At 42.7% G+C, this 58,712-nt stretch overlaps 1 protein-coding gene and 1 pseudogene across 5 annotated transcripts; one reads left to right on the forward strand and one right to left on the reverse strand.

Moving 5' to 3' along the window:
• The first annotated feature begins 7,587 nt into the window (after positions 1-7,587).
• On the forward strand, positions 7,588-21,055 carry INIP (INTS3 and NABP interacting protein). 4 transcript variants are annotated; one of them, XM_080638243.1, is made up of 7 exons: positions 7,588-7,677; positions 8,117-8,223; positions 9,040-9,126; positions 12,560-12,745; positions 15,720-15,822; positions 18,282-18,372; positions 20,164-21,055. In XM_080638243.1, exons 5-7 carry the CDS (start codon positions 15,785-15,787, stop codon positions 20,257-20,259), a joined length of 225 nt encoding a protein of 74 aa, XP_080494369.1. In that variant the 5' UTR covers positions 7,588-7,677; positions 8,117-8,223; positions 9,040-9,126; positions 12,560-12,745; positions 15,720-15,784; the 3' UTR covers positions 20,260-21,055. The 4 variants fall into 4 exon arrangements, with proteins under 4 accessions (XP_080494369.1, XP_080494366.1, XP_080494368.1 ...); XM_080638240.1 differs by lacking the exon at positions 12,560-12,745; XM_080638242.1 differs by lacking the exons at positions 8,117-8,223; positions 12,560-12,745 and having other exon boundaries at positions 7,623-7,677.
• Positions 21,056-38,259: 17,204 nt separating this feature from the next.
• LOC308232247 (uncharacterized protein KIAA1958-like) lies at positions 38,260-44,267 on the reverse strand (annotated as a pseudogene). Its single transcript has 2 exons — positions 44,210-44,267; positions 38,260-39,079 (listed from the first exon to the last, which is right to left on the reverse strand). The product of its transcript is annotated as an uncharacterized protein KIAA1958-like (transcript).
• Between the last annotated feature and the right edge of the window lie 14,445 nt (positions 44,268-58,712).

The raw sequence follows: 58,712 nt of genomic DNA on the forward strand, positions 1-58,712 counted from the left end.
CTGCCCCCGCGCGGCGGCAGCAGGCGGGGCTGCGGCGGCAGCAGGCCTCCGGCAGGCCGCGCCGGGACGGGACCGGCAGAGGGAGCGGGGCGGAGCCGGCAGCGGGACGGCTCGTGCCAGCCGCCGCTCGGGCCCGGGAGGGCCGCTCCCGGCCGCCGGGCGGGGGAGCCTCCACACCCCGCCGTGATCGCAGCCCTGCCGTCGAGTGGCCCCGGCTGTGATTCCCGCTGCGGCGCTCACACCGGTGTGGAACAACGGTGAAAAGGCAGAAGAACAAACCAGCTCCTCGGCTGCTCCAGGCTCGGGTCGCCGGCTTCAAACTATTCCCGTGTTTGGAGGGAAACTCGGCGGAAGGGTCTCCGCGCCGGTCGCGGTGTGGGGACGAGGGTGGTTATCACGTTTGAGAAAATGAATTCTGAACAAGATGCACTGAAAAGTTTTACTCTGGCCCTGTGCAGAAACAAGTTTTGTATTTTTCCAGACAATCTTAAATTCAGGCTCTTGTGATCGGCTGAAAGATTATTATCAAGCCCTGCAGAAATGATCCATGCAAATTTGCCTAACAACATGTACCAACTACAAAAATAAAGTGATTTATCTACAGTAACAGTGACAAAAAAGTGTTGATGACTTCTGAATGATTAATAAACAGAAAAATAACAGTCTGGTTTAAGATACCCCCTGAGCCAACACAGCATCTACGTTTGCCTGGTAAACTCTTTGCAAACAATTGGGCACTGATCAGATGTAGCAGTCACATGCCACTGGGGAGGAGATGGGTTACTGTGAGGCTGTCACAATCCCTTCTGGCTCTATACCGGAACATGAAGATGCGCATACAGGTACATGATCAAAACGAGCTCCATGCTGTACACGTTTTTGCTCATGTTCCACTTGTCCTGGGCAGGTACGACCTATTGGAATTGGAAGGGCAGCACTATCCAGGTATCACCACTACCTTCCTACTGCCAAGCTAGAAAGTTTCGCACGTGTAGATCCAGGTGCTACATGGCAAGACAGGCACAGGCCTTTCATTTCAAAACAAAATGCCATTTACCACAGGAAAATACTATGAGAAAATCACTACTTACTATAAATAAGAAGATATTATGTTTGAACTCCGATGACAATCAAAAACCTTAGCCAAGTTCTAGGCCTCAGTGAGAGGGAGAGGCCGTGAAATATGCGTTGTTCATGGCACTTAAGAAACAACTACCTATTTATCCTTCAGGAAAAGTTAACAGTGAAAGTGAGGCGGCATAAATACATATGCCCCAGCGTTCTTTTAGACTATGCAAATCTGAAATGGAAACTATTGTGACAAAGCAGTTTTGCGTACCTGCCACACTGCTCAGGAACCAGCTCCCTTCAGCTTTGTGCAAGCATGTATCCCAAAGGCTTATGCCTTAAACCAAGAGCTCTTCCTATCTTTTCCCTGAAACATCCTCACCCAGCTGCATTTCCAACTCAGACCTTTCTCCAAAGGAAGCTTGTCAGGGATGTTTACACCAACACCATCAACACTTGGAAACCTAGGGACATTCTAGCTCTGTGCAGATACAAACGACCTGCGCATTAAACCTCTTGGGCTGGTGGGCGGCAAGTTGAGCGTAAGTCTGCTGCATCCTTGCAGCAAAGACAACTGACAATAGCGCTGGCAGCAGATCAAGGGTGGGGTTAATCACTCTACCTGGCAGTCATTAGACCTTATCAGAAATACTGCATCCAGCTGTGCACCCGTTAATACAACAAAGACACTGACAAACTGGAGAAGGTTCAGAGGAGGGCACTGAAACAGTTGGTGGCTGAAGCGCTTGCCCTGCAAGCAGAACCTGCAGGGCCGAGGCTTTTCCAGCCTAGAGCAGACATGGCTTCAAGGGCACTCAATTGCAACCCCCATCACCCCACAGGGAGGTGATGGAAGAGATTGAGCTGGGCTCTTCACAGCAGTTCACAGCAGCAGGACAAGAGACAAAAGGGCATAAATTGAAACAGGAAATTCCTGATGGATGTTAGGAAGAACTCTCCCCCTGAGGACAGCTAAGCAGTGGAGCAGGTTGTGGAAAGCGGTTGTGCAATCTCTACCCTCGGGAGATTTTCAGGACGACCTGATCTGATCTCGTCTCTGATTCTCCTTTAAGCAAGAGATTGGACCAGACACCTCCCTAGGTCCCTTTCAGCCTGATTGATTCAGATAATGTTTGTTGCTATGGAAGTTGTATGTCTAGTTTCTGAAGTGATGTGAGGCGACCTGTCAATCTCCCTGTATATAAGGATGAAGTTCCAAGCTGTAGTGATTCACTGACTGGTCTGGCTCCCTGTGAATATATTACCTATGTTCAGGCAATATATGTCTCCCTGTTTACTAATCATATTTATCTGTGTTACCTAGATGTTTTCTGGTTGGTGCTAAATCATGTGTTCCTTACTTTTTCATATGATACAATCTACTTAGAAACATTTTCAAATAACTAGCTGGATCAGTATAAACAAAATACGGGAATATCTGCGCACCTGTAAAGTCAAACAAACTGAAGCCTGGTTGGAAAAAGCTCAGAAGACATTAGTAGGACTTCTATGCAGGAAAATACACAAACCTGCTGATTATTATGGTGATACTCCTAAATTCTATGATAATTGTGTTTAAATTTAAGAATTCTAACACCATAGCATGACATAAAGTCAAGATAGGTAACTGTTGAGTAGGTCTCTTTCCCATATTGATCCCTAGGTCGCTTTAAATACAGATGTTCACTACAACTCATTTCTGATAATAACATGCATTTTCTGAAACCAAATGGTCAGGATTGGGGTATCTGTGAATCTCTTAAGGACTACAGATGCCTGTCTAACTCTCACTGCAGTGAGTACTAAGTCTGTAAATACCTGTATAGGCAGCAATCCAGGTTTAACAGTGATACATACCTTCAGCAGCAGATGCAAACTATGGTACTAAGAACAAGAACAAAGTCAGGCTGGATGGGGGTTTGAGCAACCTGGTCTAGTGGAAGGTGTCCCTGCCCATGGCAGTAGGCTTGGAACTAGATGAGCTTTAAGGTCCCTTCCAACCCAAACCATTCTAGATTTGATTCTATGAGAAGAGTTTAAAAATCATAAATAATACCTCAACATATATAAAACTTACTTTGTAACCTGAAATATCTGTACAACTGTATGGTCTTTTCTTTGCTGTCTTCTCTGCAAGTTCATATCACAGATTGAGGTGAGTTTCTAGCTTCTCCTTCAGCCATGAGAGAACACCACTTTTATTTGTTTTTAACATGGAAGATGACAATTTTGTGTACTTGATTTCAGTAGCTGGAACTTCAAAATGGCAGAAGATAAGACTGAGGGGGGTTTTAAGACTTGCATTTGAAAAATTAGGAGAAAATTCTTGCACCTTGATTAGAACTAGTCATGCACTATTAATAGAGGCTACAAACAACTCCAAACCTTTTGTGCATTAAGCAAAACAGAAAAAAGGTACACTGTGTAGCTGACTTCTGTAGGATGTTTTTTCCACACACGAACAGAAAACTTCCGAATGCATCAGCATGTGGGTCATCTGGCTCCAGCAGCAGGCACAAGAATGTACAGCTAAACACTGAGGAAGCAGCATCTCATTTTCTAACTGTAGCAGCACTGAAAAATATAAACGCCTTAATTCTGCTAACACCACTATTCATGCATATATTTAAGCTAATGGACAAGCTTTTGCTCCATCAGAGCCTTCAAAGCTGTCAAGTTTGATGGGGAAGCAAAAAGGGGGATTGTGTGAAGACAGGACACTTGTGACAGAAAGTAGAAGTCTGTGCTAAATGTCTATAAAATGAAAAATCAGGCCAATCATGAAGAACAACTGTAACTATGGGTACAGTATCTTAAGGCAATTCGACATAAAGAAGTAAACCACCTAAAATGTTTAAAGACTCTACAAAACATTCTAATTTGGTTGGTTGGATGGTTGGTTTGGTTTGGTTTTTGTTGAGGTTTTTTTGGTGACAAGCACAATAAAATACAGAAATAAAAGCGAGTGTTTAGAATGGATCCATCTGAATAGCACTGCCAGTTGGAAACAACTGGAGTGTTCTGGAAAATCTGGTCTTGTACCAAGGAGACATCCTGCACAGCTCACTCTCCTCTTGCGGGGAGGGGGAAAAGAGTAAATTAGTATTTTATCTCAGCTTTGTCAACTGCAAGCAGCTTATAGTGAACAGAACTGCCCATGACCTTTCGAAGTATTACAGTTTATGACCATTCAGTATCACACCCTATTTAATTCAGCTGTTGTTTATTTAATGAGATAGACAGCTCCATCTACACCAAGATGATGAGAACAGCCAGCCCGAAAACCAGCACTTTTTTGGCTCAAGAAGCAGCATGGCCAGATTAGTGAGGCAATGTTGAAGAAGAGCCTTTTTTTAAAAACTGAAGATTTTGTAAAGACATTCCAACAGACATGCTATAAATGATGTATTTTGCAATTTTTTTATTCTACTATGGCAAACAAGGAGGAATTTCAGGGAAAATGGAAGTATTCTGATACACAAGAGATTAGACTTCATTTCTTTCAAAGGCGACATCCTTTTCTGTTTCTGCAACCCAAAGAGAAAATTAATTTACTGATACATAATTCATCCCAAAGCCAAAGGATCATTTGACTTCAGGCAAGACTGTGTATTCATAGAGATGCTCAAAAGTTACTACAAATATCAATTTTCATCACACTTGTACAGAACTGTAGAATTAATGAGTCCCCAACAACCTGTCTGCAGCCAAGCTGCCTTGCTGATGACGTGTCCTCCTTGCCCTGCTACTTCTTCCTTTTCTACTTTTCTCACTTGATCCCCAGCCAAAGACCACACTTAATTCTTCTTACCAGTGTTAGCTGTGTCAAATAACAGCCCATCAGCTAAACCTGTCTGTCTCAAACTGCAGCTTTTCAGAATCACTTACATCCTCAGATCTGGCATGACACTGCAAAGAAATGCATCAGGTAGGATTATTAGTTTAGGCACTGCACCACTTTTCACTCGCAGTGCTTCTCATAAGGATTACAAGCACGACGTCTAAGTAAAATGGACTGAAAATCATCCAAGAGAGAATAATTAAAAGGGAGAGTTCTGAGTGGGGAGAAAGCACATATGGCAGTTCTTAAGTCACAAGGAGAAATAACAAAAATGGAAAAGAGAAAACAACAACAGAAAAAAAAGACCACAAAAAAAACCACACCAAAAAACCAACCAACCAACAAAAAAAAAAAAAAAAAAAACACACCAAAAAAACAAAACCACACCAAAACAAAACATCAAAAGGAGGGGAGGTGCTCAACCAGCATCTTCAGGCAAATAGTTTAAAATAACGGCCACATGTGGGAAAAGCAGCAATGCTTCCCCACCACAGTATTAATTAACACAGCTTTAAAGCAAACAGAAAACTCCCTGAGATTGTCAGATGTTTGCTGGTTGCTCAGGTGCTGGTCTGGGTTTTCATTAACACACACAAACACACAGAGACTGGTTTTACCAGGCAAACAATCCAGCTAACCAAGTTCTAAATCTGGACGTTACAAGTCTCTAGACATAAATTTGTTCAGTTTTACAAATGTCACACTTAGTGAGGCTTTGAAAAGTGAAAATGCATGAACAGAGAGCATATTTGGTTAGCAGAACATATTTCACAGAATTTGATTCAAATATAAATACTGGTTGGATTCTTATACATTCTGTACACTCTCAAAAATGTGACTTGTTTCTGTATCATCTAGTATAGCTGGCTGCTGCAGACATTAAAAAATTGTTAATTGCCTTCAAAGTTATGCATGTATTTGGCTGTCCAAGCTAACAGACTAGCGTGACATTTAGCACTGTGTACACTATTGTGTATATTCCTATCAATATAAATAATTCCATCGTAACTAAAACAATGGTTTTTAATAAGCTTTTTTTGTACTTTATGCCTGGGGAGTTATGAGGTTATGGGCATCTGAGACTTGATGGAACAAGCAGCAGATGAAATCTTCTGCGGTTTAAAGAAAGTTTGATTAACAGATCCAAGATCTCCCTTGCAATAAGGAAGTGTCATTTGCTCAGAAATGTGTGTTGCATACACCACCAAAATCTCAGTAACAAAAAGTTTAATATCCTGCAATAAAAGCGTATCCACCTAGAGACACCATGAACTAACACTTATTAAAAAGAAAAAAAAAAAACCCACCAACAACCTGATTTTCTGTGCTTATCTTTAAATTTGGTTCTAAATTAAAAACCCCCTTTATTTCATGAAAATCATTCAGTGCCTTGCAAAAGCCCTGTGTATAAAATTGAAGTACACAATGTGACTGATTTCTTGGCTAGTTCAAAATCAGTGTTGCCCCTCTCCCTGTTTGCAGCCTGTTACTTATTGGTTGGAGTTCTTAGTAACTGATTTTACTCATGTATAAGAAGATCAGCTGTTAAGGGACACAGTTTATATCACTCCTCAGCTTGATCTGTGTCAAACTGAAGTATTTTAACCTCAAGAACATAAAAGAAAAGGCTTATTCTCCAGGACAGGCCTGATCACGTAAGAAAAGACAGTCTCAGTTATAGACCTCATAGCAGCCTTCCAAAATTTGAAAGGGGCCTACAAGGATGTCGGAGAGGGACTCTTCGTCAGGGAGTGTAGTGATAGGGCATGGGGTAATGGGTTTAAACTTTAAACAGCATTAAGTTCAGGTTAGATATAAGGAAGAAGTTCTTTACTGTGAGGGTGGTGTGCCACTGGCACAGGTTGCCCAGAGCAGCTGTGGCTGCCCCATCCCTGGCAGCGTTCAAGGCCAGGCTGAACAGAGCTTTGAGCAACCTGGTCTAGTCAAAGCTGTTCCTGCCCATGGCAGGGCGGTTGGAACTGGATGACCTTTAAGGTCCTTACCAACCCAAACCACTCTATGATTCTATAAACCTGCTACCTGGCGTTTCAGAAACAAAACGTGCATTAGTAATGTGAATGCACAACCCCTTCTGGAATTCATGCCAAATAGTTATTCTCACAGAATTCAAATTCTAACTTTGTGGCTATGATAAAAAACTAAACAACCCTTCCCTTCCACTTTTCTTCCTTTTTCCTTTCCCCATTTAACTATGTTGATGCCTGAAGACCCCTTGTGATCCAGGGGTGATCCTCACGCTTAGCCGCTGAACCGCTCCCGGACCCACGCAGACGCCTCTTCCAGGAGCCACGTAACAGAAACGCAGCCCGAAGCAAGCACTTACGGGGCCCACACAAACCTCAACCTGTCCCAGCTCCCGTCCTCTGGCTCCGACCCTCCAGCCAGGCCCCGCCCCGCCAGGCCGCCATGCCGCCATGCCGGGCCCCGCCCGTTGCCTGGAGACCGGGGGTGGGGGGCGGGTCCTCCTCGCCCCCGCTTGAAGCGGATTGGGCATTTCGACCTATCCGTCAAGCGACACGCTTTGCGGGCGCCGGGGACGGAGCCAGGCGGTGCGGACGGAGGGTGTCGTCGCGCCATGTGTGCGTCATGAGCATGTGCCGCAAGGTTATTGGCTGCGGCGGGGCTGGGCGGGGAAAAACGAGTTGGGAAGGGGTGGGGCGGCATGGCCGCGGTGCCGCCGGGCTGCGGCTAGGGGCGGGTAGGCGGGCAGGAACGGAGCTGGAGCTGGAGCCCGAGCCCTCGGGCAGGTGGGTAGCGGGAGGGCAGGGCCCGTACCGAGCCGTGGGGAGGGGAGCGCAGTGGGAGAGCCCGGCCTTTTCAGGCTGGAGGGAGAAGCTGAGCGGGAGTGTCCGCATGCACCGGGGAGGGCAGGTGGAGGGGGGAGTCCATTACCACGGGGGGGGGGGGGGAGGAGGGGGACGGGTAGGGAGCAGAGCTCTGGATACCTCCGCGCCTGGTACCGCCTGCCCTCGGCGCGGCAGCAGGGGTCTAGGGCACAGCGGGGCCTGACCGCGGTGCGGGTCAGGCTGTTCTGAGCCGTGTCACGGCTCTGCGTTAACGCCGTTGTTGGATTAGTTCTTTGCTGTGCTATCGTGGCTGCTCAGGGGCACGCCGTCCCGGGGTGTAACTGTTACCCTGGTCTCCCTTTGAAATCCGACCGAGGCTTCCGGTTGCCGTTTCCCGCAGGACTCGGTGCTCCCATCCCTGCCCTCCACCCGGCTGAGCTGGAGCCCTTGGCACTGCGCTTCATAGCCTGGCACCTTAACGGAAGCAGAAGTTGATGGTGGCCCGAGGTGATGTATGGCTGAGGAGCGGGCATCCCTCTTTGTATCGCAGCCACAGCTGTGAAGATGGTGGCCTTCAGCAGGCTATGTAGCTGGGATGTAAATTATCTTTCCTCAAATAATCAATTCGGTTGTTTTTTTCTTTTTTTGTATTTTTTTTTTTTTCCAGTTGGAGCTTAAACTGAGGGCTTTAGCATTTAAGGAATATAATACTTTAGTGTGATTCTTAAGTGTAGTCTGACATACTTTGACAGAAAGAAGTTCTGTCGGGAAAAGGTGTGTCTAAGTCTAGAATGACTCTAAAGGTTATTCTTCAGTTACTAAAATACCTTAAATAAAATTTGATCATAGAATAAGAGAATGGTTTGGGTTGGAAATGAACTTAAAGCTCATCCAGTTCCAGGCCTCCTGCCATGGGCAGGGACACCTCCCACTAGACCAGGTTGCTGAAGGCCCTGTTTAACCTGGCCTTGAACACTGCTAGGGATGAGGCAGCCAAAGCTTCTCTGGGCAACCTGTTCTAGTATTTCACCACCCTCACAGTAAAGAACTGCTTCCTTATAGTAACCTAAATTTGCCCTGTTTCAGTTTAAAGCCATCCTATCACTACATGTCCCTGGCAGAAATTGATCACAGTGCTTCATATTTCAAACTAAAAATTTCAATCAGAACAATATAAATAGTATTTATGTATTTTAAGCAATATGCATGATGTATTTGGCTTATATTTTGTAACAATTGCTGCATTTCTGAACTCTATAACAGAATGAAATGCAAGCTTTTCTTTTAAAGGAATATGTTCATCTTATTGTGCCTGTTTTGCAGATATTTGTGGGGTTAAAAGAGTTGAACTGCAGCTGAATAAAACAAGGACTGAAAATTAAAGGATGGCAGCAAATCCTTCAGGACAAGGTAGGTTTTAATCTAAGTATTCCTGGGGAAAGGCTTAAGCAAGATGCCAGTGAAGTCACCAAAACTGTAAGTTTATAGAAGGAGCAAAAAGGGGAAGAGAAGAAAGAAGGTAGAGCTGAAAGTAGTACAGCATGAGCAAGCCGTCTGGGAGAAGGCATACAGATTAAAAGTCCGCTTATGGCTGGGGAGCTCTGGTATTGTGCATTCCTTCATGCTCAGGTTGTGAAGTACCTATTGTGCCTGTGGTTGTTGCCTGGAGCATATTTTAGGCACAGTGCTTAGCACTGAACAAGACTTGTGGCTCTTGTGCTCAGCATCAGGAACAACCAGAAGTCTGATATACTCAATGTCATGATGAGAACAGCAAGACCCCATCAAAAATAGATGGCAACTGGCCCAGTTTAGGAAGAAAAGCCAAATAAAATCATAATGCTAACTCCTATGAAATGCTTCTTTGCACGATGACACATCTGATCTGCATCCATAAAATCTTTCAAGATGTGGAAATGGTCCATCTGTCTATCCGAGGCAAGTGTGTTAGACGGAGCTGAGGGTCTTGGGGGACGTCACTCGATGAATTAAAGGAGGGTCTTAAATCTCCCTCTAGAGGGCTTTTTGGAAATCTTAGTGGAACTCTGAGCATTGTCTGCAGAAAAGCTGAGGAGAAAAAAGCTTATTAGGTATGGCTCTTCGCTAACTGGTTATGAGAAATGAGTTTAGAATTCACTTTTCCAGCAACCAGAACATTCTTCATGCGCAGAACATTCTCCATACCCAGAAAGCAGTCCTGCAAGGCTGTGTGTAATTAATTTGGAAATCCTGATACTTTGAAGGGGTACCAGATCACTTCTGTGGTCATCTCTCCCAGTGACCCTCTGCTTTCAAAATAAATACAGAAGAAAAGTGTTAATCTAAAAGAAGACACTTGACAAAAGAAGATAGGTTTTTTGAACACTTATTGAGCTTTTGTGAAGTGTTGAGAGAAGTATTGTAGATTGCAGAGAGTTGCAGTTCAATCTCTGAGAAGTTTTTGGTATGTAACGGTAAATCTTACTTTATTTTGTGAGTATTAAGTCAGCATCACTGCAAGGGATATAGTGGTGTCATATACAGTCAAAACATACTTCTTAAATACATGAATTTACTGAGAAGTAGAATGAGATTTCCACGCCAGAATGTCTTTGCTTCCTTCCAAACTCCAGAGGCTTTTAATGTAATAGAGCCTTGCAACCTGCTTTTATACTTTGAGATACTCTTTAGAGACTCACTAAAGGAACTGTGTTAATATGAAAATTATTTGCACTAAGCAGGCAAGAAACACCATCAAGTTTAATTAGCCAAATGAGCTGATAAATAATACACCTAGGAAAATTACAGGTAAATTAGGACAACCGTTCAAGGCCTCTGTGTCTTTCTCTTGGCCAGATGCAGACCTGAAGTCAAAATGATTGAGACAAATACTACGTTTTCAGCTTGGTGCATGGTGCTTGTATTGGTACTGTTCAAGCAATCTGTTCCCATTTTCCTCTTCTTGGACAAAAGAAGTAGGGGTTTACTGAAACACTTACTGAAAATGTGACAAATGGTAGCACCTACTCAGACTGCAAGGATGAATTAAACATTAGCCTTCAATACAGGTAGACTGTGTTTGTAATTTTTTTGTACTGAGGTGTTTCTTTCCTTTTAATCAGAATGGGGTATTTCCCTAGAAGTTAATAAAGTTCTCTGTTAGTTGCAGATTTGGAATACAAAGGTTAATATTTTGAGGACTGGACTTTTTAATTCATTGGCCTCTTAGGAAAGCACTCTTTTGATTAGAATTTCAAAGATGAGAACTTATATGAGTGTAGCAACACCAAATAGAATTGAATGAAAGCCTTGCTTCAGACCATGGAACTGATTGCACCAGTTGCATGAGACTCATTACATCATTTAAAAGAAATAGAAAAGGTTTTAGCATGCTGCATATTGGCTACAAGATGAGTTCATAGACCAGAGTGGTACATCTTGGTGGTGGGGGAAATCAGCTTTTAAATTGCAAAAATTACTTTTAGGTGCTTGGTAATACACTGCTTCTGCAGCAATACTTCACAGTACTTACACAACATGCATTAATAAGGCTGCTCTTATGCTTTTGCTTGTGCACAGCAAGGCTACAGCATACCTTACGTGCTACTAAATTAAAGACTTCGACAAGGTCTGCTTCTATCCTGGTGGTTGTTTATCCTTTTGGCCTAAAGGTATGTGAGTGCATTCATGTTACACAGTCTGAGCAGCTAGATTTAGCATTCTGTTTAAGGAGTGTGTTAAAAGGGAAGATTGTGCTGTTCTGCCTTGCATTATGTCATCACCGGCAAACTTTGCTGCTCTGCATCCAGGTCTGATTTGTGTGCAAGCATAGTACTTGAGGGCTTTAGCATATCTGTTCTCTGGAGAACTCTGTGGACATAAAGCAGTCATTAAGTTATGTTCAGTTGTGCATGTAGCTGTTTTCTGGAAGGCAAACAAAATATATTGATATACATTTTGGTAATTCGAGTTAATTTACTAAATTACTAGTATGCGTTTTGTTTTGCTGTCACACAATGTATATGAAAGCCTATCTGAATGTCAACTGTTACTAAATTGTATTGATGTGTAGCAGACTGTTACGTGAATTTGTGATGCCAGTAGTCATAAGCAGAACAGAAAATCAAAATATAGTTATTTTATCCTTTTCAGAAGCTTTGTGTGTTTAATAGGTCTTTAGATTCTGCTTTTTAAGAGGTTGCTGCCTCACCATTTATGAAAGCAGGCACTTCAATAAAGAAATTACTGTGAAAATGCTTTCTGAATTGAGCAGGCAGAGCAGTGCAATGACAGTGCTTTTTAATGTACAGAGCTTAGAGCAGACATCCAGCTTTGAAACCATTTTTCCCAAATAGAAGTGTGTCTTGAACACAGAGTGGTGGAGGGCTCTTTTGTGCTGTTACACGTCTGTGGACAAATGATAAATGCATATGAGAAAAAACTTATATATACTGTGAATTTGAAGCAATCAGCAGATTAGGGAAAAGTTACAAGATGAAAAGCAAATAGGTAAAGGTAATGCTGTTGTCATTCAGAGTTAGCTGGCAGAACTGACATACATATCAATGAGGTAGGGTAGTAGGATTAGGTGTTAGGATTAGGTTAAAGAGTGAAGCTTGCTGTGAGCTCTTAAAGCTACCAGATCGCTCATCAAGGCTTCAACTTTCCCTAGTTTTCTTTCACATGCAAAACTTCTGTGCAAGTAAACTTCTAGCTCCTGCACAGAGCATGTAATACAGTTCCTGATGTCACAAATAAGGGTGTCGGAAAGAACAGGTTTAAATTTTAATCTGCTACCTTAGAGAGTAATCTGAAGATCCAGGTGCTCAGTTTGACATCTGACACTGCCATTAATCTGTTTTAGCTGCCTTGAACGGGTCATTTTGTGTTGAACCTCTTGTGTCTGCAAGGCAGAGAAGAATATTAGTGAACTGCGATATTCGTGAACTGTTTGAACTCAAAATAGTACTGCAACTTGGCCAAGTTAAGTTTGAACTTGAAGCTTTATTAAGAAGCTGCTATGTTTGAAAATCTACGCTTCCTTTCACAGGTGAGAATCCAGTCTATTCTAAGGATGGCTTTTTTGTTTCATGTCTGCATTTTTAGTACTAGAAAGCAGAACAGACGTATCAAATCTACAGATGGAAAATTAATTTCATTATAACTGAGAACAAAAAGAGAACTTCTCTAGCTCTTTCAAGATGGTCTTTAGTGAAGCATTTTGGGATCCTGAGCAGGGAAGAATATAAATGGAAGTCTCAAATATGTATTGTCAGATGTGATGAATTATTTTGTAAGGATGACAGATTTTTCTGTCTTAAAAATGGATTTCTCATATCCCACCCCCTCCATTGTTAACTCTTACATGAACGTGTTTTATTTACATTTTAAGAGTTTAAAATACCTGTAGGAATTTCCCATGGCTCAGCTGAGGAGCACTAACATATATGTGTTGGGTGTTCTCTTCCATGTTCTCAAGTAGGCTTTTTTTGTACATAGCATTCCTTTAAATAAATCACTTTTCAGTACAGCAGGTTGCTGATGGGTGCTGTCTGAATTCTGGAGTAAAGTGCTACTTAAAAAAAAGAAAAAAGGCAGAAAAAACCCCATTTAGTAGAGGGATGAGAAAAGGAAGAAAAAATACTTGGGTTTTGTTTTGTTTTTTCTGAATTCCTCTAGAGTTTCTGCCATAAGATACTATAGCAAGATTCATACTGAAATAGAAGACAGCGATAATCTTGCACTGTTTCTGATTTCAGTTTAAAACCAGCATTTAAAATACTATTCTTACACATCTCACCTGTTCTCACAATGTTCACCATTTCTGAATCACACCATCTGCTTCATAATAAATGTAAGCATATTTAGTCTTTATATTTTATTTGGGAGTAACTTATATTAAAAAGTAGTCTCCTTTTTCTTGCCTCAGTAACCATATAATCTGAATTCGAGGCATGTATTTAGATGTATGCATTTCAGGATAGATAAGCACTAGCAGAAGGCTGCTGAATAATATATCAAATATTAAGCTTTTGGCTGAAAACTGTGTAGAATGAGCATACCTACATGATCACTTTAGCTCAGATTCTCTTAGAGGCACTTCGGTCAGCCTGTTACGTCACTGTCTCCAGAATTTACAAGACAGTAAAGTTTGGGCTAGCTGTGACTCAGACATGTTAAGTCTTGTTAGAAAGATTTCTCAGCCTTTGTATCTCTTAGAGCACACATTCAGCTGGGTTTTAATGTTTCAACGCAATTGCAAGGGTGTTAATAAAAAGATAGTGTATAATACCTAAAGAGCAGAGAAACACTAAAAGACCTGAATCAGTACACTTACAGAACAGAGAGGTGTTTTTTGTGGGAAAGAGAGATTAACATGGGAAAATAGCATTTCATTAAATTCAACTTAAAAATCTGTTAACAAATGCAAAGGTGATAATGGATGATCTTGCACAAAACCACAGTAAAAAGTAATCAAATTGGTTTGCTCTTTTTGAGAACACCAAGACACTGTGGCTCAGGAGTGCATATGTTAGGCATAGTAAATGGAAGAGGTGAGGGGTTTATAGCAAGGCAACAAGGATGCAAATTATTGTTTAGAGTTGAAGGTTTCTAGCTGATAATGGTCTCCTTCATTGAGCCATATGAAAGGAGTATTGGATTGTGTAATTGAACAGCAATGGAAGATCTCTCAAAGGAAATGAACTTTGAGTGCAGCTACTGAAAATAAATTTGAAATCATGTTACTTGACATGCTAATGCACCCCTTAAGAGTTACAGTGTCCGGCTTTCCTAGCAGCTTGTGGGCTACCATTTTTTGGTGGTGTTACTAAAACAGTACTCAGGGCAAGGGCACAACCCGCAGCAGTTCCCAGCACGAATGACTTTGACGTTTTGTATGGAGGAAATAAAGGAGATAACTTGACTTCTACATCTCTTCTTTTATGACAGTGTAGTGGCTTCATATTTATAGGGCAGCAGCACCATTATAGATAAAAGGAAGTGTATATTCTTGACATGAAGAGTGTCCTTTTTGGTGTAGAGGTTTGTAAGAGTTAGCCCTGTAGCTGTTGTCCTCAGTTGTGCTGTACGGTCATACTGGGCAGCATCAGGGACTTGTGAATCTTGTCTATCCGGTGCCCACAGCGAGATCTTTTACCATAGAAGAGTCTTGTGTCCGTACAGCAGGTTTGCTACATTTTTATTTAGAAGGCAACTTCAAAAATGCACAAATGGCAGGTATTCCAGGCATTTTCTAAATTACCTCAGTTACTTTATTTCCTGTACTTCTTGACTTCATTAGTATGCACGGTCCCTTTGGGAGAATGATGTACAAAGCAAATAAAGGTTGCACTCTCGTATTGTGTCCAGGCAGTCAAATTTTGCTTCTCTATTCCAGCACTGTGGTCATATTCCACTGTTGTCATACTCAGAATAAGGGTAGTATGTATATATAAGTACATCAGTATACTAAAACTAAAACCTTTCTGCATAGATTGAATAAAAGGTGGTATTTTTTTTTGCATAAGCATGTGTAAGATAGTCTCATTCTTACTGCTACATATGTAAAACTTGTATTATAGCTTGAGTTCACTGGCATGAGGAATCAGGCCTTGTGAGGATATTACTCCACTATTATCATTTAGTTGTATGCTCAGTGATTGCATTTTAAATCTAGAACCTGGTAAGTTTACTTTTTTTGAAAGGCAAGTATTTGATGACAAATGCTTTTTATAGCTCCAGAGCTGTCCTGGGAAAGGGTAGGATCTAACCTGAGATAGAAACTTATATTTTAACATGTATTAATATGTATGATAGCTTAAGGAAGCTACTTTATATTGTAAAATGAGAAAAGGAAAAATGAAACCTATTTATTAATAGCCTTTCAGATGAGTGCAAAGCTTTGAAGATTAGTGTATTCATCTTAGTGTCATATTGAACAGAGACTTGTAATTTCACAAGGTTAGAGTTAAGATGTAGAAATTACGTAAATCTCTCTAATATTTTTCTGTCATTCTCACCAGGTTTCCAGAATAAAAATAGGGTTGCAATCCTGGCAGAACTAGACAAGGAGAAGAGAAAGTTACTTATGCAAAACCAGTCTTCCACAAATCACCCTGGAGCCAGGTATTTTATGTTCTTAGACGTGTTTGGAAATCACTGATTACATCAAAAGAGGAGAGAAAAAAAATAATCAAGTGAGCTGTAAACTTACATACACACTTATCAAAAGTGTTTTCTGACCATCCTCAATAACTTTGCATTTTAGCAGCATACTAGTACTTAAAATTGTTTACAGACCCTGAATTTTGGCTTACATCATTTCCATTTGAGAAGGACAGAAGTGGATATGTTCACTAAACTGTATTAAAGTCTACCTTAAAGAAAAGTCAGGAGCAGGCCCTGAGAAAGCATTTAATTATTAAGCTGAAATGCCCTAAGGAATGGAAGTAGCAGACCATTAGGTTCAGGGTACTGTGTGTTTAGAAAGAACAGTTTGGAAGTGAGTTATCCTTGAAACCCCCTCTGTGCAATACAAAGCCATTTTATGTTACTGCAGATCTGGTAAAAAATACTATGTTGTAAGGATGATTCTACACCATAAAGGTGTAATAATCTAGCCTAAGAGCTGCCACTGGGGTTTCCCCCATCTAAAAGAAAAAGATTAGGTTTTGGTCATAAATCAGTAACTATAAAATCTCACACTGGTTTACATGGAGAAATTGAGATACGTGAACTTTTGGGTTAGCATGAAGTGAGCACAGGGCCGTATTTTAGATTCAGTGTGTACAAGAGTCACAGTCTGAGTGCTGCCTGTATTTGTTTTTCAAGGAGATTCTAGGTCACCTTTAATTCATTCAGACTGTCAAAAAGCTTACAGAATATTTGAAATTGTCAGAGTTAGATCACTGAATATCTCTGTATACAGTTATTATACAAGCAAAATTATTGATGAGAGAGGAAAATAGGAATATCATACTGCTACCTACAAATCCTGACTCCAGGCAACAGTGTTTCAGTGCTCCATTGCAAGTCTGGCAGAGTTTCAGGGAGTGCTTGTTTGCTTTATTTTTTCTTTATGGAAAAATAACACTGTATGCTCGTGAGCAGAATTGGAATTTACTAATTTTGAAAGTGGGGATGGGAGGGAACCTACAAAGCTGCAGTCAAACTCTCTGCTTTGGCATGATGGGCTGATGTGTCATTTTTGAGCAGCTGACAGTCTGTGACAGGGATGTTTGCTAAAGGTTTGAGACCACAGAGTTGTCAGAAATGAGACCACAGAAACACTGCAGACTTGGCAGAAAAGTGCTTGATGTACCTATAGCACAATAGTGGCATGGCCAGCCTAACGGTAAATTAATTGATTGATTTCTGGCCTTGGCATATGGGAATCTTCTGTCCAAGAAGAGAAGGCCTGTCTTTAAAAGTGTCAGCTTATGATGAAGCCTTAAGATTATCTGCAGAAATCATATTGAAAAATTAGAGGGTACAGAATTAAATGCAAAACAAATACTTTCAAAATAACTGAAAACATTATGTTTTAAATAAATCGAGCAGTACTTTTTTTTTCCAGCAGTGAAGTTTAACTTAACATTTGTCTTAAAATCTGTTCAGAGGGTTGTTACTTAGCTTTCATGATGTATTTAGGCATAGATTTGCTAAAGGTCTTTTCATGAGTATGGCTGCTTTTGAAAAATGAAGTACTAAATTAGCTGTTGACATTAAAGCTGATGAGAAGGGTCAGTTTTGATGAGTTTGCTTGGTTCTTTTGTTGTCCTTCATACCTTTGTCTCTTACTGAGGAGGAAGAGAGGCTTTCAGCGCCCAGCCTCTAGAGCCAGTTGCAGTAGTTGTGAATTGCCTTACAATACAGCTTTAATGGCAGTCCTTATTGATTTCTATCTGGAGGATAGCTGATCATGTTACTTACATAGAACTGGGGGGCAAAAAAAGTCTGCTTTTTATTTCTTCTTTTTTTGGTTACAAGGTGGACAAATCTTGAGATACAAAAGCCAGGAAAAACTATTTAAAATTTGAATTTGAAACCTAATATATGCTGCACTTAGATAAGCAAAATAATTCTAGGAATTCCTAATTTTAGGAAGCTCCTTTAACATAAGCAGTGATCTGCTGCCCACCTGCTGAAAAACTGGTCTTATATTGAAGACTGCAGAGCTCTTGCTAGTCTTTCTGTTTATCACAGTTGTTTAGAACAGTCACTGAGTGACTGAGTAATGGTGAAAACAGAAAGCTGTTGTTTTAAAAATGCTGACATTGTCTAATGTTGCACCCTAGTGGTTCCACTGACTTCCATGAGTGAAATCCACAACAGGCTTCAGGACTGCGAGTCTCACGGGTTTAGTTTAGCATCAGGTATTTATGCTAAGTCAAGTGATACTATGGCCACTCCATTTTCCTTTTCTCTCCTATGTTAACAAATAGTAATTCCAAACAATAGTTAACAGTTGCCAAGCTGTGAGTCAAATAAAATGTGAGCTGTGGAAGTCTTGAAATCTATAGCTAAAATGGCAAGAACATACTTTTTTTGTGGTGTTTGTCATACCACCTTGTTCCTTTTTGCAGCATTGCACTTGCAAGATCACCTTTGAACAAGGATTTCCGTGATCATGCTGAGCAACAGCACATCGCAGCACAACAGAAGGCTGCACTGCAGGTAAGCTGGTACAGTCAGATGGAGTTTAGCTTGGCTCTGTTTTAGATCCCTTCTGTGCCTAGAGAGAATGAAAAGTCCCTTTTAGAGGTTAGGTTTCATACATTTCTGTATTTGTCACAAATGAAGTTTTTTCTTCTGTTATGAAAGCTTAAATCTACCAGCTTATTATGCCTTGATATGGTTGTAAGAACGTAGCCTACAATATCATCACAGGTGTCCTATACGTCTTGGTGAAAAGTCAGTTTCACCATACTTCTCAATGTCTCGTGAAGTATAGGGAGAACTAGCCGCACAGCTTTCCTTGGCTGAGTCTGAGTAGATGCCAGGTAAATACAGTTAGAAGTGATGGGGTAGAAGATTTGGAAAACTTACTTGTACACTTACAGGCCTCTATTTGCTGTTGTTTTGCTGATATCAGATGAGGTTGATTTTTTTTTTTTTTTTGTGTTGAAATTGGAAACTGAGCAAGAATGCCAGTACATGGCCTCCTGCCTTCCAGAGGCACTCTGGAGAGTGTCCTGGCACTCCAGAGAGCATGATTCAGCAGAGGACACAGGAATAAACACTGAGATGCAACTAGCAACCCTGTTCACATATCCTTATGCCTTCTTGTGTTTCTGTTTCCTAGTAAAGGCCCCAGATTGCTTCTCCTAAAATGAATGGGAGCAGAAGTGAGCTCTGGTTGGTGTCCTGTGTTGATCATAGAACATTGTAAGCTGGAAGGATCCTCTGTAGGTTGCTGGTCCAGTGCCCTGCTCAAAGTATGACTCACAGTAGTGCTGTATCACATTGTTGAGGGCATGGTCCAATCAAGTTTTGAAGTTTTTCAGGCATGGACTTCTTGCAGCCTTTCTTGGCTCTGAACATGGCTCTGTTTCCTCTGTATCCTGTCACTGGGTATCTGGAAACAGCTTAAGATCTCCCCTCAGCTTTCTTCTCTTACAAGAAGCTGAGGTCTCTCACCATCCCATGGACATTGAGAGCTCCAGCCTTGCCCTCAGCTGTCTCTTTGGGTCTCTGTTGGACTTGCTGCACTTTATGCCTCAAACTGAACACAGTATTGCAAATACAGCTTCATGGGTAGCTTCACTGGGCCTGCTGCCTGTGCTGTTGCTGATACATCCCACTGTGCTGCTAGCTTGTAGTGTGCAAGGGCACATTGTTGACTGAGACTAAACCTGATACTCACTAGGGCTTTTCCCTAATCGTATAAGTAAGGAAGATGCAGGCAGTCTGCCTTACCTCCAGTCTTCAAACTGGGAACGTCTGTATACGATTTTGCAAAGGTTGTCCAGAGCCATAAGCAGCAGCTGACTTTCTCAGGTGAAAGAGCATAATAAATTGTGTGCAGAATGCTGGTGTCCCATGTTGTACAGGAGTGTGTCTGCTCACATGTAATTTGTACATGCAGCCTCAGGTTGTGTGACAGTACTGATGCACACTTCTGGCAGTCATGTGTAGCATCTGTCACAAACCAAGACCTATAAGTTGGATAGATGAGAGTGAAAACATGGGGTCTAGGCACAGGACAGCAACCAGGAGTTCATTTACCACTCTGCCTTCCTCCATGGGATTTGCTGAAAAAGGAGCAGCTGAGAATGGTCAAGTTAATTTCCTTGATTGGCACTGTTCAGGTGGGGCTGAGCTAAAACTGCTGGTTTTGAACGTTACTATTAGAGTTGAGGACCAGACTGGGAGAGATAAATAATCGATACTGCAGAAACTGTGAAGTCTTAAATTATATCAGTGCTGCAAGGAGTTATGCATTAACAACTGTTTTTTTCTTTCCAGCATGCACATGCACATTCCTCAGGATACTTCATAACTCAAGACTCTGCATTTGGAAATCTTATTCTTCCAGTCTTACCTCGACTTGAGGCAGAATGAGGAAATCTTGTTTCTCAGAACTGCAAGGGTCTGATTTTGGCCATACCAGGAACTGCCTGACCTTTAATTTCTTTACTTATCTTAAAACCTAATTTTTTCTGGATTTCTGCGGTTGCCTTTTGGGAGTGTCAGCCCTAGTGATGAAAAAGCAATGTTGTTGAACAGTGATTTTTATCCTGTATTTCTGTTCCTATGTCAGGTCAAAATCAGACTTCCTTGATGCATAAAGTATATAGGAATTGCTCTTGCCTATTTCTGTGCTTCCTTTAAATAAATTTCAAACCAGAGTCATCAAGAGACGCACACTCTATCAGCATTTGTGGGTTTTTTTGTTGTGTACAGGTACTATATTTGACTTTAGTGAAAGACAAAAGTTACTTTGTCCATCAAAACAGACACGAATTTACCAAATGCATCAGTTTTTTTTCTTGGGGGTTTTTCTGGGGGGGTTGTGTTCTGGGTTTTTTTTATATTTTATTTCTTATTTTATATCTGAATGCAGGGACATTGCTAGTGTACTGTTTGCTATTGTGGTATCGCCTGGTCTGAAGTCTTTAGATGTGCCTGCATCTTACTTTGTTTTGTGAAATATGAAAATGAATTCAAATGGGGAAAAACCAATTGTATCAAACACTCTTTTAACAGACAGAAGTCTTCTAAGTTGTCTGGATATTTCAGATGCAAAGCGTTGTCTGCAATGACAATTAAGTTTAAAAAGACGTATTTTTCTAGTCATGACTTTTTCAATACTTGGTGTGTTTAATTTTTTTGGGAGGTGTGGTTTGTTTTTTAATGTTTTTATCTGTGGTAATGAATTCCAGCTCCTTGCTGAAAGAAAATCTGTTTCTCAAGATAAATTATTTTGGAATTGTGATGATGCTACCATGATAAGGTAACTTGAAGTGAAAAACAGGCCTTACGTATTCTTATATCTCCATGGCTTGACTAATACAATTATACGTTGATTGCTTTACCTATGGAGGCAAGTTTTAGAAAGCAAAAAGAACAAGAGAACTTAAGTGAGACCCGGAAATTAGAAAATGTCTGTTAAACTGGTGCCCATTTGAAGCAGCTCGGTCCTTTGCAGAAAGTTACCTGTCCTGTGAAGTTGCCAGGGTTGCAGTCTATAGATTTCCTTAGTGAAATTTAGGGTATCCTCTTACGTCATCTGCAGGGGATTGCCTGAACCCAGGAAGCGCTACAGAACTATGAACACCTTTGTCAGTGCCATTATTTGTGAATACAGAGTGAGGGCCAAGAGATGGGTGCAGATAGGAGGAAAATGCTACCTGTTCCATATACCTCAGCTGATTACAGAGCCTTGCAGAATCTGCAGCATACTGAGACGTACTCAAAAAGGAGAATCTTCTGGGGAGGCCAAGATAGAGCTTAAAGTTGTGCAACTGTAACATGAACTACTTGTGTCATACACTTTTTTGGTGAGTCATAGGAACAATGATGGTTTTTGTGGCTAATGGAGAAAGGGGTACTGTCACTTCTGTTTTCAGTGGTTGTGTCTGTGTAGCTTTTACTTTTTAATTACCAAGAGTAACTTCACCATGAAGCTGTTCTGACTACTCATCATTCTGCAGTGTGAGCTGAGTATCTTAGATGCTGTGAAGAAAAGGGTCTGCAAATCTGTGAGGCAGCTCTGAATCAGTCCAAGCTTGGAAACATACAAAGGCAAAAAAGGTAAAGTAGATACAGCAAGAAGTTTGGATTTTAGATTTCAATTGAATTTAAAAAGTAGGTTGGGCATTTTAATATTAAAGGAGCTTTTTGTTTTCCTGGAGAAAAGTGGCAGAAGAATATCTGCTTTCTCTAGAAACAGACTTTCTGTGCTAACAAATTGAGCTACAGAATCCCTGCCTGTTGTTCCATGGTTGCGTTTGATCCAGGCAATGAAACAGTAAAGATCTTTCCCCTTTAGAAAGCTACAGTTGCTCCACTAGAGGAGTTAAACTTGCTGGCTGTGGTGGTTTCATCTTGAGTATCAAAAGATCTCATTTGGAAATCCAGGGCCTGGGCTCAAAGGTGGAGGTATTTGAAGGGGGAAAAATTGATGCAGGTGGTGTAATATTTTTAAGTTGTAATGCCTCAAATTATTCTGTGTAATCATGAGGGGCTTGGGGGTATGTGTAGATATAATTAACTGTCAAAGATACAAATGTTGTATATGGAAGCTGCTATCCTAGAAACTACAGTCTAGCAATTAGTGTCAGATGCATCAATTTGTCTTGCCACTCACACTATTTCTTTTCCACTGTTAATCAGTATTAAACCCCTTCATCTATCCATGTACAGTTATTTCATAAAAATCTTTCCTCCTGTTGGAATTGCATGTTCAAATTCAAATCATTATTAGTTACAGTATACCCAGTCCAGGAAGTGTCTGGGGTGTCTTGCCTGTGGCAGTAACCATGAACTTAATCACGTAAAAGCAGAATGATTGTAATCTAGTGCTGACCTATGTACCTAAAAGTATCTTGACACATACAGTCACTCCAGTAATTTTATTTTGTTTGCTACAGTAGCAATTGGCCTTTCAACTCAGTGCAGGTGACTGGGGTAGAGTCCGTATCAGAGATGGATGACTGGTTGAGAGCAGGTCACAGTGCTGGGTAGGTCTTGCACTAAACAGGTCAGATAGATGGGAGGTGGGCTAACACAAGAGGTCAAACTTTCGTAGTGATGGCAGAGTCTTAATCTGTCAAGATCAGATGAAGTAAAGAAGTCAAAGTTCTTGAAGCAATAAAAGAACTGAACCACAGCTTCTTAGCTATATGTATTTTTTTTCTCCAGCTAGGTAAGTTTTCTCTACACCCTTATTTTCCAGAGTCACTCCCCATCTCCCTACCATTATAGGCTCTGGAAAATGCTCAGTTTTAATTGAACAAGCCTGCCCTGTAGAACCACATGCAGTTTCCTACCACTGCAGGGGTTTAGTCTCTTTTTTTCTTGGTATTTTCACTCTATTGATCTCTTAGAAGCTTTGGTATGAAACTGATCAGTGGTACCTGACATTGTATTTGCACCCTATGCCAAAACACCCCATGAAGCTTATTATTGGAAAGAAATTGCACCCCCTGATGTCACTTGCCTGAAACTTCCTGGTCACTTTGATGTGTTCAGTCAGTTAAAATAGCTAAATGCTACTTCTGCCTCCAGGTGCACTAAGCACAGGGCAAGCCAACTGTAATTTGCAAGTCCTGTGAAAGCAGTTGGGTACCACTGTTCATCTAGGGAGTCCTGTATGAGGTAGAGACTTTGAATGGCTCTAGTCTTTTATTAGACCACCTGTGTCACTTCAAGACTGGAGGTCATTTATTGTCTTGCTGCGCGGCAGAGAGGACAGTGCTCTGCCCCTAAGCTTGTAGAAATGCATGAAGAGGCCAGGCTTTTCATATCCTCTTTAAAAGAAGAGGAAGTTGTTAATTATCAAGCAGGTAACATGGAACATGAGCTTGAAGTGGTGGAAGGAAATGCAGACAACTATGTCTCAGAGTGCCCAACTTTTTGTGGATTGATGTATTTGATTGCAGTGTTTCAGGAGCAAAGCATAAGGGCTGAAGGAGAGTGAGCCTAGAATAGTGTGGCATGCAGTCACAGACTTGTGAGCAAGCAGTGACTATCTCAATGCATCCTCTTAAGCATTATGATAGTAAAAATAGCACTCGGTGTATTTACCAGGAAGAAGCATTGCTAAGAATACCTGTCTTTTGCACATGATGTGCTTTTGTTTTGTGTCTGTTAAGATGTATATTCAAAATCAGAAGGATGCCAGAGAAAGCAGCAGAACAATTCCTGTTGGTCAAAATCATGTCATTGATCATTCCTCCTGTCAAACCAGCTAACATAGCAAGTTTTCTTGAAGAACAGGGTCAGTGCACTGTGCTGTGGACTTCTGCTGAAAATTGAGCTGATTCCTGTGTCCTAGGGATCAGACAGTAACCAAAATACATGTGAATCCTGAGGGAAAGTCTAAGAGAAGGCAGGTCATGTGGGTATACACAGACACCTCTGAAGGAGGAATTGGAGAGAGGGAAGGATTGTCTGCACCCAGTTGGAAGAGTTCCCATCCAGAGCTTTACATGCCTGATTGATGTTTCGCTAACAGACAGGGAAAATCCAACAGCACCTGCTAGTAATACCCTTGTGGCTTGCAAGTCTGCTAATCTGTGTTCTGAATTGCTTTTGGAGGCTGCAGGCAGTCTTTATTGGGCTAAAATGTACTGTATTGAGTTTTCTGTAATGAACAGTAACTTTGAACACTAGTCAGCAAAGTGGAATTCTCATGCTATTGGGTTAAAAGCTTGCTCCAGTGAGTTTCTGCATTTGTTGGAACCATACAGCTTGCCCCAGGCTTTTTACAAGGACACTAGCCTCTCCTTGTTTCCTGGCTCTTACTCTTGAAAGAAACAATGAAGTGAAGTAACTCACTGGGGAAATGATTTTTACACTCCTTTTTGAATACAGTTTTTTCTTCAAAGAGGAAGAAGGCAGGTTAAGCACTACTAAACCAGAGAAAACTTGATCAGTGTAGTCAGGCACGACGAAAAATTATACTTAACTACTGGTGAGGAAATGGCTCTTCTCAGTTAGAGAACTTCTGCTAAGTTCATTCAGGCATTGAATTATAAAAGATGGTGGCACAGTTCTCAACCAGTTCTTCTTAAGGCCTCTAATCTGGATACTGTAGTATTAGTGGATGCTACTTTTGGCACAAAGGTTTTGTAGATGGTGTCCCATTTATAGTAATATCCCCCATGCTTCTTTGTATCTTATTCCAGTGATAAACTGAGAGACAGGGTTTCAGAGACATCTGTCAGTATGATGTCCTGATCCTCACGTGGGGCTTTTAACACTCGTGCTGCGGTATGTCAGAAGAGAGTACACTGTCAGCACCACTCAGCAGAGCTTTCTGATGATGCAGTCTGTTCACGTACGTTAAGGGTAGCAGGTGATATTCAGTCATCTAAGAGTGGAAAGTCTCAAATCTAATAAATGATTGTTTATCCTAAACCCCAGCTCAGGGATATTCTCCAGGTGTTAAGTCAACAAACTGCTTGCCTCAACACGTAGCTGGAGACACCTCAATACAGCAACTGAGCCCTAAGGCAGAAGGGAAACATGTTCTTATTCCTGTGATTATTACTTTTCAGCCTTTCCATACTAATGTGGTCTGTGATTCTAGCTGACCTGTTTAATATACCCTTTTACTCTGCTGGAATTATTTTCAGCATTTTCTTCAACACTTTCTGGGGTAGCACCCATCAGTGCTACCATTTCATCCTCTGCCACACATTCATCTCTCAGTTATGTTCTTCCCTCCTTCCTTCTGCCATGTCTTCCTTCAACTCCATTTCTTCCTTCCCATCAGCCTCATTTCCTTGCAATATTCCTTACCTCAGCTATCTTGTTATACCGTAGCAAATGTCCTTTGATGAAGCTCCATTTCAGTAATAAAGGTGTAATTACATGTCTTGACAGATGCAAGCAAGACTGGGATCAAGAACTTACTTTTGGGAACCCTGAGTGCATTCAGCTCCAGAAAGATTCATGACACTATTGGGTAGCTCAGCATCACCCTAATGTACTCAGATTCATTGATGAGGAAATTTTTGCAGCACTTAAACAGTTCTGTTGCTGGAGAGTGGCATTTGATTGCCTAAAGCTTGGCAAGCCCAGTCAAAAGAAATGTGGGCCAATTCTGGCCTGAGCCCAAGCCAGGTGAGGGATGCTACCTGATTTTGGTGAACTTTAGATTAGGTAATAACCAACATCACCTGATAAAGCTCACATCAACCCATGTCTGTCCAGAGGTCTGTAGGGAATGGGTTAACGTAAGGGGATATAAGCTTTCCCACCTTTATCCACAGGGAGCATGTGCAGCCCTCACGGGGGCAGCCTGCCTCATTCCCAGGCTCTGACGCAGTGGCATACAATTGGCACAGAGCTCACAGGAACTGATTATTGCCACTGGATTGTGAGGGTCAGAAAAAGGGGATGAAGGAGGTGAGTGGTGATTGGATGAAGGTTTCCCTTGTGGCCCAAGGAGCTGCAAGGTGTGACGCCAGTGCTGTTCCACAACATGAGTTTGCCTTGTGTATGTGGGAGCACCTTCATCTTATTAGCCCCAGAGAGTTCTCAGTCCCTGTTTGTTCCCCACAGATAGCCTCAAACTTCAGCGCTCTGCCAGCAGGAGCAAATGTCACCTTAAATGCAAGATGATACTTAGAGCTGAGTGAGGAATATTTCTCCCTTTCCAAGAAAGCTCTTGGGACTTCAAAATAGCCTTGCTCTCTGCTGGTTCTTCTCAGACCATCTGAGGAGGCAACAAGAAATGCCAGGGGGAAAAGCTCATCACTCAGGAGCAGTCCGCACCACCCTATCCAGGCCTGGGGTATAGCATAGGAGATTCATGTTCACGAAGACGGTGTGCTCAGTCTCCTCTGATGGAGTTCTTTCTCATTGGATAAAAGGTGAAATAATCCTTGCAACAAGGACCTGACCCAAGGTTTTCCACAGGCCAGGTGAGAGCCTGAACCACAAAGTAACTAGGCCAGTTTTGTTCCAAGGCAGTGAATATTCATCTAAACAGGATTAGTTCCAAAGAGGGAGGTTGGGAAAGTTAGGTTGAGAAAATGTCTATCCCATGCTAGTGAGTATTTTTATGCATGGCCAAAGCATAATGCCATCTGAAAGGAGGTGAGGAGGCTACATCTCTCAGTAATTCACACCCAAATGGAATTAATACAAGACTTTCCTAGCAGAACATAGATCTCCATCAGATGCCAATTCGTTGCCTCCCACTTCTGCAGTGTGTGTTCAGTATGCATTGTGCATTTTGCCTAGATATGCTATTACAGATCTCTTTCTAGCTTTTAGTACTTACAGAAGTGAAAGCCAATGCCTGGCCTCCTTCCCCCTTTCCAACTGTTTTTCTTTCAGGTAAGCAATTTCTTATAATATTGGTTTCCAGTGGCAGAAAGAAATACACGTATGGGAATTCCTAACACCTACACTATAGTGTAAATTATATAGCTGTCTATCTGACAGCGAAATTGATCTCAGAAATATTCCCATAAATAATATTTACAGTGAGTTGCAAAATACACCTTACAGTACCCCCCATAAATATGACAGCTTTTCAAACTGAGACCATTTTCACAAGGAACAAAGCAAACCACTCAATCACTGCTGTGGTTCTTACCAATCTGACACATAATGCATTCTTTACTAGCAAATCTTAGCTTCCCTGCATCTCGTAATGTGAGTATTTCTCTCAGCTGGTGGGAATTGTGTCTTTATTTCCTGTATAGTCAATGTCTGATTTGGAAGTGAAAAGAATTCGGAACTCAGATGAGGGAGCAATCATGCTTCGTTCACTTGGGGATTCCAGATGCAGGTAAATTAGCTGAAGGATTTTACTCTCATTAGCAGTCGGATGATGATAGATTATGCCATGGTGCTCTGCTGTATTCTGACGTGGCAGGGGAAATGTAGGAACATCTCATCTTGCAGTAGAGCACTCCTTGCAATGCAAGTGTTTGTTCCAAGCGCAGAGCACCTCTTTGACGTTGTTCTGTCCACAGGTTTGTGAAAGAATATTGTGAAGCAGTAGTTGTTGTTTTTCTCTCTAAATAGAAACGTAACTGAGTCATAGAAAGGGCAAGTGCCTTGCTGAGGTCATCTAACTATGTGTTGGCAGAGTACAGGTAACACACCAAACCTCCATATACCAACAGCCCACTAACTTCTCTTCAGTATGTACTGAGGATGCCATCTCATCTCATCATGAGACATCATATTGTCTCATGATGACAGTGCAATCTGTCTTATCAGATTGTACCCATTCTCTTGGCCTAGCTGACCCTAGCGGGTAAGGTACCTTAAAAAGAAAGAACATCCCTTCTCAACCCAATATCCTCATTACTGCATGTTCCCCCATCTTGCATTGTAGAAACGTGCATGTTTTTATAGCTGATAGGTTTTCTAATGTCCATGGCAAGATGAACTTTTAGTCATGCTTTCTAGATTAATTGTAAAGCAGAACACATACAGTGCTGTACAAATACATACACTTACATCACTGTAGTAGTGATGTATTCAGTTAACACACGTAACTGCTGTTTATCACACACCTTTAAGCTTCTCTCCCCACTGCTCTCTCATCACTAACAGCCCTAGAGCACATTTGAACAGCAGGATAAACCACCTCAAACACCTTGTATTTATTTCTTTTCTCTTTTTACTTACCTTTTTTCCCCAATATTTTTAATATCCCTTTCTGAGGATCAATCATCTGCGCTTAAACACAACGCCCATAAAAAGGTAGCAAGAGGAATTCCACTGGAAGATTGCTGAGAGTGTTTCTCTAGGGGATGCAAGTCTGGGAGATCAGGAGTAAAAGGAAGGTAAAAGCCTCTAAAGATGGTAAAGATGGCAAATTTTTTTTTATTTTTTTTTTTTTTTTTTTCATTTTTCAAGAAACTGTTTTGAAGTGGTTCTGGCTCCGAGTAACCATAAGTGAACCACCTTATAGCTGACTGGAGCTTTCTAAAGAAGCTTAGCATTACCCTCACTTCTCCGAGAGTGGTCCCAGACTGTTCTTTGAGTCAAATAATTCACAGCTGGGTGTGAAGGCAGGAGGCACTTCAGCTGCTCACAGCATGTACCCTGCTACCCTGTGTTCTTTAACATCCTGTTGAAAAAGCCCCCTGAGCTGAACAGCATTACAAGCAGCAACAGCAGCACCATGCGCTTTGTCTCCTGGAGATGTAATTCCACGCTGCTGCTTCATGCAGCACTGGGGAATAAAATCCCCAATATGAGTTGTAGGGCATGTTTCCATTCAAAACATTGGGACATATCCCAGGGAAAGATAAGTCCTGTGGTGATGTATGGCAGTTTCCTCAGACCAGCCTACAGAGCTCTGAAAAATGTCAAAACCAGACCAAGAGCCCCACTGTTGAGTGTTGGCACCTGGCATGAAGGCAAATGCACACAGCGCGGCTGAAATTCAAAATGGCTTAAGGCAAAAATGTACCTTTTTCCTTCCCAAATGCAGTGCTTTTGTTGCTCCTCAGCCTATCCCTGTATGATCTAAACATGCTTTCTCTGAAATCTTTACAAGCATAAACCTGTGCAGGTCTTCTCTATCGTCATCACACATACAAGTGCTCAGGATTTGCCACGGAGCATCAGAACCGTGTACGGTGTGGAGTGTACTTTGCCGTCACTAGCTGTCCCAGTCTAGCGCAGGGGAGGGAAAGAGGGCGGCATTTGCATTTGCTCATTGGGTTATTACCTGCTGTGGCTCCAGCCTCTGGTTTCGGCTCGGTCTATAGCAAGCAACAGGCTGAAGTCCTAGTCCTGTAGAATGCTGACCCCTGGAGGTAGCATGAGGCACAGCAGCTGGCTATATGGCTTTGGGGACAGTAACTCCAATGTCGAAGCTTTCCATATGAACCACAGGCATCTTACACCCAGCTCTTGAAGCACGTTCAGATCAGTCGGTGAGCGATTATGAAATACCACGTTGTTTCAGGGCTCAGAAAGGCTCAGAAGAAAGCCCGACAGCTAAATCCCCCCCACCATCAGGGCTGAAATAGGCTGTGGGTGAAGATGTTTCCAGAACATACGTCAGCTGTGAGACCTCTCAGAAACTGACTCCAGCTATTCCAACAGTTCCCTAGGACCAGCACTACAGAAAGAAAGTCCTACTTCTCACTGTGATTTAGCTTGAAGACTCTAAGGTGGCGATTCTTCATGTGTTTGTTACAGAGAAGTATGACAAACAGCACAAAGCAGTGTTGAAACTATGTTGAAACATAATTATTTGTATATAGAAGTCTAAGGTAGGCAAGGGACATTTCTTGACTTCATTAAAGCAAGTTAACATTGAAAGTAGAGAGCATTTCAGGTGCAAAAGACAATGTTATCGGCATGGGAAAAGAGAATCTTCTTCAGAAATGTGTAAAAAAACATGTGCTTGTCCTGTCATTTGGCTTCCTAACAACTGCTGTATCTAGACATAATAACTAATCAGGTGACACCTAGGAACCAGGCAAGTTTTCACGTGGTGTGATACACATTCGTGCCTCAGGCTGGCCTCCCTTTAGTATTGCAGCAGACTGCAGTAATGACTATTTTTACAGAGGTCACACTGTTAGGTCCCAATAACATCTCTGTAACAGCCTGGTGGCAAACAGAAAATAATCAAGTGCCTGATGAGAAAGGCTGCAATGCCTTGACATAGACTTCATGTTACGAGATCACAGGGTAGTGTCTGACTTGGCAGCCAAGTGTGACTTGGAAGCCAATTGCATTTCTTCTGAAAATAAGTATGGCAGCGCTGTCAGGGAGAGATGCACTGTCACCGTGACTTGCACAGATAAAAAGGAATAGGTATGGCTAAAGTCAGTCAAGATGCTCCAGGGTCCCATCAGGTCATAAAAACAACACCACCTTAACTGGGAAGATACCAGTCACAAGGCCATAATGGGAGGTGGGTCAAACACTCATGATCCAGAGAGACTCCTGGCAGGGAAATCCAGGCAGCAATGTTCCTGCGTGGCAGAGGTGGGAAATTAAGGACTTGATTGGTTTGCTCAAAGGGCAGAAGAGTGCACAGGAATGTTCTTCATCCTTGCAGGAGCAGGGTTGCTGGCAGGAGGGGCTCTGCAGCCTCAGCACAGGGCCAGCCTTCCCGTGGGTGCTCAGGAGCCCTGTGAGCTCTTCAGCGCTAGGCAGAGGCTGAACAGCAGAGGCTGAACAGCAGAGGCTGGCTCTGCCCTGGGGCCAGGGCTGGTGGGAAATGCCAGGGAGCAAAACGTCTGGCTGAGGGACATGGTGCACCCAACCAGCCTGCAGGATGGCTCCTTGCACAGCTTTCAGAAGGACTTGGGTCTTGAAAGTGATGTCTTGAGCTGCATCTTGGTCTGCTTCTTTCAAGTAAATCCTTGCTTCTGACACACTGGGATTGCTTCTGACAAGCAAGAGCCTGCCTCTGAAGCTGATGCCAGCTTCAGCACACAGGTTTGTCATCTCTTGTTTGTCCCCTGTTTTAAGCTTTGCTCAGATGTGACTTAGAGCTGGTCAGTAGCTGTTCAAGTGCTACATGAACGCCTGTTTGTAAGTTTAGGTGTATCCTTCATACAAAAAAAAACCAGGTGACCGAGTATGGAAGGAAGAAGAAGGAGTGACATGTTGCTGCAAGCCCTGACCCCAGCTTCACTCAGCTTTAGTGTTGGACCAAAATGCTGCAGACATAACAGATTGTCCCTGAGGGAACACTGTCCCACCTACTCTGCTGTATCTGAATGAACAGCAGAGAAATCAACATGGCATCACTCAACTTCACAATGAACCCTCCGCTCGTGTAAGTAGCAATCCTGTCCCGCACACCTAATATCCCAGGTGTCACAGCTTTGTTTTTTAGTATCTGCAAGTGTTCAAAACAGAGGTGTTCTCCTTTAACAGCATAAAGGGTAGGCAAGTGGCCCCTAGAAAAAGCCACTGCTTTTGAAAAGCAGACATGAGCTGGCCCCTCACCTTGTAAACATTTAAAACAGCCAGCATACAATACTGGAGGAACCATTCAAATGTCGTGGTGTTCCCACCAGTCTCTGTTAGAGTCTTCCTCCACTCTTGCCCCCAGAAGCCTCCTCCCCAGCACACGGCTGCTCTCCCTGCTCATGGGCAGCTGCACCCCAGTGATAAAGATGGTAACCCTAAAAAGCAGAAGGCACTGGAGCAGACCAGCAGACCCTGCTGTGGTTAAGGAAGGTGCTCAGCAGGCTTTGAGTCAACTTCGCGGCTATCCTGCCTCTGGGAAAGAGGCTACTTTGCAGCAGCACAGCCAGACTGTAGGAAATGGGGTGAGGTCCTGTCCTCCCTACACAGAGCAAAGAGGATCTCTGCAGGATGATGAAGATCTTGGGTGAGTTTTTGGTAGCAAAGCAAGAGACCTTCACAGGGCAGGGTTAAGAGTTAATCTTTCAAACAGAGCAGAAATCCATTCCACGGACTCGTACCCAACTGGCTGGGCCTCACCCTGAGCTGCTCCCAACAAACACTGACAAGCTGGGAGCAAGTTTTAAAAAGCTTTATGCAAAATCCCCAAAATACAAAGCTCCAGAGCTGTTCCCAGCTACACGCTTCTTTCACACCAGCAGCAGAAGGTCGCAGAGAGAACTCAAAAGCACAGAAAATACTCCAGAATTGTCTGTAGACAATTACTGCAGAAAATACTCCAGAATTGTCTTGCACAACAACTTGTTCTTGAGCTACCAGCACAAGTGTGACCTGGGCTGACAGATATGGGATAGATTCCTCCAAGCTCCTGAGAAATCAATGACTGATATGGTTTCCTTTGGGGTTGTGTTTTAACTAGTTATGAGAAACTCTATTGTGAGAACATCCACAGTGACTCAACCTTACTTTCTCGCTCCATCGTGTCATGACTTGGTCATATGTCCCCTCGCTGTTTTTCCCCAAGAAAGGCTCCATTTTCCAACAGACCTCACCACTGAGCTCAGCAACAGCAACCTCATCCACTTACATGTATTTACATCGAGACCCTTCAGGTTCCACACCCTGGAGTGTCTTGGCAGGACCCTAAGGAATGGGTGGTTCACCCAGGGACTGGCCATGCTAGAGCTGTCCCGAGGATGACTAGAGGCCCTCAGCCACCAGGCAGGGACCTTCTCTGCAGCTGAGGGGCTTCCTTCATCCCCTGTTCCCTTGGCGTTCCTGGGAAGGGCTGCTCTGGCCTCCCTCCGTTCACTCCTGGAGCCCCTGGGAGGGGCACCACTGGGAACGGTCTGTGATCCTCTGCTCTGCTTCCTGCATCTGCATCTCTTCCTTAACGCCATCTGTTTTCTCTCTGCTCTTCTTGGTTGATGGTCCGTTCACCTGCCTGTTTTCTCACAGTTGCCCAGTTGCTTTCTCACCCCAACATTCGCACCAGTAATGACAGCTCTTGTTTCTGTGTCAGGGAACAAAATATTTGGGGCGGTGTGGAGTTCCAGGCAAGGTTTTCCTTCAGAGCAGAAAAACATTCAACTATTAGCATGTCATATTTGACAGTGACTCTGCAGACCCTCCCACGTCCGGGTGAGGGAGGACTTGAGGCTGGGAGGTATTTCCATTTCCTGGCCTGAGTGTCCTTCCAAGCAGTGTTGCAATTACCCCTGGGCCACCACGACAATTACAGACTTCCAGTCCTGCAAAATGAACTACAGCCTTGCAACCCAAAGCATTCAACTCCCTTAAGCTGCCCCCACACAAGTCATCAGATGGGCAAAAAGACAACAAATGGAGTGATAAAAAGCACAATGCATGAGATTTCTCAAAAAGTAAATGATAACATCTTAAACTGTCATTATTTTCCCTTCTCATTCATCTTCGAGTCCCTAGAAAACACATGGTGTGCTCAAAAAAAAACACCACATGGGTGTTCAAATACAAGGTTCTTTGGACTCTCGCCTCTGTGCAGGTGTACTTCTGCATGGCCTGGCTCAGCACTGCAGTATGTGGCATTTGGGGGTTTGTATTATTTTTTTCAGGAGAGCTTAGTGACCTACTAAATGTTATTGAGCAGATAAGATCTGAAATCAATGTTCTGAGTTACCCAAAGTCTGCCAAAGAATGGAACAGTTTACTTAACTAAATTAAATATATTTCTTACAACGACTTGAGAAAAAACATTTTCTTGGCGCAAAATTGAAACATCACTTAATTTCAACGTAAATCAAGTGGACTGAACGCATCGTGCCAGATGCTCTGCTGGCTCCATGCCCTCATAAATTCAATGTGTCCACCTCATGAGGAGGACCACATTTCAAAGTGAAGACACACACACACATACTCTGACTCTACTTAGCTGTCTATTCTGCATAACAGGAATGGCTGCCTCCCACCCCAGCACACAAGATTGTAGGAGGACATTGTATTAACAGTCCATGTTGATGGCAAGGAATGTTAAAACTAAACCAACTAAGCTATCTGCTATAAGTGCACAGCCCCACCCTGATAAGGAGAGAGGCATGGGTGTCTCCTTTCACCCATGCAGATGAGGGTCATTCTTACCTGTACCTAAAGAAACTAGCAATTATGAGCGCCCAACCTGACACACTGTGGGAAAGCCTCAAAGGCCTCAAAATCGTAAGCCGTAAAGTCGTACCATGCTAGTCACTCAGCTAGGCACTATTTTGATAATCTTGGGCGTATTTCTGTAGCCTGCCAGGGTGAGTGTTAGCCCCACATCCTAGATGTGTTTGGTCTGGGGCGAGTGGTGAAGGAATGCAAAACAAAATCCCTGCAATTAACAGCAAATTCGGAATGACCCACAATCCTATCTACCTTAGAACCCAGAATAAAGAATAATGCTGTGCAGCAAATGCTTTGCCAGCATGACCTCCATGTCCCACAAAAACTAATAAAGTCAGGATTTGCTGAGCGTTCTGATTTTGCAATATGAGAGGTATTTTAGAGGAGTGCAAGAAACACTCGCTGAATAACCTGTGCCTGGCTGGAAGTCTGCAGGACCTAGCTTCTCAACAGGGCAGAGCATAGCCAGCATGTGAGACATCGCTAGAAACACAAAACTCATGGCCTAGCTCTTCAGTGCACCACAGAAGCACAAGGCTGCTATAAAACCCATCTACCTGGAATTTGGGTCTTTGGGCATACAACAGGTGATACCTGCTTTGGCTGGAAATGGGGCCATGCCACTGATGTGAAGGGGGTGTTTCTTTGTTCTTTGCAGCTTGTGATTATTGGTTAATAGTCAAAAGCGCTGCTCTTCACACATCTTGATCTTCTTTTTGACTAGATGATTCTTGAGTACTGACTCTTCCAGGGTTCCCAGAGGAGTTGCATTTATCAACAACAACCTTGCAGATGAGGGGTGTGACAAGTGTTCGAAATATACCCTACTCACCCACGTTGTGGGCTTTGGCAAGACATATTCACACCTCTTTAGGCCTTGTCTTTTTGCCTTTTGGTAGGAATTGCTTCATGAGGGACCTGTCTTCTTCAGATAAAACTAACATACTAATATGATACTGTTCTCATTAGACCATATTAACCACTGTTGAAATACAGATACTTATATGTTGAGCCAAAGAAGTCAAATGAGTCAAATATTGTTAGCTAAAACATATTTTTCGGAATCATGGATTTGAGGAGCTGCCATAAAAAGAATAAAATAAGGACCATCCGGGCTGAAGAATTTGGCTGATAGGCAAATATACCTTGTGACAAAAATTGACGGTTAAACACTGCATGTCCTTCCCCAATTATCCAAGTAATTTGTGTAACAGTTCAGTTCATGATGGTTCCGCACTTTACAAAGGTGATACTGCTTTTATTTCAGAACAAACACTGCTTAATAAGTGAGAAAAAAAGACACTAAATCGTCAAAACACAAAGACATCAGACAAAAGAAGAAAACATACTGTGAGACAAAATGAAGACCAACTCTTCTTCATAAAAGCACACAGTAACATTTTTTCCTCTTTTTCATTCACTTCCTGTCACTATTAAAAAAAACCCCAAACAATGCACAGTAGTCTGATGCACTGTGAGCATTTTCTCTGTGGTATCAGGTCCACTGCAGGAGAACCAGACCAGGACAACACACAGGGTAACTCCAAGTCACTCTGAGTTGTACACCCACCAACCATGGCGATTTACTTAGGTTTTGTATATAGAATATTCAGTCATTTTCAAAACATGGAAGAGGAACTATCCTTCTGCTTGGGACATTGGACATAAGCTAAATGCTTTCCCTTGGTATTTATTGACTCTTACAAACAACATACACATGGGCAGAGGAGTGATGTTTAGTTACAGCCACTGCTCCTAGTGCCTTGACACTGCTGAGGGAACAGGGAGAAGCTTTCAGTCATAGAGAGAAACCACAGCAGTCCCTATCACCATGCCTTAAAGCAACTGCTCCTACTGCTCTGTATGTTCCTTCTGCTAATATATGGAACTAGTTGTTCGTTTTGCAGAGGTCTGAACCCAGGCAAGTGCCCAACTCTCCTGCAATGCCAGGTTTCCCCATGGCACATGGGCAGAGAAGAGAGGTTCAGTCTTCTCTAGGAAACCCTTCACTCTGTGTTGCCACAGGGCCAGGATTTGAGCCCACCACAGAACATTCCTGACCCACCAAGCACAGCCGCATCAACTGAACAAAGAAATTAAGGACAAGAAACTCCTAGAGATTAGAGGAACAGCCACTGGCTTTTGTACCTTCTGTCTGTGCCTAAGGAAACCTCACCATGATTGTTTTTACTTCCCAGTATGGGAACTGCAGGACTCCAGCAGATCAGCACCTCTGAAGAACAGGTTCCTTGATTAGTTACTGCATGAAGAGTTCCGATTATCTGGGTACACTTGGGTTTCAGTATGGCTTGTGTCAGAACAGCTGCTTCTGCTCTTTTCAAAGATAAATAAACCCTTCCCCAGCCCTTCTGCTTTTCCTCAGTCTTAACTGATTATTTGCTCTGCAGGACTCAAAATGATATTTTTTTCATTGCCCATGAAACAGACGAAAATCACAAATGACATTTTTCCTCTGGAGCAATGCACACCCTGTTCAGGCAGAAGCTTCTATTTCCATCACATGAGCTCCTGTGGGAGTCCTGAACATCCTCTGATTCCTCCAGCAAAGGCTGCCAACACCTCCCAGGATCAGGCTCTTGGAAAAACATCATGTCAATGGGAAATGATGTCCACAGCCTGTGACGGCTGCAGGTAGCAGCCTTTCCTAGCAGATGTTACCCCTCCTAAAGTAGATACCACTCTGTGTTTCAATACCCAGCATGTTATTTTCAGCTAAAACTGAAATAACACTATGCAAAAGCATTTAAGAGACAGAAGTAATACTACAGTTTACAACACAGACATGCTACAAATCAAATTAATATATATATATATTTAAGACAATTCAAGCAATTTGGGGGAGGGAGAAGCCATCTTTCAAAAAGAAAGAGTTCAATTGTGTACCTATTGGACAGAAGCTCTGATTTCAAGGTGTTATACAGTTCTAGAAAATCAATGACTGCATAGCGTAGTGGGCTTGATAAACCTTACCAATCCTCTCACAGCCTTGCAACCCACTGGGAAAAGCAGAAAGAGCCATATTTTTCCATTAGAATAGAAGCAGGTTGTACGTCATCAAATTCTGTATTAGGTCTTCCAGGTTTTGTTTTTTGTGACTTAAAGGTTTGCCACATCTCCAGCTGAAAGGAAGCTTTTCTCTCAACAGAAAGTGGACAGAGCTGTAGCTGTAGAAGTTTAATGAAATTAATTTTACAACTGACTGTTGATTTTTGAAAATTACATAATTTGGATGCCAGGCTTGAGACACCTCAGAGTGCTTCCATTTTCAAAAGATGCTGAGCATTTGGCTGCTGAATGTCTCAAAACCCAGACAGCCCCAAACTACTGATTTTTAAGCGTTCACCATTTACAGTTGACTGACTGAAAATGCTGTCTTTCGGGGATACTGTAATTAATTTCATCTGTTTGGGTTTTATTTGGTAAAGCCAAGAGTAGTTTCTAGTAGCTGTACCTACAGATCCAGTGTAAAAGATCAGGTATTGAAACACAGGTGTACTTCCAATACACCCAACAAGTGCAGAAAATGGTGAACCCTCAAAAAACATGGTTCACAAGACAGTAACTTTTGTACAGTAGTTCTGAAAGAAAGCATAACCACTTCTGCTTCAAGAGTTCTTGGTCCCAAAACTCAGCCTCCTTTCTCCTAGCTATGCCTGCTAAGGAGGAAAACCCATGATACACACATCGCTACCTCTAAAGAGGAAAAAGGTCTCCACCACCTCTTTGCTTGGGAGACATGGCAGTGGTGGAGACCTCTGCCCCTCTGCTTTTCAGAACAAGACCGTAGTCATTCCCAAAATGAAAACGTAAGGTCCTGTCTTTCCACCTGTTGTTCTTGTTTGAAAGCAGCTCACCCTCTTCACATCACAGTAAAGCTCCTGGGCAAAGCCCTTTCTTGGAATGCTGGCTGGTGAGAGCAGACAGAGGACAGTTACTGGTAGGAGCTAAGACAGACAAACTTCCTGGAAGCCTAAGTGAAGGAGTTGAATTTCCACAGTGCTCCAGCCTGAGTTCCTTTGCCAGCCTGGGGACAACACCCTTCAGGGAGCGGAGCCCCATCCTCTGCTCCTTGTACCAGGTGCTCCCCACAGCTTTGAACCCCTCCCAGGCCATCAGGTAGAAGGGTGACTTGACCTCCGTCTGTGTCAGGGCTGTTGTATGTACATGTCCTCGTAGAGGAGGCAGTATAGGCAGAGCTTGTGCCCTTTTAAGTGCTCATGGTAGACCCGGCAGTAAAAACTCTGTTTGCATTCACCCTGGTTTTTTGCTTCATGCTATCCATTCTGGCAAAACCCAACCTGTTCTGGGAGTCTCTGGGCAAACCAGTGTCACCAAACATTAAGTCCACGTGCTCCCGTAAAGTTCACATGTCCAGGTACTGGCTGTTGTATTTCACCACCACGGACAGCAGGGCTTGGGGGCTGTCATCTCCTCTACTTCTTCCTCATGAGAAAGGGAGAAGGAGACAGCTTTGTGAAAGCAGGCACCAGACGTCCCAGCATTGCTCACGACATTAAGCTTCTCCTTGAGCCTCTGGTGGAAGAACTGAAGGTGTTCATGCTGATGGAACAGCCAGCACCAGCATTCGTGAGGATCCTGTCCCGGTCTCATCGGATAGTGCGGAGGGATGTGGCTAAAAGGTCAGACCCATCTCTTTTCCTTTGTCGAGCTTCATTGCTAGGATCTGGAACAGGAGGAAGGTGAAAGATATGTCAAAGTGCTTATGGGAAGGAAATGCATAGCAGGTGGGGAAGACACGTTTAGGGCTTGTCCATGCTCTGAAGGAACCTGCAGCAGGTTCCACCCTTCCCCAAACTTCCCCAGAACTTCCTCAGAAGTTTGTTTCAGGGCAGCCTTAGAGTCTTGGGAAGAGACTACATGTTTACCTAAGCAAAAGAGACGGAATGAAACCCCATGGTGCAAGGATGCTCAGGCAGACCAGATGCGTTTCTCTAGCCAGCACCACTTCTGCACCAGCTGTAAAAATCCAGATTCAGAAGAAAGGAGCTAAATTCCTGGCTTTTGTGAAGTGAATGAGGGTTTCGGTCACACTGAGGTGTGACTGTGTGCAAATGTGTGAGCTACCACTTGGGCATAATACTCTACTTCTGCAGTAACCTGCTACGTATGGAATCTTTTCAAGCAAAGAAGCAGAAAGAGGAGGAGGAAGAGAAAAAGGAGAAGCACTAGCAGTTTCTTCTTTTGGCCATGAGATGTCAGTATTGCAGCCAGGCTGCCAGTCAGCTTTGACTTGCCAGTACCTTAGAATAACCTAACTCAGCGACTTGGTTGTAAAAATGTGAGTGCGGCTTTTCCCCTTTGGCGCTCAGCCACAGTCCTTATTTTTGGTTTGTGCACCGATTTTGCTGTGAGTTCATTTTTGGAGAAAAATCCTGAAATACCCTGAATTGCACTGGCTCGCTCTGGGAGCAGAAATCATGCAAACAGTGTGTCCTTAGGGTAAGAGCAGGAAATCTTGTCCCACGGGGCATGAGGCCAAGGCTGTGTACAAATTTTATCTACAAGAAAATCTTTAATATCATCCTGGTTTTCCAAGCTACTGGCTCCACCATAAAGGCAATGGGGTGTGAGTTAGAAAATGTTACAGCTTTATTAACAGAAAGGTCCAAGACAAAACTTGGAAGGTCCCCAGGACCACAAGAACTTAAAGACTGAAACCCCAAACTTTATGATAACTTCATTTGACCAGGGGGACTGGCTGCCACCACTGAAAAAGCAGTATTTTGCTGTTTTCTGATCTCAGTGATGTCCACGTAATTTCTGAGTCCTTTAGTCAGGCACCACTATCTCGACACGTTGAGAGCATAGAGGGTGGCCTTGGTGGTGTTAGGGTTCACAGCACTGATACTCAGGTACTTGAGGTCATCATCAAAATTAAACACGGGAACCTTGCTGAGCTTAGTTGAATACACTAGAAAACAAACCAAAATGGGGATGAAATAGCTTGTCCTAGTGACATGCTGCCATTCCTGGCTATGAGAAACTTAGTGTTTGGCACAAAATGTGAGGAATTCAAGGAAGATGAAACACAGCTCTTCCCTGATGATTTCCCACGACTTTGTGCACTGAAAATTCAGATGCAGCAGGAGGAGCACCAACACAAAGTCACCCTAATGTCTCCACAAAGCTAAAAATGTATTGCCACACATGGCACAAAATGTAGGGCCAGCAATAGAGGAGTAACACAGCATCTTTTACCTTGCTGCAGAAACAGTGGGTGGGTGACAAAGGAAAAGGTTTTTCCTTTGTTAGTCAACTCAGGAGCAGGGGAAATATTTGTCCTATTCCTATACGGCCTGACTCTGTGCTGCCAGGATGACACACCACCACTGATGTCTGCTGCACCGGATGCAAGCGGCACTGGCAGTGCTAACCAAGTAGGATTTTCCACTCATACCCACCTCTGCTCCCTGTTAGGCACAACAGAATCAGGCCATGTTTCTTCAATGGACCAAAGGCAGGTGCATCTTGATGGATACCATGAGATAAGTGGACATGCAGCATGCTTTTCTTAAAAGGAGAGCCTCAGCCCCACAGGCAGGCACTGAAAGTAGGAGATTGATGGAGAACCTTTTTATAGATGTTCAGACACTTAATATTCTTTATGAAGGAGTAATACATTTTTATGATGCCACTATAATTTTATTATACCCACTATAAGTCTACTTCTTACAGTGCTGCAGCTAATGGATTCTGCAGCCCAATGCATGTTAGCTGTGAAATAGCTGTGAAAGGTTGTTCTGAACATCCATGCACTGAGTTAGTGATCCCCACGATGACCATCTCACTGCTGCAGGAAAAGGGAAAAGGTGGTACACTCCAGGAAGATGTTGGATTTCTCCTGCTAACCTTCCATTCCGCAGTCCTAGTGGACTGTTACCGCAGCCCCAGAGGTGTAACTGCACGCTTGGGAAGAGGTGATTTAAAAAGAGGTTTTTATTATTGCAGCTTTTGCTGTTAATATAGTATATAAAAGGTAAAGGGATTGCATAAAACCAACTGAAAAACCCACGGCAAGAAAACAAGCTCACACTGCTGGCTCACCCAAGGACCTCTTCTGAGAGCACCAAGAGCACTTTGGGAAACAGCCCACTAAAACCAAGAGCCTAACCATACAGTGCTAGTTGCCTTGAAAGACATAGCAGCACCAGCCTCACTTAAGTTCTCATGCTACGATTAATCCTACAGGTTTTAATTCTGACAGGCCTTGGTGTGAAAATTATGGTGGCCATTTCTTGAATCACAGGATCACTCAGACGATTTATTGAACCACAAGAAAAGACAGAGACTAAGACAGATTGTGGCTTTCCAAGTCAGGGTTTATCACGTGCTGGGAAATTTGAGTTATAGTTCCTGGATTCTCCAAATTCCAAGTTTTCAAAACTGGTATCTGATTTGAGCTGACCTCTGATAGCTGACAGTGCAAACAGCAACTGCATTTTACCAGTGCTACTTCAGCCCTGAACTGGGACAGTGAGTCGAGTGCTGCACCAGAACAGGATCCAGACAGCTGTCCAGGGATGTTTCATACCTTATGCATGGTGATTCCCACTAAAGACCGTATCACTTCTTCCTTTTCTTCTCACTAGGCACTTTGCCCTCAGAAACTACAAAAATTGGCATGAGTTGCTCTAAAAGAAAGTGTAGCCAGGTAAGAAAGTGAGGGCGACTGTGAGCAGTGCATTGTGACAGTTTTAAAACTTGCAGCAAAGGAGTCTTAGCATAACAATATAAAAATGAAATGAAACAATGGCAGGCATTTATCAGCTACCACCTGTAAGGGTGCTATATCATCAGCAGGCTGGAACAAGAACTACACAATTTTCCACTCCTGCCGGAAACAGATAATCCTTGCTTCTTCTTTTATTTATTTATGTTTAAATCAGCATAATGAAGATTTGCTTTCTTTAGTCCGTGAGAAAGCAGTTTAACCCTTTCATTCTCAGGCAATGTGAACTTGTCCTGAAGAAGGCTGGGATCTTGCTTCAAAAGCACACCAGTGCACAGGCTCTGTTTAAAGATGAGGGCACTCCCATGCTGCCTTCCTCACTGACTTCAGTGGCTGCAAACCAAACCACAAACCTCTTAGCCTGACAGCACTTGTCAGCAGCCAGATGATGCTCTAGGAATCTTAAATTGTTTCTGAACACCTCATGGAGTGCTCGATGGAGGTGCTGGGACAGTGCCAGCGATACTTAACAAAACCTACACCCTTGCCAGGAGTTCCCACTTGGACCTGTCAGACGGAATTTGGAAAAGCATTAAGCAGCCAGGAACACACACCCTATATCCAGAAGGGCCTTGCTGGTGCTCCAGGTTATAATCACATCAACAGTTGCATGTTTTGAATCAAGTCCCGTGAGACAGCCTTTTTATGTGTGCAGCTCACAAGCTGCTTGTGAAAGCACACAAGTCCTGACTCAGTACTGCTGTAGGTGCGCTGAGAGTAACTTACAAACATAGAGGAGATCTTGTACCTAAGTTGTAAGGCCCTATTCCCTCACCCCTAACATGCCTTTTGCCTCCCTCTTCCTGGAGGTCACTTGGGGGCTTATTTTGCAACCAACACTTCAGGGAATTCAGGCTGGGTGTTAGAATGCACAGCACTTGAACAGCACCGTAATAATGATGGTTCCTTCGAAAAGGTCACCTTTGTGTTCAGTTCACTTGGTGGCACACTGCAAAATTGAACACAAAAAGGCCATCTGCGCAGGCACAGCCCCTCTTGCCAAACTTCTGTCACTGAGGTGATGCATCATACAGGAAAAAAAACAGTTACACTTGTCATTGCTTTCCAAAACATGCACACACTCTACATCAATGCAGACAACTGTGCATGCAGCTCAGATGGTTTGCAGGTGCTCCAGACCAGACCTTTTAAGTTGAAACGCACATGGTAAATGTCTATGGACACATGCTGCTCTGCGCCATGCTGGTTGCACTGTGTGTGTTTGGCAAGGGAAGAAGAGGTGCATTGCCAGAGAAGCTAGTAAGATGCCATAAAACCTCACGAGGTTTCAGGCTGGTTACATCTCTGCATTCTTCCCCTAAAGCAAACGCCACTCCTCACACAGCACTTGTTGCTGTTCACACTGCCTCAGTGGCACTCCATTAGAAAAGCTGGGGGTTGTATTCATCTTTCCTCTATGCAAAATACTAATCCCCCCACCAATCTACCGTAAACAAAGAAAATGAAGACCTCTGCCATATCTGGACGTTCCTAAGATCCACACATTCCACTCATCTTTAACTGTCCTTTACTCATTTCTGTGCTAGCCCATGTGTGATAATGCTGACATTAATACAGGCTCATGGCAGATACCACTGTTGTCCAGAAAGAGGAGGCTTTTAGATGCTATTTGGAACCATCCAGGTGGCCTGCAAGCACCAGGCGTCTGGCTCAGCACCACCATGGCCTGTTTCCTGTCTGCTGAGTAGTTTGATGGCCACATTTTACCACTGTGTAACCACTCCTCTTCCAGAAGTGGCTTCAGTCCCAGGAGCATGAATGACACAGATAACGTGGAGAGGCAACCCTATGAGCAGATGGCATTGCAGAAGCGTCTGGCTTTGCAGGATGGCCAATGCTTGTCTGCTCAACAGTTTCCTCAGGGAACCCTCTGCACACGAGAACATCTGGCTGTGCTGCACCTCCAAAAGGTTTCTGAGTGTCATCAAGACACACAGAAATGTCCTTCCAAATGCTGATGAATGGCATCATCTTGTATTACCAGGTTAATGCCTCCATGACTAGCAGCATTCTATCTCCTCAACACTCAATGCCTCTGCTTACCTTTCCCTCGGTGTACATTCAAAGCAGTTTTTCTCTCCAGTCCTGTTCTGTTTGCCATTTTGCATGGGACAAGAATAACTAAAAATGTTGTACTTGCAAGCACACAAGGAGCTCTGAGGTGAATAATCTACACCAAGGATTTCATCTCCAAGCTCTTCCAGGTGTTGTTTCTTCACATCTTTCAGTAGACACTAAGAACGCTCATGTGCTGCCAGTCTTGTATGTGTATTCTCTTCCTGGGAATTTGGCCCTTAGAACAAAGCGTCCAAATAAAAATGGACATAGCCATCTTATACATAGCAATCTTAATTTTTTTAAAATCTTATACATAGCCATCTTAATTTTTTTTAATTATTCAATTAAAATTATTCAATGCTATCAGTAGTGAAGGTCATAACATAGTAAGCCATTATGCCACACTACAAAGAAATCTGATTGATCTTTCCAGGGATAGGTGCCAACTTCCACTTGTCTTTGGTGTACATCGCAAAGGAAATTACCAGTGAGTTACAGACCCCACTTTGCCATCCCCAAAACCTATCTGAAGAGGCAATGTGCCATAATGTCTCCAAGCCCAAGCAACTTCCTCGTCAGTTGCAGTCATAATATTCTTGAGCAATGTGCTGGGCACAGTGTTCAGCTGCAGTCAGCATCAGTCAGGAAGCTCTATAACGTTTGCGAGGTTATCCTGGGGAAGCACTCCAGATTGCCTGAGCCTGCGCTGTTTGCTTAGCTACCCAGAAGGCCTGAACCCTCCAAGACTGCACACAATATGGGTATGCTGCTGCCGGTCATCCCTGGCTATGAGAGAAGGAGGAGAGGACATGCAGCCATCCCACAGGCTGTGCATCACGGTGGTTCTTAAAGCAGCAATCTGGGTAAAATCAGCGTACAAAGGGAAAAGTGAAAGCAGCTCAGTCACCAGAACTCTTAACAATTTGCTTAGCTGAAGATGCATTAGCCATTAAACACCACAAGCATACTCCCTTTTAGACCAAATAAAAGAAAATTAATTTCAACCCCTGTGAGGACAGCTTTATCCAAGCTACACAGTTTAATCCAACAAGTTTACTTTGCATTTGCAACAGACAGCAAAAGCACTGGTAGCTCCTGGCCATCGCCTGCCCATATCTCACTTCTCTATCCCTTCATCCAAAGGCTGCCACTTTTTCTTTTCACTTATCACTCAGACCACAGCAGGACCTTTCACGTGATGCCTTTTACGTGCTGTTGTGTTGAGCAACAACACACAGTCCCAACACTAGCACCAAGCAGCAAGAAGGGGATTTATTTACTGGAATTTGCCAGGTGATGGAAATGCAGTCCCAGAATACCTGGTGAAAATCATGGTCCTCTGTGTACCTCACCCATGAGGTATAGAGCTCACATAGCTCTTACTGTCCTGAACTGATGTCCTAACATCAACACAAATACATTGCTGGTCCCTACATGGTAGTTCCCAGAGGGATTTGATATTTTCCTTTTCCTCTCGTGTTCCTTTGGCCGAGACACTCTGACATTCTCCAACACAGTTATCATGTCATGAACACAACTCAGTTGCACTGGGGCTCTCAATGGATTTTTTTCCATTCCAGATGTTTCATTTTCATAATATAGAGGCTTTATTAGCCTTAGTTTTCTGGGTTTTTTTAATTTTAAAACCTCTTGAATGGAGAGAAGTCAGACTTGACAAGCAATTGTCTTAAAAGATGCATATCCTTGGAGGCACATTTACTTTTATTCTAGATGAACATTAACTGTTCCTTGGAACTGATGTAACCAGATGAGGTTCAGGAAAATTACTTTAATCCAAAAAAGGCTCTCAAGATGTAGGCTTTTGGTTCTACCTAAGTGAGATTAAATGACTACATGGTTCCAGTCAAGCTTGCTTCTAAGTACATTCCTGAGCAGGGAAGGACTTATTTAAGCAATTGCTTAAATGTTTTCCTGAAACACAACCCCAGAAGTTAAAGAGGGTATGATAGCAACTATTTCTTGGTGAGCCTATTTGTACTCTGCTAATCGAAATGTATCACAGGTCCATGGGAACTTCTCAGATAATGCTGACACTGAAAAGTGAGAGAGAGCTGTGCTTTTTCATTTATAATATGCTTCAAATTGCCAAGTAAATTGTTTTCACTTGATTAAAGAAAGCAGTCAACTTTGCAGAAAACAGTTTATTAAATACACAAGACTTGGTTGCTACACCTAATTACAGACAAAACACCATGAATAAAGCATGCACTTATCACAGACATCGATGACTATCTATCTTGGTTATTTTAAAATGTCCTTTAATTCTGTAAGCTTAAGGCTGTACCAATACAAATCTTATAAAATGAAAATAAAAGGTCACACTACAATAGTAGCAAACATTGTACGGACAGTGAAATCAATCTCTAACGCAGCAGAACCAGATTTCTTGGAGGTTATCACAAGGGAATAAAAATGGAGCTGAAGTGCCATAAAGATCAGGACATCTGAAATCTGCAGATCAGTAAAAGTGAATGTCATACTCCAATTAGCACACAACTGAATCATTCTTTTCAAAGCCTAATTATCTGACAACTGAGAAAGGGATGAAACTCAGACACCTTTAAAAAAACCAAAAACCCAACCAAAAAAGACCTCTGGTTGTACCATCTTCTTATTTAGGGCACTTTTGTACTCTGAAAGTACACTAAAAGAGCATTTTTCAAGGAGGCATCTTACTGAAGTGTGGCAGACAGCAGTACAACATGCCCTTGTTTATCCTAATTAAAGAAGAGTGGTGTGTCTTGCAGTAGGGAAAAAACCTTCAACAACCCAACATAACAAAAACACAGTTCTCAACTGGTACAGGTGACAGACAACTTTGTTGACTTCTTCACCTGTGAAGAACTTCACCCTATATGAAATTTTTTTCTTAAAAAGACCTCAGAAATAGCAACATGGCATCCACACAGGTCAAAACCAATCCAGCTGGCGTGTAAAAAGACTACCAACCCTGGAAACCCAGCTGGGGATCTGGGGCTTAAAGTAGGTTATGAAATCTTTCCTAATTTACAGCAGCAAATCCTTTTTGCTTGTTTTTCTCAGGTCTCTGTGCAACTCCAGAACGAAAGTAATTCAAGAACAATGGGGTTGAATGAGGTCTGAAAATGCACTATAGCTGACAATTTTGCTCAAGTTTTCAGAAAAAGATTTAGTGATCTCTCCCTTCCCGTCAGATATTCCAAATTTGCAAAGATTAATGCATTAAAAAGCATTAGAGTATTACTTCTCCCTAATGCAGGGGCAAAAGATCTGTGTAAGGAGGTGTCCTGCATGCAGAAAACTGCATTTTGAGTGGAAGATGTGTGGTGCTGCTTACGCCAAGATCTCTGCCTTAAACAACTGATTACAGCTGAGGCTTGCAAAGGGGTCTAAAAAAATCTAAGTTCCCAAATGCCACTGAGTTTTGGATGGATTATTCTCTCCTGGCTCCGTTCAGCAGCACAGCCTAAGATACAGTATTTCTAAAACAAAACAAAAATAAAAAGAAAGCTTGTCCTGCGATATAATGCACCTCACATAAAACACAATGACAAGGGCAGTTACAGGACTGACAAGTACACTAAAGGCATCACAGTAATTGGAAGGTGGTATCTAAATCGGCCAGTTTGTATCTTGAAACCAGTGAACCATAGTGAAAAGCAAACAAAAGCCACTGAAGCCACAGCTAAATCCTGATGTCAAGTCTACACCTATAAAACTGCAACTGCATTTCCAGAGTGCAAACTGCTAAAGAGAGGATACTGGTCCCTTTCTTGATTTAAATCTAAGCTGAAGATAATGCAGCTCTATCTAGATTCACAATGGAAGAGGAGAAGATGGGGTAAAAAAACAGCTGCTGTGCTGCAAGAATATGATTTTTTTCTTTAAGTTGGACCAACATATAAAACAAGCTATGAAGACCAATTGGTAAGACAATTAGTGGAACTGGTGGGACCATGGAGGCTTAGATCTAGCTATAAATGGAAGAAATGCATAAAATAAGACCATGTAACTCTGCTTATTTACATATTTAACATATTTAATGTCAGACAAGCAAAACAATGAAGAAACACATTGCAACTGGTCTCAGCTGGCGTCTGCTCTGGCAAAACAAGCCTGAAGAAGCTACCAATTTTTAATGGAAAATAAAAGGAACTAGCATTTCTGAAAGGAACCCCATTCCCTCCAAGAGATGGGAACAGAGATCACTTTAGACCACTACCTGTAAGGATGAATTTAATACACTCTTATTTTCCCAATCATACAGTTTTTCTGGCGACTTGGTATTCTGATTTGAAAAGCCTTTTCAAGATATGTAACAGGCTTTCAGCACTCAGTAAAGATGTAAAACCGATGGTTAGCCTTTTCTCTTTTCCACACAAAATATTATTTTAAAGACCAGCCTAGATTCATTGGACGATGCCCGGTGGCTGGGAAATGAACTACACAGATGAACATCTCGCATTTCCCTCTTGCCTGTTTCTGTTGTGTGATTACAGTGTGGTACAATTTCAGCCTGTCAAAATCTCATCAAAATCAAAATGAATGTGTATGCGTGTGCGTGTTTGCTGTACTGCCAGATTCTAAGCAGAGGGTGCAACAGGAACTGAAAATGCAATGTCAGAATTTGATAAACAAGGCTTGTCTGCCATGAAAGCAGTTGGAAAGAATGTGACCAAAAATCTTGGTCTTGAATTTCATCCAAGTCTCATTTGGCAGCAATGTGTGGCTTCTGTGGAGGCGGAACAGGGACTGGAATCCACCAATCAACCCGGCTGACACTTGTTTACAAGAGCAGACTCACAAGTATTATGAGAGCTAACAGTTTCTGATGGTAATCAGAGGGTTGCTTTCATTAAATGGCATTTTAGCATGCTCTGCACTGACTTGAGCAGCCCTGGCTAATCACTAGATCCCTTACCAACAAGAACATTTGGGTACTGCGCGTTCCCTCATCCACAGTTGGCAGCCTGCTCCTGCAGGAGGCATAGCTGGGGAAGATGGCTTCTTTTCAGCACTGTTAAAGGGTTCTTTACCCAAATGACAATTAATAGAAGACACTTTAAAGAAAGATGGAGAGTTCAAGATTTTTTTTTTTCCTTTTTCCTTTTTTTTTTCTTAATCTTCAAGCTGGTAAGTGATCATCTGTGCAGAACAAGATATCAGAAGTTTGGCACCTCCTGTCTAACACAACATACTGATTCCTTCTACAGAAGGCACTAAATACTGGCTTAAAAGAGGAAATGAACAGCAGAATGCAGAGTATTACCATGACACACAAAAAACCCTCTAACCGGCACAGCTTCATAGTACAGTTTTCATTTTCCTACAATGGCGGCGATTATAGCAGCAATGGTTAGCATTTTTACAAGTACCACAGAAACATACAAATGTCAGAACATCTTGAAAACATGCAAAATTTCAACAGCAACGTCACTGAATCACACAATGCATAGAATTATCATTATTAATGTTATTACTGTTATTTTATTTGGCAAGACAGTGAATCTTTTTATTATAAAACAAAAAATTAACAAAATCTACTTTTTTAAAAACTGTTCTTAAAAAAGTTGAGTTGCCGTTAAAGTCAGTGACTGGAAGTTATCCTTAGCAAGAGTTTTAACTCTGAGAATGAACTGGTCACTTAAGAGAATTCCCATTTTTAGATGGAAATTCGGTTCTGTTAAAGCAAAATACATGTTTCAACCACTTTTTGGGAAGAAACACTGCTAATCAATTTACAAAATGGGAGAAAATAAATTCATGTTAAAAGATTAGAAAGATTAAACATCGCATGCAAGGAGAGATAGAAGTCTTACTTTAGCTGTTTCTCCCTAGCGCTGCTCACTATGAGACCAAGGGTTGTCATAGCAAAAATGCTTTTCAAAGGCAGAGTTAAAGCCAGCAGATAATTAAAACAAATGGAAAAGATTTTCTAATTCCAGTGTAAAACAAAGTAAGATATTAAAGGATAAGGATTATGCTTGCCTTCTTTAGAAAAAAAAGACAAAAACTTCCATTATGATTGCCAGGCTTTCCCACTGCCTTTCCACTACCTTCGTAACACTTAGATATTCTGTCACTTCTTTTACTTCCCGTCTTGAATATTTGGTCTTCCCTAACGGGTCTCAATATGACCCTGAGGTAGATGGGTCACATGGACAAAAACAAGCATTAACAACGCACTATGTCCAAGCAATGTCCTTCCCTGCACAATTCAGACCCATTTGTTCCGAAGGGGACAGTCATGTGCTTACAGCTTAGTCTGTTCACAACCCGAGGTGGGTGGAAGCAGGCAGTACAGCCATGCACTTCCCACAGTGCTCTGCAGAACTGGTACCAAACCCTCTCCACCAGCAGCACCACCCAGCTAGCAGGTGAAGCCATAAACAAGAGCAAAATCAGGTTCTCACCACTTCTTCCCCTGACATCTTTCTAACCCCATTAAGAGGTTTCACATCACATTTTGTCTGTGCAGCATCAAATGCTCTGGGTATTTCTGCACCTGCATTTCACATCCATGCACCCAGCCTCGTGCAGAAGAACCCAGTCTGGCAAGACACTTACAGACAAAGCTGTCATGGAAGGCAAAGCTTGCAAGATCTCAACTACAAGCACCATGCAGAAAACAAAGTTCCCCACAAAGTGATTTACACTGCAGTCATCATTCACTGCACCTTCAGCCTCAGAGCCACTAGAAGAAGATTTGTCTTCATAGAATCATAGAATGATTTGGGTTGACCTTAAAGATCATCTGGTTCCAAACCCCTTGCTATGAGTCTTCCTTCACAGAAGTTATCAAGATCAGTTTGGAGCCAGTTACTATAGCCTCGCCTTAGCTACATGCATTCTAATGTGAAATACAGATACTGCTGAAGATACAGAGGCTGAAGCATGTCTCCTGCTTTAGCTTGTTTTCAGGCTGGAAATGTGACAAAGGCTAAGAGTATTAATGTGTGATAGTAGAAGAAAAGGAGGAATTCTGGCAGAGACAGCGTAGGTAAACCAGACTTAAGGCTACATGTGATTCAGGCTAGTTGAGACATGCTATAATGGTAAGGAGGGCAGTCTTGGCAAGATTACAGCCTTCAGAAAGTAGATCAATTTGGAATGTTAGAAAGTTGGTTTTGATCACAAAAATGACAGCTGAACTGGCAGAGAGAATATCTGTAAAATTAATTTTAAGAGTTTAGTTTTTTAGTGTAAGAATAATACAGTATAATTGTCCAAAACGGAATTATTTTTCCCTCACTTGGCTGTTTCATTGGGTTTTTTTGACATGTATGGACTGTATAAAACAGTAGTAACCAAAAAACTGCAAAGGCGGACTCCCAAAGCATTGTTAAAGAGCTTAACAGTTCTTCTCATTCCCATGAAACATTATCCCACTGAATTTCAATGATAGCATGTACTTCACCAGTTTCTATAAACACTGTGAATGAAACCCCTTAACTACAAAAGGTCAAATCGAAATTTTAAAAGGTACTGCTTTTTTCAGAACCTAGTGACTGTTGTGTAATGAATGCTGACTACAAGAATAAAAGATCATGCAAAAGCATCCTGATCCTTTTGAAACAATAACTCCAATTCCAATGCACAGACAAGTCATTTAATGGCATTTGTATAACAAATAGAATTTTGTCTGTATTACCAACTAACAACAACTAATTCAGTGAGAGAACAGAGGAAATAAGTTCCTTGCTTGAGACAGATACTCTGCGGACTGTTAAAACCCATCAGTTCATGTAACAAGCAAATTTTGTGCCAAAGAGACTTTTTCTCCCAACAGATCAGGAAGTAAAGCTCTAGACATCACCACTGCTTTGAACTTGTTCCAGTGAATGGCTAGTGTTAAACTGTTCAACCAGCTCACAGGTGTCTCTAAGCTGTGGACTTTACCTTTCCAGTATTACTGCTGTAAATGCCCCTCTGCTGCTATCAGGAAGGGTCAAGGAAGACAGCTTCAGTAGAGCTTCATAGAGCCTCAGAGAGTGGGGAAGTATGGGCTGGCACCTGGTTCGCACAAGTGGAGCTGGAAGCAGCGCAACCATGCAACTTGGTGGGTGGCTTGGAGAAACCCAACTTGTCCTCAGAAGGGCCACTCCATCACCAGCTGAAGTTACACTGCTGTGGAAGAGGCGGAGTTGTGATGTCCCTGGTGGCACTTGGCTTTCCAAAAACCTTGAGGAGATATAGCGTAGACTAATGTGTCCATCATATGGTGTCCATGGGAAAAGCATCATCGTTTAGTTGTGCTTAGGGCCTTCCCCATTCTTGGCTTTCAGATGTGTGGCTGATAGAGTTGTCCTTGACAAGGTATCCCCAGGGTCTCGGTTTTTGGAGAGAGCTATAGTGACACTCAAGCTGGCTCTGCAGAGAGTGAACAGATGTGCCAGGAAACACCATCTGATGCGGTACTGTCCCCAGCCATCAAGGCACATCTCAGTGCATGGAGACCATCACAGGAAAGTACAGTTCAATTTTCTTGGCAAGGAAAATATCCATACTTTATGCCTTCTCTCCACACGCCCCCTCAGCACTGACAGTGCAGATTCAGCACACATATGAATGCACAGAAAGAAAATACATCTTCTCTCTTAAGAACAAGGACAGCAAAGCAGTCATCTCTTCACACTAATGTTTAGCAAAGTACACTCGTTAAGAAATGCAGACTCACTTCCCACCACATTTCATAGTGAACAGCTGAGTTCTCTACCGTAACCCAGAGGCATGAACTGGCTCATTTCAGGCAAATCAAATGACACTTCTGTGTCCTATAAGTTCTTCTCCTTCCCACACATTCACACTGCCTCTGGGAGTTCAAGGAGTCGGGGGGGTCATGATGTCCTGTTGGTCGCACCACTTGAGATGAACTGATTTCCACGATGGAGTGAGCCTAAAAGTTATGTACTGCTGAGGACCAGTCATCTCAGTCCTATTTTAAGAATGTCAGTGGAAGACCAAACAGTGCACAGATGTGGGCCTGGTCCTCTACACAGGAGTGAATTTCATCTAATTTCACTATTTGGAAGCTTTCTCACGAAGAGTAGAAGAGAACAGAGAGGGAGAGTGCTTTCAGAAGGAAAGATGTGAGCCTCCAAAGTGCTCACATGCAGTATCCCACAAACCCCGCGTTCCCAACACGAGGCGGTCCGCCCTGAGCGCGTTATCCCCAAAGCACAAGGTCACTTGATAGGAAGGGAGGGAGCTCTCAGCCAAGAGCCACCCTGCACAGAGTGGTCCCCTTGCCCCATGGTGCAGACACCAGGAGAGGGAAATATTAGAGGGTCAGGGACAGTGAGAGGACAGGGATATTGGGGATGGGGAAGACCAGTCAGTCAATCACAGTCATTTGCAGCTTATTGTCAGAAGGAGTGATCAACCCATGCACCACATGTGCTCATCAGGTCAGTCAATGCACTTATGGGATGTACTCACACAGAGTGACAAGAAAGGGGAAATATGAGGGAGGAAACCTAGTGCAACAGGAATCTCAGTTTACTTTAAGGCTGTTTCAGTCCTTAGGGCAGCCCAGGCTCTAGAGTGACAGAACACCTGCTCCTAGACTCACAGAATCGTTAGGTTGGAAAAAAACCTGTATGATCATTGAGTCCAACCAATAACCTAATGGTGCCAATTCCTGATCCCCATCATCCACCCCACATTGCTTGCACAAACAGCAGAACAAGATCCAGTCACAAACGCCTGTTGCTTGCATCTCATTCTCTACACAGCTTTCTAAGAGGGCTGAATACCAGTTAACAGCAGCTTCTAAAGAAAACCCCACAAAAAACAGTTTGAAAAAGTTGATACTCTTCATGAAGAAGAATGTTCAAGAGGGACACTGTTAGATTGTCCTATATGTCCTATATGTCTTATATGATGTATATATGTCAATAGCCTGGATGCTGCTAACATGGAATTATTGCACTATGCAAATGACCAAGGTATGTGCTGTTAGTTTAGATATCCCTTGTAATTTAGTCTACAATGTAGTTCACAACAGTATTTCATTCTCCTGCACTTAAAAATACATTTAGTTGCATAAATATGTATTTGAAACAGGCAGTTTGTAACAGCCAGATATCAGAGACTTCACTTGCAACTACCTGCATGAATACGTGTGCACTGTGCAAACCCACACTATCGTGCATGAGTGACTAATACAATACAGCTGAAGCTGTCCAAGTGCCCACAGCTCTGCCCAGCTAAATGTGCAATCACATGAACAGATCCAAGTGCATGTACTATGCACACTGCATCCAGATCCATTTAGTGACATCCATGTATTATCCCCATGTCTGACTCTTGGTTTGGTGTCATGAGAAGGCCACGTGGGAAAGCCTGCACTGATATTGGTGCAGACTGTGTGCAGGCCTGTGCTTTGGCACTCTGCCTCCTTCTTAAGTTCAAGGCCAAATTTTGTTCTTGGTAGCACTGAACCAATTTCCCAAAAGCAGGTAAATGGTTCTGGAGGCAACCAATTCATCTGCAAATGATTCAGAAGGGTCTCAATCTGCCTTGCCCTTTTGATGGGTTAAAAGGCTGCAGTAGCTGAACCAGGCTAATGACTCTGCCACACTGGCTCTTTTCTGCTGACCAGAAATGCAGCAGAAAAAGTTGAAGTTGAAATGTGAGGAAAAGTAAGTTGAAACTCGCTGAAGAGGTATAACACCAGATCAAAGAAAAGTGAGTGGCAAGGAAAAAGAAAGGGAAAAAGAAAGGAGAAAAGTGAGCCCCATTTTGGAGCCAGCTACCCTCATCTTGCAGAAATCACAGCCTTACTATGGGGCAAAAATTCAGCCTTCACATCAGAGCACAGTATAGTCAGGAGCACAGGCAGCCACCTGCAGTGCTGCACTGTAAGCCACCTTACCCAACCACCAGCTTATGGACTGTGATACATGGGAACAATATGGTGTTTTGCCAGTTGCCCTTTTGACTTCATGGGAAAAGGTTTTGCATGTCAAGAGCCATGGTAGAAGACCCCAATCCTTTGCTGTAGGCAGAGAGGAAAGCTTGTCAGATTTGTCCGCACTAGCCCTTGGCCACACTGCCATGTCCCTGCCGTGCAGTGAAGGGGCACACCACCATGGTGAGCTTGCAACTTGCTGGTGGAGCAGGTCTGACACCCTCAGCTGGAGTACTGGGAGACAGCTACTGAGTTGTCACCTGTGAGCTGAGCTGCAGAGACTGGGATATCTACTCTCCTGCCTGCATGAGGCAAAACCATAAGAGTGATCTGAATCAGAAGTCTCCCCCTCAGTGGGTTAACAACCATCCCAGGACCTTACTACAAACAGTAATTCATTGAGCTGTGGTCACTCAATTCCTTCCAACTGTCCACAAATTAAAACCTTTGAAGCTTATGAATTTATTTTTGGAGTATGATACTACTTGGGTATCATATTCTGGCCATATATGTTTAACTACTTCAACAAATATTTGGGGCTGCCCCATTAGAATTTGCCAGGCAATCTGCCATCACCAGCTGGAAACTGGAGTTACTAGAGATGTCACAAAGCAGAATAAAACAATCCCTATAAAATGGGGGCTGTCACAGTAAGCTCATATACTCCACAGCTTATCCTCCAACTAGATAAGAAAAAGTTGCTGATGTGCCCTGCTAAGCTAAGAGTATCACAGACATTGCCCCTCACCCACTGCATGGGCTGTACGTTAGTGTGTACCATCCTAACACTGTGGTAAACAACAACTCAGACAGTATGTGGAGTCACAAAGTCATGGGAAATGCTTTTGACCTCCCAGCTCAAAATCCAAGAGTGCCTGTCTTCCTTCTTCTGGGTCACTGAGCATTTTTGGCTCCTGCCAATGGAGCCAACATCTGTGTTGGGGCTGAATTACAGCACTGATGTGAAGCAGCTCTTCAGAGACCCCCGTGCAGCATGGCACATTCTGAGCCAGTGGTACGCCTCCTCAGAGACAAGACGAATTGAGGAATTACCACACTAACTACCCCACACACAATAGCCCACTCTGAAGCAACACAGCTAAGGCATACCTGCAGAAGGTGTGAACCATTGACAGGCTCTGAACCTGGTAATAGTGTGAGAAACAAGTCTAGTTTCCAGCCTTGTGAGGCTTGCAAAGAGACACAAGACAGCCATGCCTTGCCGTGGCTACTTTCCCCTACAAGCTCAAGGCAGCTTTTCCCAGCAAAGAGAGATGGGTGGGCAGGGTGGAGAGGTGGAAAGCAGACATCTGCTGCTTGACAAAGGCCAGCTGATATCCAGCATCATGTTGCACACAGGAAAGGCAAGGTAAGAAAGCAGGTCAGGTCATGCAATAGCTGCCACTGCGGAGTACCAAGAGGGGGGAAACAGAGACCGGATTTTTAGTAGAGGCTGGCTCCATGGTTGAAATAGAGGTGCTTCACCTGGCACGTCTCGAGAGCTCCTTGGCATGGGATCCTCCGCACTCCAGCACATACCAAAAGCAGCTGTGTGAGTCCTCCATGGGAAACAGCAAAGAAAGCCCACAGAGATCAGCACCAGCCTTGCAAAACTATTTTTAACTGTATCGCATTAAAACTGTATCTGCTGTGAAAAGGCAGTGTTTTATAAACAGCAATGTGATGGCTGGCCTCACCTGGAAGCTGAGCAGCCGTCTTACTGAGTGCATCTGAAGTCTTTTTGTGCTTCCTTCTCCTTCACCTACACGTCAGATTTGCCATGGCACTGAAAATCAAGGACACATCTTCCACTCACTTCTGCAATGTCATGATTTGGTCTCAAGCCCAAAACAGTCACAAAAGCATGGCTCTGCACTAGGAATGACTGCCTGTGCCCACCTATCCACTGCCTAGCCCTGAGACACAGTGGCCAGTAACTCAGAGGCTGTAGATTTGGTGTTTACACTACTGTGTCACACAAGATCCTGGGACAAACAGCACACAGGGAACCCAGACTTCGTACTAGCCTTACTATGTGTGGAACACAAAGAGATCACAGCCAGGCTTTGTCACATGAAGGAAACTGCAGGGAAGACAGATGTTTATTATAGTGGAAATCTCTGCTCTTAAGACCTTCCAGTGACGCATCCGCTACCTACCCCATCCCGAAAACCAGACCTTCAGTAAGGCTTAAGTGAGGGGCAGGCCACCTCCCTTGCACACAGGAATACTTCATCCTAGCAACACAGAAAACAGGTCTTAAATGGTACCAGGAGAGTTATTTTTCATTGTCTGTTACCTTTGTTTCACCCTTTCTTTGGAAATAGTGATGATTAAAGTCACCGCACAGTTGAAGATCTAAAGAATATGAAAGACAAGCAGGAATGTGAAGGAATAAAGACAAACAAACATAAAGAAACACAGCAGGTAAAGAAATAAAAAAACCCTCAGTAACTTAGATCTAACACCCATGGCAAGCTGAGTCTTTCATTGACTTCAGTGGGCATTAGATCACTCCAGCTGACTTGTCTAAAGCCTTGTCAGGGCTCTAGATTATCCTAGTGGAATATAAACTAAGCTGAATTACTTGAGAAGTACCATACATAATCTTAAAGGTCAAAAATTACACTTGTTCACTGAAATACTGAATTGTTAGCATTTCCTCCGTACTTGGAGAAGAACAAATACATTGCAAAGTAAAATGCTGGAACAGTAGCACTCACTATTTCAAGGCTTTAGGGACCAAATTCTGCCTTCAGATTCACATGCACATTTTCCACGGTCTGCAATGGAAATAGATTATGTGTAGCTGACTTAAATTTGTTTTCCAGCACATAAATTATCCAGATTTTTCATTTTCAGTGGTAAATATGAAATTATCATAACACTATCTATGCTATTTTTGTGGGCTTCAGATGCTGGCTTAAGAAGTATTTAATGCATTTTTTTTCTGTACAGTTTGGGATAAGATTGTGGATTTTTCTGCACTGTTGCATTCCCCAGAATATGAAAGAGTGCTGCTATAAGTCATTAAATTTTACATTATGTATACACACAGTGACAAAATACCCACGCTTAAACAGTTAAAATTATGTGTATGACAATGGTTTTGCCATTATACTTCTGCATATCATTGAAAACTATACTTTTTAGTCTAAAGACCAGCAACATTTTGATCACAGAAAATCATCAACAAACACAAAAGTTAAAAATAGCCTTTATCTGACTTCAGGCTTTTTTTCCCATCTAGCATAAATAAGCCAAGGAAACAAAACGAAAACCAGACAAAAATGTAAATGGTTTCATGAACTTACATGGATTTATCTCTTATTTCTTGGTCTTGCTGATCAAGAATAAGCCAGCAGGTAAGAAGCAGCAGCCAGTGGTACGTTTGTCTCCTCCACTCTGGGAGGTCATGTTAAAATAAGAAGTTCAAAAAATGCTTTTAAATAGAACTGCTGTGTAAGCCTCTATGGGGTTTTACACTCACTGATGTGTGCATGTTAAAAATGGCATTTTCAGTCTATCTTGTGTTGCCTGAGAACCATTTTGTCCTTTTAAAATCTGTATTTATAT

The sequence above is a fragment of the Psittacula echo genome, assembly GCF_963264785.1.
Source record: "Psittacula echo genome assembly, chromosome: Z".
Classification (NCBI taxonomy): domain Eukaryota; kingdom Metazoa; phylum Chordata; class Aves; order Psittaciformes; family Psittacidae; genus Psittacula; species Psittacula echo.

Excerpts from the sequence above, each read along its gene's own strand:
- INIP (XM_080638240.1), top strand. The coding sequence starts at position 9,102 with ATGGCAGCAAATCCTTCAGGACAAG. Across the intron at positions 15,823-18,281 it reads ACAAATCACCCTGGAGCCAG|CATTGCACTTGCAAGATCAC; the intron begins GTATTTTATGTT and ends TCCTTTTTGCAG. Across the intron at positions 18,373-20,163 it reads AACAGAAGGCTGCACTGCAG|CATGCACATGCACATTCCTC; the intron begins GTAAGCTGGTAC and ends TTTTCTTTCCAG.